The 72,089-nt window shown below is 37.5% G+C and overlaps 1 protein-coding gene and 1 non-coding gene across 7 annotated transcripts; both read left to right on the top strand.

The window, feature by feature from the left end:
* The first annotated feature begins 12,747 nt into the window (after positions 1-12,747).
* LOC120227914 lies at positions 12,748-12,851 on the top strand. The gene has a single exon (XR_005527369.1). It is a non-coding gene; the product is annotated as a U6 spliceosomal RNA (small nuclear RNA).
* Positions 12,852-17,012: 4,161 nt separating this feature from the next.
* Positions 17,013-52,988, top strand: HORMAD2 (HORMA domain containing 2). Of its 6 annotated transcripts, none has more exons than XM_039225880.1 (10): positions 17,013-17,049; positions 26,210-26,297; positions 32,276-32,417; positions 35,437-35,500; positions 36,156-36,192; positions 40,758-40,778; positions 41,533-41,559; positions 48,566-48,633; positions 51,976-52,127; positions 52,534-52,988. In XM_039225880.1, exons 2-10 carry the CDS (start codon positions 26,247-26,249, stop codon positions 52,911-52,913), a joined length of 942 nt encoding a protein of 313 aa, XP_039081811.1. In that variant the 5' UTR covers positions 17,013-17,049; positions 26,210-26,246; the 3' UTR covers positions 52,914-52,988. The 6 variants fall into 6 exon arrangements, with proteins under 6 accessions (XP_039081811.1, XP_039081810.1, XP_039081813.1 ...); XM_039225879.1 differs by lacking the exon at positions 17,013-17,049 and adding an exon at positions 17,161-17,257; XM_039225882.1 differs by lacking the exon at positions 17,013-17,049 and adding an exon at positions 17,161-17,257 and having other exon boundaries at positions 51,979-52,127.
* Positions 52,989-72,089: the final 19,101 nt, after the last annotated feature.

Genomic DNA, 72,089 nt, shown 5'->3' on the forward strand with positions numbered 1-72,089 from the left:
CATTTCATACCCACTAGGACAATTATTAAAAAATAAAGTGGGGGGGGGATGGAAATGACAAGGCAAGAATGTGAAGAAATCAGAACCCTCATACATTGTTGATGGGAATGTAAAATCATGCAGCTGCTTTGTTAACAGTTCGGTAGTTCCTCAAAAAGTTAAAAACAGAGTTACCATATGATCCAACAATTCCACCTCTAGGTATACACCCAAGAGACATGAAAACACATACCCAATCAAAAACTTATACGCTGGGGCACCTGGGTGGCTCAGTCAGTTAAGCATCCAACTCTTGATTTTGGCTTAGGTCATGATCTCATGGTTCTTGAGTTTGAGCCCCACATCAGGTTCTGTGCTGAACTGCTTGGGATTCCCTCTCTCTGCCCCTTCCCCATGCACACACACACACTCTCTCTCTAAATAAATAAATAAACTTAAAAAAGAAAAAACTTCTACACAAATGTTCATAGCAGGATTATTCTTATTTACTTATTTCAAACTGAAGTATAGTTGACATATTATATTTAGTTTCAGGTATATAATATAGTAATTCAACATTTAGATACATTACAAAATGCTCACTATGGTAAGTGTAATACCATTTGTCACCAGAGTTATATATAATGTTATTGACTACACTCCCAATGCTGTACTTCACTTCCCTGGTTGGTACCTCTTAATCCCCTTTACTGATTTCACTTTGCCCATTCCCCAACCCCCCTCCACTCTGGCAACCACCAATTTGTTCTCTGTATTTATAAGTCTGCTTCTGTTTTTGCTTTATTGGCTAATTTTTGTTTTTTAGATTCTACATATAAATGCAACCACACAATATTTGCCTTTCTCTGATTTATTTGACTTGGCATAATACCCTCTAGATCCATGCATGTTGAAAATGGCAAGATTTTCCTCTTCTGATAGATGAGAGGGGAAAATGGTGGGAGAGTAGGAGAATGCTAGGCTTACCTCATCCCCAAAATACAATTAGATAACTATGAAATATCCAAAACACTAAAGAAATTTATCTGAAGACTAGCAGAACAAACTCCATAATTAAAGGCAGAGAAGAGGCCACATCAAACAAAGTTAAGTGCAGGGATATGGCTGAAGAGAGAAATGGATTGTGGCCATTGCAGTGGATGGTCAATGAGAGGGGTAAGAAACAGACTAGCACACAGGGAAGTGCACAGGGAAAACAAACCCATGTAGCAATTGGCGTAGAAAGCAAGAGGGCTCAAATTTCATGAGTTCTTGCAACTAGCAGGGCTTTTAAAGCTTGCATTTTTAAAAAATGTTTATTCATTTTTGAGCAGGGGAGGGACACAGAGAGAGGGAGACATAGATTCCAAAGCAGGCTCCAGGCCCTGAGCTGTCAACACAGAACCCGATATGGGGCTTGAACTCATGAACTTCGAGATGATGACCTGAGCCGAAATTGTACACTCAACTGACTGAGCCACCCAGGTGCCTCCCCAAAGCCTGGAGTTTTAAAAGGTCAATGTGCTTGACTCTGGGAGAGCTTAGAGGACACTGGGGCTGCTCTTGGAGAAAAGGCAGGGCAAACAGCAAACAGACATACAGCATGGAAACAGTGATCTGAAGAGCACCTAGGGCACAGAGTAGGAAGGTTAGCTGCCCATCTCGGAGTGTGTCCCAAAGAGGCAGCATTCACAGAGAGACTCCTCCAGGAACAAAGGAAGTGGCTGCTGCCATTTCCCTTCCCCACCCCTCAGCATAAGCACAGGCCCTCTTGCAGGAAACAGCACAGCATAGACACGCCCTGCCTAACTTGCTTACATTAAGCCTTGCATCACCCATGCTCCAGAACAACCATCATTCCCAGTCACACTTAACTCAGTCCCAGGGCAGCAGGTCCCTTGCCCAAGACCAACCCAAATCCCAACCATGAGTTTTGTGAGGCCTTGGTTCCAGTGGCAGCAGTGACAGGACTCATTTTATAAGCAGACCAGAGCACACCTAGTAAAAATGTACCACATTCAGGCCAGGGACCAAACACTTCCTAAAATAGGCAAAGAGATCGATCCTCTGCAGATGACTGGACTAAAGGATAGCAGACAGGATACAACAGCAGAGTGCATGCAGCACACATTGGAGACACTTCCAGAAATTCCAGGTGCTGGGGAAGAGGGGACATTACACTGCAGGACCTCTTCTTCATAAATCCATTACTCTCAAGAATAGAAATGTAACTGACTTTCCTAACATACAGAAATAGGCCCAAAGACTTAGACAAAATGAGAAGACAGAAGAATTAGTCTCAAATGGAACAGGACAAGGCCATGACTGGGGATCTAAGTGAAAAAGACAGAAGTAATATGCTTGATGGAAAATTTAAAGCAATGATCATAAGGATACTCACTGGACTGGAGATAAGAATGAAGGATTATCAGTGAGATTATTAACACAGAGATAAGGAATAACATAGCAGAGATAAAGGGCTCAATAAACAAAATGAGAAACATGCTTAATTGAATGAATAGCCAGCTGGAAGAAGCAGTGGAACAAATCAATGACCTAGAAGACACAGTAATGGAAAGTAAGCAAGCTGAACAAAAGAGAGAAAAAACAATCATTCAAAAATGAGAATAGACTTAGGGAACTCAGTGACTCCATCAAACATATTAATATTCAAATGACAGAGTCCCAGAAAAAGAGAGAGAAAAAGGGGTTTTCCAGAAAACTTATTTGAGGAAATAATACCTGAAAACCTCCCTAATCTGGGGAAGGAAACAGAGATCCAGATCCAGGAAGCACAGAGAACTGCCAACAAAATCAACAAAGGCAGATCCACACCAAGACACAATGTAATTAAAATGGCAAAAAATAGTGATAAAGCAAAAATGTTAAAAGCAGCAAGACCAAAGAAGACAGTTACATACACAGGAAACCCCATAAAGCTATCAGCAGATTTTTCAGAGAAACTTTCCATGACAGAAAGGAGTGGCAAGATATATTCAAAGTGCTGAATGGGAAACACCTGCAGCCAAGAATACTCTATCCAAAGAGGCTATCTTTTAGAATAGAGAGACAAGAGTTTCCCAAACAAAAACTAAAAGAGTCCATGACCATTAAACCAGCCCTGAAAGAAATATTAAAGGGGACCCTTCAAGTGGCACCTTGGTGGCTCAACTGGTTCAGAGTTCAACACCTGATTTTAGCTCAGGTCATGATTGCAGAGTCATGGCATTGAGCCCTGCATAGGGCTCCACACGAAGCATGAAGCCTGCTTAAGATTCTTTCTCTCTTCCTCTACCCCTCCTTCCCTCTCAAAAATTAAAATTTTTAAAAAATTTTAAAAAGGGAGACTATTTGAGCAGAAAGATCAAAATACAATAAGGTAGGAAACACAAAAGCAGTAAAAATAAATATTTCTGCAAAAAATATCACTCAAGGAACTCATAAAATAAAAAGATGTAAGGGGTGCCTCGGTGGCTCAGTTGGTTAAACGTCCAACTCCGGCTCACGTCATAATCTCCTGGTTGGTGAGTTAGAGCCCCACACCAGGCTCTGTGCTGACAGCTCAAAGCCCGGAGCCTGCTTCAGATTCTGTATCTCCCTCTCTCTGTCCTTCCTCTGCTTGTGCTCTGTCTCTCTCTCAAAAATAAACATTAAGAAAATTGTTTTAACTTTAAAAAAAGATGTAAAAATATGACACAATATATCTGAAGTGTGAGGAGGACAGGAGTGAAGAACAGGTTCAAACTTAAAGGACCATTAACTTAATATAAATTGCCATATGCAGAAGACATTATATACAAACCTAAAGGTAACTGCAAATCAAAAATCACTAATAAATATGCAAAGGATGAAGAGAAAGAAATCCAAATATTTTACTAAAGAAAACCAGCAAACCATGAAAGAGAGAAAGACAAGGAAGGATTAGACAAAACCTTTATTTTTTATTTTTTTTAATGTTTTATTTATTTCTGAGAGAGGGAGAGAGACAGCATGAGCAGAGGAGGGTCAGAGAGAGAGGGAGATACAGAATTTGAAGCAGGCTCCACGCTCTGAGCTAGCTGTTAGCACTGAGCCTGATGCGGGACTCGAACCCACGAACCATAAGATCATGAGCTGAGCTGAAGTCGGACGCTCAACCGACTGAGCCACTCAGGCGCCCCAGAGGAAAACCCTTAGAAACGACCACAAAACATATAAAGTGGTAATAAATACATATCTATCAATAATTACTCTGAATGTAAAAGGACCAAATGCTCCAATCAAAAGACACAGAGTGACAGAATGGATTAAAAAAGCAAGACCCATCTATATGCTACCTACAAGAGACTCATTGTAAAACTAAAGACACTTGCAGATTGAAAGTGAGGTGATGAAGAAACATTTATCATGCAAATGTATGTCAAAAGAAAGCCAGAGTAGCAATACTTATATTGGACAAAACAGACTTTAAAACAAAGACTGTAACAAGAGATGAAGAAATGCACTACATCATAATAAAAAGGACAATCCGACAAGAAGATATAACAATTTTAATTATTTATACACCCAATATGGAAGTACTCAAATACTTAAAACAGTTAATAACAAACATAAAGAAACTAATTGATAAAAATACAATAATAGTAGGGGACTTTAACACCCCACTTACAGCAACAGACAGAGTATGTAAACAGAAAATCAACACAGAAACAATGGCTTTCAATGACACACTGGACCAGACTGATTTAACAGCTATTCAGAACATTCCATCCTAAAACAGCAAAATACACATTCTTTTCAAGTGCATACAAAACATTCTCCAGAAGAGATAACAGATTAGGCCCCAACAAATTCAAAAAGACTGAAGTCATACCATTAATCTTTTCTGACCACAATACTATGAAAGTAGAAGTCAACCACAAGAAAAAAGTCTGTAAAGACCACAAATACATGAAGGTTAAATAATATGCTACTAGACAAAGAGAGTTACCCAGGAAATAAGAGAGTAAATATAAAATACATGTAAACAAATGAAAATGAAAACACAATGGTTCAAAATCTTTGTGACACAATAAAATTGGATCTAAGAGGCAAGTTTATATTGGATTCTTGAGGCTTAACTCAAGAAGCAAGAAAAATTCCAAATTACCTAACCTTACACCTAAAGGAGTTAAAAAAAAGAACTACAAACAAAACTTAAAACCAAAAGAAGGAAGGAAAAAAATAAAGATTAGAGCAGAAAGAAATGATATAGTAACTAAAATAAAGAAAATAAAATGAAAATAAAAGCCAATAGAACAGATCAAAGAAACCAGGGGCTGGCTCTCAGGGAGGGGGGGGAGGGGGGGGAGGAGGGGGAGGAGGATCAATAAAATTGATAAACCTCTAACCAGACTTATCAAGAAAAAAAGAGATAGGACCTAAATAAGTAAAATCACAAAATGAAAGAGAAGAAATATCAACACTACAGAAATTCAAACAAGTATAAAAGAATATTATTTTAAAAAGTATATGCCAACAAACTGGACAACCTAGAAGAAATAAATTGCTAGAAATCTATAGGCTACCAAAACTGAAACAAGAAGAAACAGAAAATTTGAACATACTGATTACCAGCAAAGAAATTGAATCAGTAATCAAAAAATCCCCAACAAACAAAAGCCCAGGACCAGATGGCTTCAAAGGTGAATTCTACCAAATATTAAGGAAGGGTTAATACCTATTCTTTCTAAAGTATTCCAAAAAATAGAAAAGGAAGGGAAACTTCCAAATTCATTCTATGAGGCCAGCATTACCCTGATACCAAAACCAGATAAACACACCATAAAAACAGAGAACTATAGGCCAATATCTCTGATGAACATAGATGCAAAAATTGTCAACAAAATACTAGCAAACCAAACCCAGCAATACATTTAAAAAAATCATCACCACAATCAAGTGGGATTTATTCCTGGGTTGCAAGGGTGGTTCAAAATTTGCAAATCAATGTGATACATCACATCAAAAAGAGAAAGGATAAGAACCATAGAACTATTTCAATAGATGCAGAAAAAGCATTTAACAAAGTACATGATCCATACATGATAAAAACCTTCAACAAAGTAGATTAAGAGGGACTTTACCTCAACATAATAAAGGCCATATATGAAAACCCCATAGCTAACATCATCTTCAATAGGAAAAAAACTGAGAACCTTTCCCCTAAGGTGAGGAACAAGGCAAGGATGTCTACTCTCACCACTTTCATTCAACATAGGTACTATGCAATCAGACAACAAAAAGAAATAAAAGGCATCCAAATCAGTAAGAAAGAAATAAAACTGACTATTCGTAGATGACTTGATACTCTATATAGATAGAAAACCCTGGATGGCTCAGTTGGTTAAGTGTCCAACTCTTGATTTCAGCTCAGGTCATGATCTCACAATTTGTGAGATCAAGCCCCACATCAGACTCTGTGCTGACAGCATGGAGCCTGCTAGGGATTCTGTCTCTCCCTCTCTCTCTGCCCCTCCCCCACGCATGCAACCTGCCCCCCCAAATAGGTAAACATTAAAAAAAAAAAAGAAGAAAACCTTAAAGACTCCACCAAAAAACTATTAGAACTGACAGACCAATACAGTAAAACCACAGGATATAAAATCAATGTATAGAAATCTATTGTATTTCTATTCACCAATAATGAAGGGGCAGAAAGAGAATTTAAGGAATCAATCTCATTTACAACTGCACCAAAAATAATAAGATACATAGGAATAAACCTAACCAAAGTGGTGAAAGATCTGTACTCTGAAAACTATAAAACACTGATGAAAGAGATTGAAGACAACACAAAGAAATGGAAAGATACTCCATGCTCATGGATTAGAACAAATATTGTTAAAATGTCTGTAATACCTAAAGTAATCTACACATTTAATGCAATCCCTATCAAAATACCAACAGCATTTTTCACAGAACTAGAATAAACAATCCTCAAATTTTTATGGAACCACCAATAGCCAAAACAATCTTTAAAATGAAAAGCTGGAGGCATCACAATTCTAGACTTCATGTTATATTACAAAGCTATATAGTTGAAACAGTAATGGTCCTGGCATAGAAACAGACAACATAGATCAATGGAACAGAATAGAAAATCCAGAAATAAACTCACAATTATATGGTCAATGAATCTTCAACAAAGCAGGAAAGAATATCCAATGGGAAAAAGACAGTCTCTTCAACAAATGGTGTTGGGAAAACTAGACAGCAACATGCCAAAGAATGAAACTGGACCACTTTCTTACACTATACACAAAAGTAAATTTAAAATGGATTAAAGACCTAAATGTGAGGCCTGAAATCATAAAAATCCTGTAAACGGCACAGGCAATAATTTCTGTGACATCAACTGTAGCAACCTTTTCTTTTTCTAGACAGGTCCCCTGAAACAAAACAAAAGGGAAACAAAAGCAAAAAAGTATTGGAACTACATGAAAATAAGTTTCTTGCACAAGAAACAATAAACAAGACCAAAGACAACCTACCGTATAGAAGAATCTATTTGCAAATGGCATATCTGGTAAAGGGCTAGAATCCAAAATATAGAAAGAACTTAATAAAACTCAACACCCCAAATCTAAATAATCCAATTAAAAATGGGCAGAAGACATGAACAAACATTTGGCCAAAGAAGACATCCAGATAGCCAATAGACACATGAAAAAATGTTCATCATCACTTACCATCAGGGAAATGCAAATCAAAACTACAATGACATATCACCTCACGCCTGTCAGAATGGCTAAAAACAACAACACAAGTTGGCAAGGATGTGGAGAAAAAGGAACCCTTTTGCACTCTAGGTGGGAATGCAAATTGGTGCAGCCACTGTGGAAAACAGTATGGAGGTTTCTCAAAAAGTTAAAAATAGGGGCACCTGGCTCGCTCCATGCATAGAGCATGCAAGTCTTGATCTCAGGGTTATAAGCTTCAAGCCCCATATTGGGTGTAGAGATTATTTAAAAATAAAATCTTAAAAAATAGTTAAAAATGGAACTACCCCATGATCCAGCAATCACACTACTGAGTATTTACCCAAAGAATACAAAAACACTAACTCAAAGGGATACATACATGCCTTCTATGTTTACTGCAGCATTATTTACAATAGCCAAACTATGGAAGCAGCCCATGTCCATTGATAGATGAACAGATAAAGAAGATGTGGTGTAAGTGTGTATACACACACAGGAATATTATTGTCATAAAAAAAGAAAAAATCTTGCCATTTGCAAACAACATGGATAGAGCCAGAGAGTATAATGTTAAGTGAAATAAGTCAGAGAGATGAATACCATGATTTCACTCATATGTGGAATTTAAGAAACAAAACAAAGGAGCAAAAGGGGGGAAAAGAGAGACAAGACAAAAAACAGACTCTCAACTATAGAGAACAAACTGATAGTTACCAAAAGGAAGGTGGGGGAAGGTGTGAAACAGATAATGGGGATTAAGGAGTGCACTTGTGTGAGGAGCACTGGGTGATTAAAATTAACACTTAAAAATTTTGAGGAGGGGCAGAACACAGGAGGGGAGAGGGAGAGAGGGGAACAGAGGCTCTCTCCTGACAGGATGACCAGCAGTGATCCTGATGTGGGGCTCAAACTCACCAACCACGAGATCATGACCTCAGTCCAAGTTGGACACTCAACTCACTGAGCCACCCAGGTGCCCCGATTAAAAACCTAAAAAAATTTTTTAAATTCTTTTCTCCACATCTTCACCAGCATTTGTTATTTGTCTTTTTGATACTAGCTATTCCAGCCCATGTGAGATGATAAATCTTATTGCGGTTTTGATTTGCATTTCCCTTATGATTAGAGATGTTGAGCATTTTTTCATGGGTCTCTTGGCCACCTGTATATTTTCTTTGGAAAATGTATATTCAGGAGGATTATTTTTTTAAATTTCTTTTTCATTTTAAGTAGGCTTCATGCCCAATGAGGCTCTAACTCATGACCCTGAGCTCAAGAATCACATGCTCTAGGGGTGCCTGGGTGGCTCAGTTGTCTAAGCATTCATCCAACTTACGCTCAGGTCATCATCTCATGGTTCGTGAACTTGAGCCCTGAGACAGGTTCTGTGCTGACAGCTCGGAGCCTGGAGCCTGCTTCAGATTCTGTGTGTGTGTGTGTTTGTGTGTGTGTGTGTGTGTGTGTCTCTCTCTCTCTGCCCCTCCCCAAACTGCACTCTGTCTCTCTTCTCTCTCAAAAATAAACAAACATTAAATAAAACAAAACAGAATCACATGCTCTACTGACTGAGACAGCCAGGTACCCCAGGAAGATTATTCTTAATAGCCAAAAAGTGAAAACAAGCCAATGTCCATCAACTGATGAATGGATAAACAAAATGTGGCATATCCATACAACGGAATATTGTTCAGCCATAAAAGGAAATGAAGTATTAATATGCTACATGCTATAACATGAATATCACACTTTAATTTTTATACTAAAGAACCAGATACAAAAAGCTATATATTATATGATTTCATTTATGTGAAATATCCAGAACAGTCAAATCCATAGAGGAAAAGAAGTAGATTAATGGTTGATAGGGGTTAGGGGAGAAAGAAATGATCACTGTTGAGCATGGGGTTTCTTTTTGGGCTGATAAAAATGTTCTGGAATTAGTGGTGATTATACCACTTTATATAAATATACTTAAAACCATTGATTTGTACACTTTAATGAATTTTATGTATATGTAAATAAAAGGTACATTTCATTTTTTTGTTTTGTTTTTAAATTTTTAATGTTTATTTTTGAGAGAGAGAGAGAGAGAGAGACAAAGTGTGGGCAGGGGAGAGGCAGAGAGAGAGAGAAACACAGAATCTGAAGCAGGCTTCAGGCTTTGAGCTGTCAGCACAGAGCTTGACATAGGGCTTGAACCCAAAACCATGAGATCATGACCTGAACCGAAGGTGGGATGCTTAACCAACTAAGCCACCCAGGTGCCCCTCCTTTTTTAAATTTACTTTTTGAGAAAGATACAAAGAGGAAGGAGGGGAGAGGCAGAGAGAGAAGGAGACAGAATCCCAAGCAGGCTCCATGCTGTCACGGCAGAGCCTGATGCAGGGCTGGAATTCACGAACTGTGTGATCATGACCTGAGCCGAAACCAAGAGTCAGAAGCTTAACTGACTGAGCCACCCAGGTGTCCCAATAAAAAGTACATTTTAAAGAAAGGATAGTTTTCTGTGTGTACACTATACTCGAAAAAAGGTAACAATAAAAGATAATGATTTTAAATTAGGATAAATGGAAAAATAATACTAACAACAAAAACAGGAAATTTGCAATGCACCTTTTCAAAGATCAACTCCATTAAGCATAATTTGAACACATCCAGTTCATCACTGGGATATTTGGAGTTCTTCCAACATCTATGCATTCATTCAATGTGTACTGATTATGTCCTATGTCTAGGCACTCTTCAACAAATAAAGGGGGAGAGATGTCCACAGATGATTGATAAGGTCATATTTTGAATTCTCCCAATGCCTCTTACTACAGTAAATCTTTCTGTGCTGTGAACTAATATGACCAAGATTAACGTAGCCCCTGGCATATTTGAAAATATGGCTTTCACAGGAATCTGGCTTTCTGGGAATTTTCTTAGGTGTAAGTCACAGTAAATCTCCAAATGAGATCTTGAAATTCTTTCTCCCTTCCATTTTTAAAAGCTATGTACATACGTAATTTTCCTGTTAATGTCTTACTCACTTTTCAGTTGTTAAATCTTTCTCTTTGCAGAAAGAAATTGCTTTTTGTTTGTTTAATGAGAAGAGATGTTAGAAAATCATGTATTGGGGGTACCCAGCTGGCTCAGTCAGTAGAGCATGTGACTCTTGATCTCTGGGTCATGAGTTTGAGCCCCATGCTGGGTGTAGAGGTTACTTTTTAAAAAAAGGGAAGGGGTGCCTGGGTGGCTCAGTTGGCTAAGCATCCGACTTCAGCTCAGGTCATGATCTCACGGTTTGTGGGTTCGAGCCCCGCATCGGGCTCTGTGCTGACAGCTAGCTCAGAGCCTGGAGCCTATCTTCAGATTCTGTGTCTCCCTCTCTCTCTGACACTCCCCTGCTCACGCTGCCTCTATCTCTCTCTCAAAAATAAATAAAACATTTAAAAAATTAAAAAAAATTTAAAAGGCTAAAGGGGCAATAATTTAAAAGAAAGCAAGAAAGAAAATCCTGCCTCAAATGTCTTATATTTGCATTCAATTTGTGCTAAGATTAAGATCATAAGTATTCTGAATCTTAAATTAAGAACCTTCTTAACCAGAGGTCATTAATACACATTTATCATTGAGCTAGTATAAATTAAAGGAAGAAAAAAAGCCTCTCATAGGGTAGAGGCTGCACTATGGTCTCAGGAGTTCTAGACCATTTTTATGGTAACTGTCACATTCCAAGCATCAAAATGTGTAAGAAATAAAGGGCTTCAAATACAGGCTGTCAGTACTGTGGTAGATTTTGAACATCACCTCATTTCAGATCTCTAGGCAGAAGTTCCAAGTAGCAGTAATGAAAAACCAGTTTAAAATCTATTTCAGTTGCAATCTTTCCTATTAAATGTAAACATTAGGAGGCGTAACATCATTTTACATGTCACCAAAACTTCATAGTCAGCAGAAAAGAGAATCAAGTAGCATTTTTATAATGTTTCAGAATTATTACCTTCCTTAACATCATTTCTTAGGGCACTCAAGCAGGCAGCAACTTGTCCCTTATAGCCTCTGTCATTTCCTGTTCCAATTCATTAAACACTAGGTTTTCCTCAGAAACATACAACCCACAAGGAGATTCTTCTGCCAGTTAGAAAAGATGAATTCAAAGGATGTAGAAATCAATATGCACCTCTGAATGGCCATGAAGGGCATGATAAATTGTCACCTACACATGGAATTATATTTTGTACATTGCCAGGGTACTGGCAGAAGCAGCAGAAGCTTATGAGACCTTACTTACAGCTGGACTTCTTTCATATTGACTATCTTCTCTTTGGCTGCCAAAGAATAGATCAAGTTCAAAAGCTAAAACAAGTTGGTAATTCTTTCTCTTTGCCTTTCTCTCTAAAAATTACTCTAAATAAGTTAGGCAATGTAGCTAGTTTACATATAGAAGCCTGATTCAAAACTTTTAGTTCTCGGGTGCCTGGGTGGCTCAGCCGTTTAAGTGTCCAACTTTGGCTCAGGTCATGATCTTGTGTTTCATGAGTTCAAGCTTCGCATCAGGCTCTGTGCTGACAGATCAGAGCCTGGAGTCTACTTCAGATTCTGTGTTTCTCTCTCTCTCTGCCCTTCCCTAGTTCATGCTCTGTCTCTCTCTCAAAAATAAAATAAAAACATTAAAAAACTAAAAAAAGAAAACTTAAGTTCTCTAAATCATTTTGTCTCTTCTCAGTGATACTTAAAATTCTGGGACTCCAGAGTCACAAACATATTTACAAACACCACTGAAAATAAATAAATATTTAAAAATCTCATGGCTACTATATGCCCCAATAGAGACCAGAATAAAATAGCACCATAATGTAGAAAGAAGGGCTTGAAATAATGCAGCTGGCACTCTCCTCTTAACTATAAATGAGGCATTTACGATTGTTAAGGTAACATTTAGCTTTCAGAAGCATGCTGCTACCAGGAATGGGGGGAAAAAAAGGATCTTACACCTCCTTTTCTTTCCTAGTTCTAAAGTGGTGGGCAAAATGTCTGCTTTTATTGGTTTGAAGTTGTCTACGTGCTCATTTCAGCAGCACATATAACTAAAATTGGAATGATACAGAGAAGATTAGCATGGCCCCTGCGCAAGGATGACACACAAATGAAGTTGTCTAACCATTGCCAAAGAATGAGCAAAGGATATTATATACACGTGTTCTCCTCCTAAAATGCTACCTTCTTTGTGAAGCTGTATTGATTCATTATTTAAAATGCGTAGCTTCCTTCTCTCCATTCTATCTTATAATTTATACTTCCATTAATATTTGCATTAATATTTTCTACGTGAGTAATGTGTTTACAGGCATTCTCTCTTACTAAACCGTGAACTTCCATAGCTCAGAGACCAAATTATTATCTCTCTGGTCCCCACAATGCAAGCAGAGTGCTTTATAAAGGGCAGGTATAAAATAAATGCTTGATGAATAAATGCCTATGGTGGTGTTAGCTTTATGAAGACTGGAAGTTATGATTTTTTTAATCCATTTAAAAAAATTTTTTAAACATTTTATTTATTTCTGAGAGAGAGAGAGAACCAGAATCTGATACAGGCTCCAGGCTCTGAGCTAGCCGTCAGCACCGAGCCCGATGCGGCGCTCGAACCCACGAACCGTGTGATCATGACCTGAGCTGAAGTTGGCCACCCAACTGACTGAGCCACCCAGGCACCCCTAAAAATTTTTTAGTGTTTATTTATTTTTGAGAGAGAGACACATAGCACAAGTCGGGGTGGGGCAGAGAGAGAAAGGGAGACACAGAACCCAAAACAGCTTCTGGGCTCCGAGCTGTCACCACAGAGCCCAAAGCGGGGCTCAGACTCACGAACCATGAGATCATGACCTGTGCCGAAGTCGGACACTTAACCATTCAGGTGCCCCAGAAGTTATGATTTTAAGAGTTCTAATAAAAGGCAAAAGTAAAGAGGATAAAGAAACTACCCTTCACACTTAGTTTCTCCCTCCACCCCAATTTCTTTTCTCTGTATTTGTTATCATGGTTGTGTATACTGAAGAGGAAACTGCATCTAAAGATGTCCTCTTGAAAATATATTTTAGGGGCGCCTGGGTAGCTCAGTTGGTTAAGCAACCGACTTCGGCTCAGGTCATGATCTCACAGTTTGTGGGTTCGAGCCCCACGTCGGGCCCTATGCTTACAGCTTGGAGCCTGCTTCAGATTCTGTGTCTCCCTCTCTCTCTGCCCCTCTCCCACTCATGCTCTTGTTTCTCTCTGTCTCAATAATAAACATAAAAAATATATTTTATATTCAATACGTCTATTTTTGACAAACTTCATGTAAACCCTCTTTTGGAGAAGACTTCCAAGCTTAAATTGAACTTTATGGGGAAAGTTCCAGTCAGACATTTAAATAGTATCTACTCCCTATGACTAAAAGTGCTATCAGATGGTTCAGAAAAAAACTCCACAATCCTAACAGCTGAAAGGATGCTGCAAGACTCAACTAACCAGGTGCTGCCTATATAAAATAATCAAGAAGGGAAAAGAAGACACCCTGAATTTAATTGAGAAGGAAAAAATGGTCTTTAGCTCTCAAAAAACAAGGGTCTAACCAAAGATTGATTATGAAGAGTGACAACTGTTTCAGAAACACAGCGTAAAAGGAACCATACATGTCTAAAGAGTGTTAGGCAATGAAAGTAATCTCAAAAGAGATTTCCCTTCTTCATCTTAATTTGTTTCATATGTTATTTTTCTACTGGATACAGGGTTTGGCCAAACTTTAACTGGTTATTTGGAAATTTGTACGCAATGATCAATTTCTCCCACAATGTACATTTTTCCTTCCAAAATAAACAAGGAACTTTGCTCTGATGGGGACAATTTCCAATCTCTAATCACTGAAAGGTACAAGAGAAGATGGGTAATTGTTTGAATATTAGGCCATTATCCCTGGGGTAGATTTAATCAAAAGATGAAGAGTACAAGCTCAAAGGCTTCTAGTTGATGAGAAGCAGGTCTTTGGCTTTGGATTTTCATGTTTGAGCTCTAAATTATTTTCACAGAAAAGGAATAAGAAACTAGACTGGCTGGAGACTAGAAAACAGACTTGAAAGAGAGGTGTGAGACTTGTGACTTGGTCTCTTAACAAGCTTGAGGACTTTGCACAAATTATTAAAGCTCTCATCCATAAAATACCTTCCTTCCTTTCCTATTTCCTTCTCTCTCTCTCTCTCTCTCTTTTTTTAAGAGAAAGAGAGCACTCTGATGGGGGTGGGGGGGAGAGGGAGAATCTGCACTGAGCCTGGAGCCTGACATGGGGCTCGATCCCACGACCCTGAGATCATGACACAAGCTGAAATCAAAAAGTCAAGGCTCAACTGACTGAGCCAACCAGGTACCGCTAAACTGATAATCTCTAAAGCCCCCAGTGGTACTATCAAATTTTAATTGTCTAATATTGTTCCTTAAAGTCACAGACTGGTTCATTCAACTATATGAATACCTTCAATGTCCTTAATTGGACAGTTTCTGTGAGTGGATAAGTCAGTGGGAAAAGTGAAGACTTTACTCACAGCTTCTAGGTGCTCAGTCTTCCATTCAAGTTCTAAACAAAGGTCACAAGCCCAGCAGGATGGAAAGGAGTAGGAGAAACTCCACAGACGTACTTAGGAGGAAGAGAGGGTTGTTTATTGTTCCCATCCACCAATGTTTTCTGAGTGATCACTGTGTACCAGGCATGGGCTGGTTACTAGAGATCCAAGAGTGACCCAGATGGATGAGGCCTCTACTACAGCTTACTGTATTCTGGGTGGTGAAGAAAAACAGATCAGCAAATAAATGAAATCCATATTGTGATAGATTTAGGGAAGAAAACAGTAGTAATGAGAGATAGTAATTGTGTTTGTGCAGTATGGAGAGGGATAAACTTTCATTAGAACAGCGTAGAGGGCGAAGGCTCTTTGCAGATAGTTAGCAAAGCTGAGACTTGAGGGCAGATAATCCCCCCCAGAGGGAAGCTGGTAAATACTGACTGATGCCACCGAAAAGGACTGGAGGAGAGAGACCATCTGTCAGGCTGGAGCTTAAAGAGCAATTACTTCTGTAAAGTTTAGGATTAAATCAGTTGATCTCAACCAAGGGTGATTTTGCGCCTCAGGGAACATTTGACTACATCTGGAGAAATTTGGAGCTATCACATTTGGCAGGGAGAGGTTGAGAAAACCTACACTTGGGACACCTCGGTGGCTCACTCAGTTTAACTGCAGACTCTTCAGCTCAGGTCAGGCTCCCTTGGTGATGAGGTCCAGCTCTGCCTTGAACGTGAGGCCTGCTTGGGATTCTCTTCCCCTCATCGCGCATGCACTTTCTCTCAAAATAAACATTTTTTAAAAACCTTCACCAAAGAACTATTTTAACCCAAATTATGGCTTAGTCACTATGTTATAAACTCATGTTTTTACTAGCTGGGATCTTTTTTCCTTCACTGCAGAAACAAAGTAAAATCAGATTTCAAATGCCGCCATGCTTCTTTTATCCACCTTCTAATAAAGCCGCTTGCAGAGGTTCGAAGGACCTCACGAACTTAGAAAAGCTTCACAAGGTACCGAACATGTCCCTGTATGCGCGAGAGAGGATCTGAGGAGACCCACACCCGACTGCTTACAGGGATCACCTGGCTCAGGTTTCATTTGCGTAATTACAAGTCGAAGTTCAAAATAACACACAGTTGGGTCTATGTTAGGGAAGTCGTGAGATACCCTCAAGGATTAAAACGTCTGTCTCTAGACTTCTAGCTCCCGATTCCGCTTTGACACCCGTCTGCCAAGGCTCTAGATGCTTCTCCCTAACCCCGCTCTGCACTGGCCTCATGCCTCTCTGGCCGCCCCTTCCCCCGACTCCCATTCCTGCCAGTCCCGGTCCCAGGCCTGCAATAACCCTGCGGTCCTCCGGGCTTTTAACCCAGCACCGCCCGCGTCGACCTCCCCGCCGTCGCCTCACCTGCGCCGGTAGGCGTCTCCTCAGCAAGCCCAGAGACAGGCTGTCCTCGAAGTACTGGCTGCACAAGCTGAGTGGTCCTGAGAGGAAGGCCCCGTCGAGGTTCGCGGCGCCGCGAGCCAGGCACAGGTCCCTCAGGCCCGCGAGCGCGTGGCAAGCCCTAGGAAGGGCAAGAAGGCGGTGGGAGAAACGCGGCGCCGGCGACTGGAGGGCATGTAGCTGGGAACCCAGAACGAAGGAGGCCAGGCGCGGACGACGCCGGCGCTGAGGGGGCAGCGACAGCCAGAAGGCGGTTAGCCGCCTCTGGCACCTTTTTGCATATTCATAAAGCCGAAGGAGGCGGGCCGCCCGTGCTAGCTGCCGAGAGGTAATGAATTATTCATGAGGAAGCGTCTTGCTCCGCCCAGAAGGGCCTCGTTGGTTATTCATGAGCCCGAGAGGGTTTGGGCTCGAAAAGGCCGTTGGGTATCCCGAGAGATCTGAGAGAGACCTAGAGGAGCTGAGGCGAGGGCTGTGCAGACGCAAGGTCTCCAGAGAAAGCGGGCGCTTGAGCATTGTTACTTCCATGTTCTTAGGTTAATTTTTTTTGCTTTTCCTCTCCTTTTACTTGAAGCTTTAAGTTTTATTTTAAAGTATTTCGCTGAGGCGGGTAGGCAGGGGTGGAAGAAAAAAGACCAAGAAGCTTCTAGATAACACCTCCCCCACCCCGCCCTCACCGCTCGATTTCGAAAATTTTCACATATACCAGGAAAAAAAAAAGAGTGGCGATAATTGTACTGGGAACACCGGTATTCCCGCTATCAAAGTAGCTATTGAATTCAGATTTCGGTGGAAAAGGAGGAAGGAGTCTTGGTGAGGAAACAGCAAGGGTAATCAGGGGCCAAGCAGTCGGGATGGGGGGCGGGTGTGGAGGTTTGAGGTGAATTTAGCTAGGTCGGGTTTTCTTCAGACATGGAGGTATTCTGCCAAAATCTATTCTTGGCACAGACCAGGAGATGACAGAGCTGGGGTGGGTCCCCACGGAATGACCTTGGCTTCTTTTCCACCTTATCCAGGACGTGCCATTTAATCTCCTTGGACTTTAGTTCCCCAAATAGCGCAGGAGAGAAAATGCCTTGAAACAAGATTGGCCAATCACTGACGTGTGTTCAGATGTGCGGAGCATGGGAGGGGGTGTGCAGTACATCATGTACTTGCTGGTGAAAATGAAGTGCTTGCACCAAAGGAATTTTTTTCTTTTTCTTTTTCTTTTTTTAAAGAGAGAGAGACAGCGAGAATACCAAGCAGACTCCCCGAAATCCTCGCAAAGCCCAACGTGGGTCTCATGACCTGGGCAGAAATCAAGAGTCCCTGGCAAAACGGAGTGAGCCACCCAGGCGCCCGCCCCTAAAGGAATTTTTTATTTAATTAGGCTGATAGTCTAATTTCTCCCCCATTAGATCATCAAGCTCTTGCTATGTGAACAGTATTATTTTATATCTCTGTAATCCTACATGATGCCTGGCACATTGTGGTCACCCAGGAAATGTTGAATGAATGAATAATTGAAATGGCCTGAAGAAGATATTAAAAAACCAAAAGAGCATGTACAAATATCCAGTTAATATAGTGGAAACCATTTACTCTGAGTGAGTGGGGAGAAGGGAAATTATCAGAGCCAAATGGGATTTGTTAAAATGGTGAATGATAATTTATGGAAGCAAACTGAAACCTGAGTAACTGGGCCACCTTTGACAAATCAAGTTCTCTAAAAAAAAATTTTTTTTTTTAATGTTTACTTATTTTTGAGAGAGGGAGAGCATGAGTACATGAGCAAGCGAGGGGGAGAGAGAAAGAGAGACAGAATCCCAAGCAGGTTCTGCGCTGTTAGCGCAAAGCCCCAGGTGGGGCTTAAACTCACCAACCATGAATGAGATCATGACCTGAGCTGAAGTTGGACACTCAACCATTTGAGCCACCCAGGTGCCTCAACAAACCAACTTCTTTTGTTGAACTTCACTTTCGTCTTCTTTATAGTTTTATATTTTACATTTAAAGCCATGACCCATTTTGAATTAATATTTATACGGTGTGAAATTTAGGTTGATGGTTTTTTGTTGTTGTTGTTGTTGGGTTTTTTTTTTTTTGCGAGGAGGGGGGTGTGTTGGGGAAGTTTCAGCCTACGCATTTCCTATTGTTTCCCTACTATTTTAACAGTATCCTATTGTTAAAAACACTATCCTTCCTCCACTAAATTGACTTTCCTTTTCTTTAAAATGAAGAGATTGGATTATCTGTAGAGGATGTCTCCTTTCCTTTCCAGTTCTATGTTGTTGAACCCATTTATGTCAAAATGTACTTCCTTTGAGTAAAGCCACCCTTCCTATCAGGCAAGAAAGGTCATCTAGTCACGTTTATTAGAATCCAGCTATTAGGGGCGCCTGGGTGGCTTAGTCGGTTGAGCGTCCGACTTTCGCTTAGGTCATGATCTCGCGGTTTGTGGGTTCGAGCCCCGCGTCAGGCTCTGTGCTGACTGCCAGCTCAGAGCCTGGAGCCTATTTCGGAGTCTGTGTCTCCCTCTCTCTCTGACCTTCCCCTTCTCACGCTCTCTCTCTCTCCCCTAGAAATAAATAAAAATATTAAAAAAAAAAGAATCCAGCTATTAAATATTATTCATTTGAGAGAAAGGGGATTTGTTGGAAAAAAAAAATGGTTTTGGAAGATTGAGAAAGATGGGTGGGGAGTGTTAGGAAATCAACTATTATTGTCTTTGGGCAAACATAGTAAAACTGGTTTTTGCTTCACTCAGAATGGCCAAAGGGGAAAAAGTGGTTTAGGCTTTAATGTGCTGAACAATAGCTGGTTAATCTTTATCTGAATCTTGGATTCACACATAAAAGGGTAAAATAGTAGCAATTGTGTCATTTTAAATAGGGTAGTTGAGATGTAGGTCAAGAGGTAAGCCTAGCATGAGTCTTTAGCTGAGAAAGCACAGAAATCTTTCCTTTTCCTCATGATCATAATTCTTGTCACAGAGTAGACATATCAAGCATAAAAATGAAAGATATTGATGCCCTGTGAAGTTTCGGATCTTTGTGGGTCAAATAGGCAAGCAAATATATAAGTGAAAGACATTTGAAAGTTAGAGTTCTGTTCTTAAAAACCATAGTTATGAAATCTCTCCTAGGTTTTTAGATAGTGAGTTAGAACAAGGTGATAAAAAAACATCAGAGTTATTCTCTGAGAGTGCATGATCTGTAGTATCATACCTCCTGGGGCTGTCAGCTTGTGAGCTTTCAAAATTAAGCAGAGTTTGTACTTGAATAGGAGACTTCCACAAAACACCTGCTCAAAGGAAAAACAACAGTAGCAAGAGAATAGTTGGAGGTTGAAAAGAGCCTGGCTATTAAAAAAATTATTTAGATATATTTTGCCTTCCTAAAGCAAGCTCATTCTAGAAAAACAGAAAAAGGTATAACGACACTACTGTATTTAGAAATAAGCAAGCAAGCTCAACAACTAGGAAGACACTGGTGCGTCATGTTATTTTATTATGTTTATTTATTTTGACAGAGTGCATGTGCATATGGGGGTGGGGGAGGGGAAGAGGGAGATAAAGAATCTTAAGCAGACCCCATGCCCGGAGCAGAGCCTGACGTGGGGCTCTATCTTATGACCATGAGATCATGATCTGAGCCAAAATCAAGAGTTGGGCACTTAATGGACTGAGCCACCTACATACCTGGGTAATGCATTATTTTAGGTGAGATGAAAGCAAAAAGGGATTTCATTTTGGGGAGTCCTTTTAGAAAAACCCATAAATTGTGAGTCAGAGTTTCTTAAGTTTTATTCTCAGTTCTGCCAACAACTTTTTGATTGACCCTAAGTCAGTTGACTTCTCTGAACCTTGATTTCCTCATCTAGAAAATTAGGTGTTTGGACTAGATGACATTCAAAGTTCCTGTCTATTAATATTAATATTCTGTAATTCTTTTCTAAGATGCTTAATTCTTCCTTGTTATTGTATCTCTCTGTTGATTCAGGAGATATTGAGCATCTGTTTTGTTTCAATACTATAATGGTGCTGAGGATTCAGGAATGAAGTAAAGCAGACACAAAAGGTCACATATTACATGGTTCCATTTATATGAAATGTCCAGAATAGGCAAATTCATAGAGATGAAACATAGATTAGTGGTTGCAAGGGGTCAGGAAGAGGGGAGAGTGGGGAGTGATTGGTAATGAGGACAGAGTTTCATTTTGAGGTAACAAAAATCTTCTAGCATTAATAGTGATGGTTGCAAAACTGTGAATATACCAAATTGTACCTTAAAGATCCACTAAATTGTACCTTAAGAAAAAAACAAAAAATAAAAGAGCTGGACAGACACAACTTTACCCTCATGTTAGCTCACAATAGGGGGATGGATACCTAAATGCAACCATGATACAGCATATATTATAATGGGTACATAACCCTAACTTGGTGGTTGTGGTGAATCAGGAAATATTCCTTGAGAACATTATACTAAGCCATATGGAGGAGATAAGTAAGAATTGAAAATGGAGGAGAATGTTTCAGGCAGAAAGAATATTGCAAAAGCCTGAAAGCTGGAGAAAATATGGTCCTTTAGGTAATCAAAGTAGATAAGAATAGCTGATTCATAAAAGTGTAAGGGCAAATGGTTAGAGATGCGGCTAAGAAGGCTTGAGCCAGATCTTGAAGCCATGGTATGGAATTTGGATTTTATCTTGAGGGAAGTGGGAAGCCATTGAAGAATTTCAGTCTAGGAAATTATATAATCAGGTTTGCAATTTAGAAAGAAAACTCTGGCTGCAATACAAAATAACAGCCTGGAGAAGGGCAGGATCAATGACAGGCAGACTGGTGGTTATAGCAGTCTAGGCAAAATATGAGGCTAATCTGATCTAAAGCAGAGATGACAGCATGTATAAAGTGAGGAATGGACATACTTGATAAATGTTAAGGAGACTGGATGTGGGAATGAGGGAAGGAACAGAGTTGAGTCATAGTTTTTAAGTTTGAACAATTGGGTATTTGATGATGTCATTTACTGAGCTAGAGAACAGAAATAGGTTTTTGGGGAAAAGAACTGATTTGTTAAAATAATTTATGTTTTTTTTTTTTTTTTTTTAATTGAGACAGAAACAGAGCATGAGCGGGAGAGGGTCAGAGAGAGAGGGAGACACAGAATCCGAAGCAGGCTCCAGGCTGTCAGCACAAAGCCTGATTCAGGGCTTGAACTCAAGAACCATGAGATCGTGACCTGAGCTGAAGTCAGACGCTCAACTGACTGAGTCACCCACAGGCCCAAAGATCTGATATTTAGATGCATTGGGAACATCAAAGTGGAACTGTCTCATAGACTGAGGTATAGATCTCTGACTCTTCAGACAGACCTGGGCCTCTTATATCCAGTCATGTGAATGGATATAGTAATTGAAACAATGGGAATATATTTGTTCATCCAGGGAGTTTAGAAGTGTTTAGAAGAAAAAAAAGAAAAGGAGCTCCTACTATAGAACCCTGAACACAAATGCTAAGAAGTGGGCAGGGGAAAAAAGTCTGAAGTAGACAATGAGAAGGAACAACTGGAAGGCTGGAAGAAAACTAGGAGTTCAAATGCTAACATAAGATTTTTATTTATTTTTTAAAAATAAATTTATTTTTGTTTATTTTTGAGAGACAGAGTGCGAGTGGAGGAAGGGTAGAGAGAGAGGGAGACACAGAATCAGAAGCAGGCTCCAAACTGTTAGCACAGAGCCCGATGTGGGGCTTGAACCCACAGACTGTGAGATCATGGCCAGAGCCAAAGTCGGATGCTCAACCAACTGAGTCACACAGGCACACCTAACATAAGATTTTTAAAAATAAACATGCTTTATTACTTATAATGAAATATTTGCCAGTGTTCTAAGTCCCCTATAAATAATGACTCATTTAGTACCCACACAACCATATGAAGCTGGTACTATTACTATCCTTCTTTTATAGATGGGGAAACTGAGGCACACAATCTTTTGGACAGACAAGTTAATTGCAGACTGAAATTTGATCCTAGGTAGTGTGGCTCCAGAAGAGTGCGAGTATGCTAAGTATGCTCTCTGGATGTACACATTCCCGGATAAACATTGTTAGAGCCCTGAGAAGTTGGATTTATTGTCTGCATTTTACAAAAAAGGAAACTGAAGCCTAGGGTCATTGTGTGATATGACCAAGTTACAGAGCTACTAGGTAGTTGAACAGAATTTGAACTTAGGTTCCTTAAGTCCAAAGTCGCTTTCTATTGCATTATACTGCTGGTTATTTCTCTCTTCATACACACATATGTGTAAATAAAATTTAACTTGACATATTTCAGAAATGTTAATTCCTCAGGTATTTACCAAATGCTAATAGTAACCAGCTTTGAATCCTTTTTCAAAAGCATGTGACCTGATTGTCTCAAGAGTTTTCAGTGAGAGTATCAGTTTAATCCAGGTTTTCTGTACATTCCTATACAGATGTAATAATGTCCTAGCTATTATGTCCTAATTGACTGATGCTTTTTTCAGGGCTTGATTCTCCAGAAATGCCATCTGAATGTCTTATGATCATAGAGAATTTTTTTTTAAGTTTATGTATTTAAGAAATCTCTACACCCAACGTGGGGCTCAAACTCACAACTCCGAGAATATGCTCTACTGAGATTCGCCAGGCACCCCCATAGATTTAAAAAAAACAAAAAATCAATGAAGAAATCTATTGAAAAATTCTTCTCATTATTATTTATTATTTTTTAAATGTTTACTTATTTATTTAGAGAGAGGGAGAGACAGAGAGAGAATCCCAAGCAGGTTGACCACTGTTAGTACAGAGCCTAATGTGGGGTTTGATACCATGAACTGTGAAATCATGACCTGAGCTGAAATCAAGAGTCGGACACTTAACCAACTGAGCCATCCATGTGCCCCTATTCTTCTTACTTATTGTCTCTAAAACTAATAACTACCCCAGGAGGGGGTCATTTACATGGTTTAATGGGCTAGAACTAGGGCTTAAACTTTTGTAGTTACTGATTTTGCCCATTTTATTTCTTGAAGTTTTAAGGGAAACACTTGATGTGTTGAGTCAGATTTGAAGGTTATACACAGAAATGAAGGTTATATTCTAAAGTCAACAAAAGACCCTTTGTAATCTTTAAGGACTAAAGGACTATTAGGTGGTTTTCAGTGTCTACAAGATATTGTCAGAGAGTGTCCCCTAGCGCTGCTCTGAAGAAGAAATTCGAGAGAAATTAAATATTACTTGTTTATAATCTCTATCACCATCTTGTGGCCATGTCCTCTCATAATTCTGCCGCCTTTTATTTGCAAAATCATCCAGAATCGTGCAATATTCTATACACAAAAGAAGATCACAGGCTATCCTGGGTGATCCAGAATGGAATTACTTTAAATATGTTACTTGGTTAGAACTCCATAAAACTTGAAAAGGAGCCCCGATATAAATTAAATTAAGATCTTTGAAAAGAAAAAGAGAAATTTGCTTCTTTGTTTATGCCAGTGAAGCAATAGAAGTGAAAAACAGATGTATTTCCTTTTTTTTTTATAACTTAAAGTCCCTCTTATTTATTTATTTTTTACGTATACTCTACCCTCGATGTGGAGTTCAAACCCATTACTCCCAAGATCAAGAGTAACATTGTTCTACCTATCGAGCCAATCAGGCACCCCAAAACTAGATGTATTTTTAACATTAACTTTTTTATCATATTAAAATACACATAATATAAAATTCACCACCTTAACAATTCTCAAATATACAATGCAGCGGCAACTAAGTGTGTTCATGGTGTTGTGCAACCATCACTGCTATCCATTCCTAGAAAATTTTCATCAGCCTGAACAGAAACTCTGTGCCCTCTGAACATCACTTTCCTTCCACCCTCCAGCCCTTTTTAACCTCTATTCTACTTTTGCTCTATGAAGTTGACTACTTTGAGTACCTCTATCTCATGTGAGTAAAATCACACAATATTTGTCCTTTTGTGTCTAGCTTATTTCACTTAGCATAATGTTTTCAAGATTCATCCATGTTGCAGCCATGTATCAGAATTTGATTCCTTTTTAAGACTTGTATATACCATTGTATATAACACATTAAAAAAAAATCCATTCAACTGCTGATGGACTTTTGGGTTGTTTCCACCTTTTGCGTAGTGTAAATAATACTGCCATGAAGTATACAAGTATTTGAATCCCTGCTTTCGGTTCTCTTTGTTATACCTAGAAGTGGAATTGCTGAATAATATGGTAATTCTGTTTAACTTTTTGAGGAACTTCCAAAATGTTTTTTACAGCAGCTGTATGATTCCCACCAATGATGCACAAGGGTTCCAAGTTTTCCACATCCTCACCAACACTTACTATTTTCCATTTTTTTAAAAAAGCCATCCTAATGGATATGATGTGTAACTTTTGAGTTACCTTTGAAAGCCAATTACACATGAAGTTAATTCAAGAAATCTTTTTAAGTTTATTTATTTTGAGACAGAGAGAGAGAAAGAGAATGTGTATGTGCACATGCAAGAGCAGGGAAGGGGCAGAGAAAGAGGGAGAGAATCCCAAGCAGGCTCCATACTGCAAGCGTAGAGCCCAATGCGAGGCAGGAATGCATGGAACCACAAGATCGTGGAGCCCAAATCAAGAGTCAGACGCTTAACTGAGCCACCCAGGCGCCCCTCAAAAACATTTCTTGAATTGGGGCACCTGGGTGGTTCAGTCAGTTAAGCACTTCTGGTTCTTGATTTCTACTCAGTTCATGATCTCAGGGTCATGAGATTGAGCCCAGTGTCAGGCTCTGAGCTGGGCATGGAGCCTGCTTCAGATCCTCTCTCTCCCTCTACCACTCATGCTTGTGCCTTCCTTCTCTCTTTAAAAAAAAAAAAAAAAAAGGAAAAACAGAAAATGTTTTTTGAGCTCCTGCTATATACATACAGAACACAGTTGCCCTCTAAGGGAATAAAAAGGATGAGTAAAATATATTGTTGAGGGGCACCTGGCAGGTTCAGTCAGTCTAACTTTGGCTCAGGTCATGATCTCATGGCTCAGCTCCTTCAAGCCCCGTGTTGGGCTCTGTGCTGACAGCTCAAAGCCTGGAAGATTGCTTCAGATTCTGTGTCTCCCTCTCTCTCCTTGCATCTCCCCACTCACACTCTGTGTCGCTCGCTTTCTCAAAAATGAATAAACATTTTAAAAAGTTAAAAATATATATAGATTGTCGAATCTTTAGGTAATTTACAATTTATTTTATTCAAAATATATTTGGGAACAAGAAAATCAACTTAAATTCTTACTGGGAGGTTGGAAATACTAGTCCAGAGATCTTAAGCCAAATTTATAGGAAATTGGTAGTGGAGATAAAAATGTTTATTAAACTAATTTTCCAAAGAATATAGTCAAATACTAATTATATAGTTCTTTTAGAAAATTCACAAAAATGGTTATGTTAGGCAAAGTCTCTAATTTTTTTTTCACCCCCACAGGTTTGACTTGTTAAAAGAATCTTGATACATTACTACAATGGCAACTGCTCAGCTCTCTCACTCTATCAAAATTCACAAAACATCTAAGGTATTTACTAAGAATTTAATGAAAATCAATGACTATTTAGTGAGTTAGTTCAGAATCATGACTTTAAACTTTGTTTTTTTTTAAAAAGCAGTTTTATCAGTTAATTGGCACATAATATTCTTGCAGAGTATTATCTACATTTTAACTGCCTAATGGGCTGAGGATGTTCAAAAAATTAGAATAGATTCCTACAAAGTAACTTGCTGGGTGCTTGTTTCATGCTCCTATGTTTAGATTCTCTAGAGTAAAAGAAATCAATTAAAAAAGACGTTTAAAGAGAACAGTTCTTTGTTAGACTCTCATTTCCTGAAACAATTAGGAAAGTTCTGATATGCACCTTGATGTAATTATAAGGACTGAAGGAGAGAGTACTAAGAAGAACTTGGAGGATGGGCCCCTGGGGGAGCTTGCCAGAGTCAGGTAACCTTCACGGTTCACAAGAAGAAGTCTCTCTTGTACCATGACATTCATTAATGAATCATTCATTTATTAATTGAGAGCTCAATATTATATGATACATATTATTATAAATCTTTATCTTCCAGAAGTTTAGAATCTGGTAAGGGAAATAAGATTTAGAGGAGTTAAGTCAATATACAAAGCAGTATATACAATACATATATGTGAAAAAGAGCAAAGCAGTATAAATTATAGGAATTTAGAGATTTTGTATAGACTGGTAAGACTTCCTTACTCATGAAGGAAATGTAACTTAAGGTAGACTTTGAATAATAAAAAGAATTTGAGTAGAGGAGAGAGAAGAGAATTCTTTGAGGGAAACCTACCAACATGCCTTGGCTCAAAATGAGAAATGAACATTTTAGAGAATAATGAAGAACCTATCCTTACTGGAGTGGAGAGACATCATGTTGGACAGAAATAGGAGATAAAATTGAACGGGAACTTTGGGAACAGATTAATATGGATCTTAAAAGGCAGGCTAAGGAATTTTTGCTGTATTCTTTACTTTTTTTTTAAGTTTTTAAAAAAAATTTAAGTAATCTCTACAGCCAATGTGGGGCTTGAAATCACAACCTCAAGATCAAGAGTTACATGCTCCTTCTACTGAGCCAGCCAGGCGCCTCTACTTTATTTTTCAATCAGGGCACAGTCTGTGGGTTTGATCAGGAGAGTTAATAAAATTGGGGCACCTGGGTGGCTCAGTTGATTAAATGTCCAACTCTTGATTTCAGTTCAGGTCATTATCTCATAGGTTTGTGGAATTGAGCCCTGTGTTGGGCTTTGGGATGACAGCAGGGAGCCTGCTTAGGATTCTCTCTCTCCCATTCTCTTTGCCACTCTCCCACTCACACATGCTCTCTCTATCCCAAAATAAATAAATAAACATTTATTTTAAAAAGGAGAGTGAGTAAAATAATTGTTTTAGGAATATTAAGCTGCAGCAAACAAAGGCAGGATTCAAGTTGAAGGAGAATCAGGGCAGAGAGAAAGTAGTCATCTTTCTGGCTTGAATTCACTATACTCACTGGATTCCTGATCTCATTTTGGTTTCCTAAGTGTGCTTCCTTCCTGAGGGGAAAATGCTGAGCTGGGAATATATATGAATTACAATCAGCTTGGGAGTTTATTTTCTCTATGTAAATTAACAAATTGACGTTTTAATATAAACAGATCTTTGTAGTTTGGACTGCATGAACTATTCCCAGTAAATTTTAAGTGACTGTATGATTTTGCTATTTAATACTTAAGACAACAATAATAACAATTCTAGAAGCTAACATTTATTCAGCATTTACCATGTACTGGGCATTGTGCCAAGGGCTTTATATTACTGTTTCAATTAAACCTCACGATAAGGTGGAAACTGAAGCTCAGAGAAGTAAAGTAATTGTCTTAGGTCATGTAACTTGACCACTGAGCTGTCAAACATCGTGTATGTCATTAGCACACTATCTTGTTAAAATACCTTGTTATAGTGTTTTTTTATTGTGAAATCATAGTATTTTCATGTATTAGACATTTAGGAAAACATCAGTGATGACCCTTAAGGTATTAGGTCAGTTGAACTAAGAAAAATAATCCCTGGAGTATAGAGAAATAACAGAACTTTAGAGGGCTATATTTTTTATTTTTTTAATGTTTTCTTTCTTTATTTTTTTTTCTTTTTTATTTTTATTTATTTATTTATTTATTTTTTTAATATTTTTATTTATTTCTGGGAGAGAGAGAGAGAGAGAGACAGCGTGAACAGGGGAGGGTCAGAGAGAGAGGGAGTCACAGACTGAAACAGGCTCCAGGCTCTGAGCTGGCAGTCAGCACAGAGCCCGACGCGGGGCTCGAACCCACGAACCGCGAGATCATGACCTAAGCGAAAGTAGGACGCTTAACCGACTAAGCCACCCAGGCGCCCCTTTTTTTTCTTTTTTAATAGTTTATTGTCAAGTTGGTTTCCATATAACACCCAGTGCTCATCCCCACTTTAGAGGGCTTTTCTAACTATTGATCTTCATTACTACAAATGGGCTTTTAGATTCTATATTTAAAGTAAATGTCTTTATACTTTCAGGTTATTTAATTTTACAAATGGTTATTACTCAAGTATTACTTCTAAGTTTTGGCAAGTTTTCAGTAAAGTTCTATATATACATGGGATGCCAGCTATTACCCAGTTACTCAAAAGGACCATAATTTCTCAGGCTCTGTTGGTACCAAAAGCAATTTTCTATAAAATCTTACATGCACACACATGCACACCACATACATACCTAATTCTCCTTCAGCTTTAATTTTTCCTACTTCTGATATAGCTAAAACAATTCTTTTACTCACTTTCCTGATCAAATCCACTGACTTTCCATTGATTGTAAAATAAAGCATACATTCTTTAGCCTGGCTTTTAAGATCCATACTGATTTGTCCCCAAAGTTCCTATCATACATGCAAGAGTAATAATTTTATTATATATATTTTAACAACTAAATATAATATAGTTTGATAATTCATTGCCAGTATACCAAAGAAGAGCGAAGTTTATATAGCAAAATCATGACTAGAACATCTTTTGGATATAACTATAGAAAAGCTTTTTGGGAGTTCTTCATCAGAGGCATATTTACGGGTAGTACCTGCCTCTGTTACAGAATTATTAAAACTTTAACAGTTGAAACTGTGTAGTATAGTAAAAAGACTTCTGAAAATGATTAAGATAATCAGAGATGTAACTATCCTGACTTCTAACAGCAAGGAAGTAGTTTTACTTACTTTTGTATTTTGTATCAATGAAGTCATACAGTAGCACTCATTTGTATGTGGTCTCTTTTGCTCAGACTTGTCTGGGAGAGTCATCTGTATTGTTAAGTATAGTTGTAGATCATTCATTCTCCTTTCTGTATAGTATTCCATTATGGGAAATATTACAATTTGTTTATCCATTCTTTTGTTTATGGGCATTTGGATAGTTTCCATTTTAGGTCTATTACAAATAATGCAATTATGACATTCTTTTGGTGAGCACAGGTAGGCGTATCTGTCAGGTGTAGATCTATGAGTGAAATAAAGGTCATAGAGCATGTGTATCTTTAGCTTTAGTAGATACCACTGAGCAAATTTTCCAAAGAGGCTATACCCATTCATGCTCCTATAACCAGTGTTTCAAAGTTTTGATTGATTCACATCCTTAGTATTTTCTGATTTTTAAAAGTTTTAGCCATTTTGATAGGTGGTGTAGTGTTATCTCATTGTGGTTTTAATATGTATTTCCCTCATGAAGTTTAAGCACTATTTATTGGCCATTTGGATATCCTGTTTTGTGAAGTGTCTTTCAAGTCTTTGTCCATTTTTTCCTTTTGGTTGTCTGTTTTTGCCTTAGTGACATTTAAGAGTGCTTCCTCTATCCTGGATATGAATCCTTTGCAGATATATGTATTGAGATTATCTCCTCCCATACAAGTTGCCTCTTTGAACAGAAGTTCTTAAGTTTAATATAGTCTAATTCATCAATATTTAGAAAATACTTTAAAATTAAAATATATTGGGGCGCTGGGTGGCTCAGTCAGTTAAGTATCTGACTTCGGCTCAGGTCATGATCTTGAGGTTTATGGGTTCAAGCCCCATGTTGGGCTCTGTGCTGACAGCCAGCTCAGAGCCTGGAGCCTGTTTCAGATTCTGTGTCTCCCTCTCTCTCTGACCCTCCCCTGCTCACACTATCTCTCTCTCAGAAATAAATAAAACATTAAAAAAATTAAAATGTATTGACAATATCAACTGGTGTTCATGAGACATATTTTGTGCTTAAATAAGAGCAAAAAGCAATCTCAGACCAATTTTTATAAAAATGATGAAATTTTTATTTTTATACATGTACACAATAAATACTGAATATAACAAACATATGTTGAAATGATAACTCAAGATTCTAAACGAACTATCAGCAAGTATTCTACATGAATTTCAATTGGTAGACAATTCTTATATGTTGAAGTAAAAATTTATGCATCTGTCACTCTCTTATGACATTCCTCATATGGCACACCATTTCTTAGGGCAGACTATCCAATCATTTAAGAATAACTATGAATTTTTCAATATACCATACATACATACATATAATTTAGAAGGAAGCTGTTCTTGGCACTCATACATTTTATAGAAGTCTATCTGACATCTTACAGAACCTTAGTATTCTAAGTTCTTACTTTAGTATCCTGCAGAATTCTAGCAAAGCACAAAAGCATGGAGATACATGGTAGTAGACTAGTAAATGAATAGTAGCTCCACATAGAAAGAGTAGGGTGCATAGAAGAGGAAGTAGTAGGGGCAGAGAGGAAGGGGTGGCAGATGAGGCAAGAGAGCTAGGCAAGGATAAGACTTTGATAGTTCTTAAATGCCCCACTAAGGCACTTGAACTCTATCCTATATGAGCATTGGTCATGTCATAATAAGATTTATATTCTTTAAAGTTAATGATGACAATATGAAGGACAGAGTGAATGAAAGTAACTGTTTGCAGGAAGATCAGGGGCTACAACAGTAATAAAGGGGAGAAGTGAAGATGTCCTAAGTCAAGGCAGTGACATTGAGAAGGGAAAGGAGAAAATACATCTGAGAACTCTTTTAGAGAGAATTATAGGGTTTAGTGCTTGGAAATGGGGTTTGAACTATGAACGAAAAAGAGAAGCCAAAGATGACTCTACTTCTACCCTGGATGATTGGAGTAGAGGCTGATTCATTTGTCTGAGAATGAAACTTGGGATCATGTTTCAGTGAAAGGTGATAGAGATGAACAGAGTTTGAAGGTTCTAAAAGTGGTCTAGGACAGATGTTCACAAAACAGAAACACAGAAGTAGGGTGTAAACAGAAATAAAGATTTGAAGTCTTCTCTGTATGGGCCATAGCTGAAGCAGTGAAACTAGATGAGATTACCCAGGAAGTGAAAGCTATGCAAAGAGAAAGGACTGAAGACAGAATTTAAACATTTAAAGGGCAGAAAAATTGGAAAAAATAGGAGATTGAGACAGATATGAAGGGATATGTGAAAAATCAAAAGCAAACTGTTTTGGCAACTGAAAGAGAAGAGGGAAGATGTGGGCAAAAGTGTCAAACACTGCAGAGAAATTACATAGTGAGAGGACAGAAGAGGTCAACGATAGGACGTATTTGATGACTCTGGAGGGAACGTAGGGGGTAAAAGACAGATTGCATTGGGATCTGAGAAATGTGTGAAAAGGAAGGAGATTGTGTAATCATAGTAAAGCTCCAGTTTCGCCTCAAACCCATGGATTGTTTTGAAGTAAATTATACTGGTCTTGAATTGCTTGGGTAACTGTCCATGCCTTTCTTCTCTGTCTTACTTATAGAGATCAAATTTAATTCAGTTTTCAAAGCCCTGTTTCCTTTTGATTACCTGTAAAGGTATCAGATTTGAAATCTTGAAAAATCTTTCCATCATATCTGTGGTAATGGCATGATGGCTGAATATATTAAAGAATACTAATCTTTTTCATCTTTTTTTTTCCAGGAAACAGTTTTTCCATCCCAAATCACTAATGAGCATGAGTCACTGATAATGGTGAAGAAACTTTTTGCTACTTCTATCTCATGTATAACATATCTAAGGGGCCTGTTTCCAGAGAGCTCTTATGGAGAACGCCATTTGGATGGTAAAGTTTAACTGAGTGATTACCTTGGCTGTTGTAGTCTTTCTTTACTTGGCAAGAGTAAACCTTTCATTTTTCACAGTGTGCTAGTTCCAAGTAATGGGCATATTCTTCAAGATCAGTTTGCTAATTTATTTTCCTTTTTTTTTTTTTAAGTAGACTCTGAGCCCAGAGCAGAGCCCAATGCAGGGCCTGAACTCACAACCCTGAGGCCAAGATCTGAGCTGAGATCAAGAGTCGGACACCCAACCAACTGAGCCACCCAGGCACTCTGTCCATTTTTTAAAAAAGATTTTATTTTTAAGTAATCTCTATACCCAACATGGGGCTCAAACTTATAACCCCAAGATCAAGAGTTGGTTGCATGCTCTTCCAACTGAGCCAGGCACACTCCCCTCATTTTCCATTTTAATTTAACTGTGTTTCATGGTTCTTCTTATAGGAATCATTAGTTCCTGGCTGGATACCAAATGACAGACTGAGAAGAAAATAAATCTGTATAGACAAGCCTAGTAATTCTAAACCATACCTATAAAAGCAACAGCTGGATCAAAATCTGTTTGGGTGCTGTAGATTTGCACTATTTTGTGCCTCGTTGAGTTTGTTTTCTGAGGTTTACTTTGGAATTGAGGAAGTTTAATGCAGCCAGGTGAAAAACTCTTCTTACTGTTAACACATGTAAATATGCTGGAAGAAAAGCATATTCATGCCAAACCCATTTGTCAATTAACATGAAGAGACAATTATTATTCTAATCAGTGCTTTTCTTTTCTCAGTTGCCAGGTCTCCTACTTTCCTCTCTTATTTCTTGTGTCTTAAACTTATGATCTCATTTCCTTATATTACAAGCTGTTTCTAGCTCCTTTCTTTTTCTTCTATTGAAAGAAAAAAATGTACCTAGGACTTCAATTTTTTAGAATCTTATTAGCTTAAAAAGCTGTATTGTGATAACAATTCAGAAAAATCTTGTTGATTTGGCACTAAAATGGGAACTATCATTTGGGAAAATAAATGTAAAGACCTATACGTTTCCTTGTGAGATCATATTTTTCAAGATCTAACTTAAGTTCCTCACATCTGTATTTAATGATATACCTTGGCCTCATTCCAATTTAATTTTCTTAACTTTTGATTCTCTGTACTAGCATCAATGAAAGGCATGTGGTGCTATAAATACAAAAACATGATATTTGCAGTCATGACAACTTCATTTGTATCATGTCTTCTTTTGGTCTATAGAAAATAAATCTGTAATTGTGAATATGTTTATATGTAGCAGAGAGTTGCATTTTTCTTCATTTGGAACAGAATTGGAAAAAAATTGGAAAAAGGCATTTTTGGGGTAATTATAAGGACTTACTGTGTGCCAATCACTACCCTAGTCATGGTAAGGGTGTTGAGATGTTAAAAAAACAAAATTCAACTGGGTTCATTTGAAGATCTAATTGGTTTTATTCAGTGATTCATGAGTAGTACAGCATCCAATCTAGCAAATAGAAATAGAATAGTAGCTGTACAAAATGGAAGACTATTATAGACAGGGTGGGACAAGGAAGTCATTAGTAAGAGAAAAGAAATGTTTGTTTCAGGCAGGGTCACCTTCCTTGGAGGGGTGGGGAGAAGGCAGGGGTCGGTAGTGCAGATTACCTCACTAGAGTTGATCAGGAAATTCCAGATTGACTGGTTAAAGTTTATATTCCTGCAATTAAGTCATGGTTTGCTCTTTGTGGGGGCCAAGTGACTCCATTTCAGGCCCTTTCTCTCTCTCTCTCTCTCTTTTTCTCTCTCTCTTTCTTTTTCTCTCTTTCTTTTTCTTTCTTTCTTTCTTTCTTTCTTTCTTTCTTTCTTTCTTTCTTTCTTTCTTTCTTTCTTTCCTTCCTTCCTTCCTTCCTTCCTTCCTNTTCTTTCTTTCTTTCTTTCTTTCTTTCTTTCCTTCCTTCCTTCCTTCCTTCCTTCCTTCCTTCCTTCCTTCCTTCCTTCCTTCTTTCTTTCTTTCAACGTGGGTAACACTATTACTTACAGCTTTATTTTCTGTGATAGTTTTAGTGGAGGTTATATGTCTCCCTCTCAATGTTTGTACTTAAAGTAGCATACATCATAAATATGTTCAGTTCTCCTCTGTCACTCTCTTTTTGGTGATCTTTAAATATTATACCAACATGGAATCATTTTCATGTATCTCAGTAGAGATAGAGGGGACATCAGTTTTAGAATAGGAAAACAACATGAAAAGGTGAAATGACATGCAAAGTCATACATGTATCAGTGACTGATTTTAGAGTGATCTAAGCCAAAACTCTTTAAAAATTTTGTTTTTATGTTTATTCTTTTTGAGAGAGAGAGACAAAAAGCATAAGTGGGGGAGGGGCAGACAGAGAAGGAGACACAGAATCTGAAGCAGGCTCCAAGCTCTGAGCTGTCAGCACAGAGCCCAGTGTGGGGCTGGAACTCATGAACCATGAGATCATGACCTGAGCGAGTCAAAGTCAGACGCTTAACCGACAGAGCTACCCAGGCACCCCGACATCAAAATTCTTTTAATATGATTTTCCTGCTCTTCTCTAACTACAGTAAGGTGGTTGAATTTCAGATGGAAATTAATATTTGAGAATAATCCACGGTAAGAATTTTCATCTGTATTTTCATTGAGAGGGAGAGAAATATGAGAGGAGATTGAGGTACATGTTTTAAATTGGCTAATGGAGATAGTCTCAATAATACCTTATGATTACTTGAAACCTGACAGAAGCAAAGTAACACAAATTGATTTTGCAACCAATTCAGTTGTGCTGCATTGTAGAAGGGGAGACTGCTAGACTATAACGAAAATTGCAACTAAGCTAATCATCAACATAGAATTTATTTTTAAAGTATATATTTAGAGATTCAAAATGTTTTCATAAGCTATAAAACTAAGTTATGCAAATAAAATAGCTAAAGGAAATACCCTTATTTAGCATGGACAATTTTAGTACAGCAATCATTTAGTAGAGGAAAATAGACTGTGTTTCTATTTTTGTAGACCTCAGTTTAAAAATACTTCGAGAAGATAAAAAATGTCCGGGGTCACTGCATATTATCAAATGGTAAGTAATTGAAGTTCCACAAAAGTAGAACATTATTTTTATCATGGCTGGAATAAGACTATTTGGTAAGATCATTTCCTTAAAACCATTTCTTTCTTCTCTCTCTCTCTCTCTCTCTCCCTCTCTCTCTTTCCTTCCTTCCTCCCTCCCTCCCTTCCTTTTCCTTCCTTCTATCCTTTTTTCCCACAGTTCCCTAGAAATTTATAAAGATTATTCAATGTAATTTTAAGATACTGATTTAGTTATATTTTTGAAGAAAATGGACTTAATAAGGAAAGAAAAATATTTGGCTCCTGAAATAAATATAATACTATATGTCAGCTAAACTTCAATAACAAAAATTTTAAAAAGAGAGAAAAATATTGGTCAAAATTTGATTGCTCATCACATGCATGTCAGTATCCTAAACATTATGGGAAGCAAAAAGAAAAATAAGATGTGGTTCCCTACCTTAAAATTGCTTACCTATTACTTATAAAGTTCTATCAACATATTAAATGACACTGGGAGTTTAAAAAAAAGTTTAAATGGGAAAGGTAGAATGATTACTAATTTAATGTACTTCAAAGCAAAGAATATAAATCAATGCTGTACTTGGAGTTTTTTGGCTTTTACATCTGGACCAAATTGACATCAAACATTTATTTCTTGACAGGATCCAAGGTTGTTTTGATGCTTTGGAAAAGAGATACGTAAGAATGTTTTTAAATTTACACCAGGATTAAAGACTCATCCTTTAGCCCTTAAAAAATAAGTTTAGCCTTTATTTTGTTGTTGTGTAATAACAGTGTACCATTGCCTACATTTTCATTTCTGAAAGTTTCTTTTTATTTTATGTCTTTGTTGTCCTGTTAATGTCTTGTTTTCATCAATTAGAAAGGAAACCCTCACTTTTCTCTTTTACATACTCATATCTTTTTGACCACAGAATTTCCTCTGAAGTCACTGGAAGAGATCCAGAGGATGTGGGACAGGGGAGACAAGAATCTGGCATTTAGCACATTGAATATGTTCAAAATAGTTGAGATTCAATTCACAGATATGGAAGGAAAAAACAGACATGAATAATCAGTTTTTATTCTATGTTGGTTATTTTTTTAACTGTGTTTGGTACATGTATATAATCCATTCCCTCAAAATAGCTAGTATTTAACTTGGAGTTTAAAAAAATGCAGCTTGAATTTTAAGTGCATCAGATTTTTCTTGCTGCCCAAGACAGCTATGAAGGGTGTAAAAATTAGAGGCTCTGGTCCTAGTTGAAGAGACAAGATGTATATAAATGAACCTCCTACCTGCTTCCCCTTCTTTTCCCCATCTGTATCTTCTTTTAACTCTTTCTCAATTCCTATTTCTTTAAGATATTTTGAGGTAAATAAGCCTTCCGTAGGATTATTTAGTTGCACTCATACATTTCCTTTTTCATTGAAGTTATTATTTAGTATTTATTCAACACTGACCTGGGGGGCTGATGGATACAAAATTAAAACAGATATGGGATTGTGCACACAAAGATCTTCTAGACCATGGCAGAAAATAAATGATATTCATATACATGGCTGATGATCACCCATTATACACTGGCCTAGCTGTCCTTGTTAAAATATTGAAATATCAGGTGGTAGACAGCTGCTTTGCTGAGACCCCGAATGACCTCCACCATGGCCTCCGCCTCACCTCATCATTGTCTCTTTTGGGATCTCCCGAGACTGATTCATAATCTAGCAATTGAAAGGTTAACATCTGGCCCAGGGGGAGCTTCCAGGAACCCAGCTCTAAAGCTAAGTCGGCATCCTTTCTGATTGGCCAGTACCTGTGCCATATTGTGCTGTTAAATATTTATTTTTTATATTAGCTTCATATTTTTACGTAAAAATATCAGAGATATTTTGACTATACCTGTATCACAAGTATAAGTAACCATATTACTCATTAGAAATTGATGCATGCTAAAGAAAAGATACTGATTGTGTACAATGGAAATGTGGAAAAGGAAGAGTTATGTCTAGTGAGGAGCATGAAGGAAATCTTTGAGTGAAAATTGCTTTTGAACTTTGAAGGCCTTTAGTATTTGGACAGGTTTAAATGGAGAAGAAGGTCATCACCTGCATACTGAATGGTGCTCATTCATTTTCCTTCAAACGAATTCCTTCCAACATTTCTTCAGCATGCATCATTGACGGGCACTACAATATAGTTAAGAGCAAAAGTTTTGGAATCAGTCTGAGGGGAATCCCATTTCTGTCACTTAACACCTGCGTAATCTTGGGCAAGTACAAGCCTCTTGGTTCCTCAGTTTCTTTATACACAAAAGGGGATAATAACAGAACTTACCCCTTAGGGTTGAGAATTAAATGAGCTAATCTAAATCACTGGTTTGCAAATGTTAGCTGGTATTGGAATCACCAGTAAGGCAACTGAAACACACATTGCCAGGCTCCACCCCAAAATTTCTGATGTGAGAATTTACATTTCAGATAAATTCCAGGTGATGTTGAAACTGCTGGTTTAGGGACCATACTTTGAAAACCACTGATTTAAAATGTTTAGTACAGGGGCTCCTGGGTAGCTTAGTCAGTTAAGTGTCTGACTTCGGCTCAGGTCATGATCTCGGTTTGTGGGTTCGAGCCCCTCATTGGACTCTGTGCTGGCAGCCAGCTCAGAGCCTGGAGCCTACTTCACATTCTGTGTCTCCCTCTCTCTCTGATCCTCCCCTGCTGACACACACTCTCTCTTTCTCTCTGAAATAAATAAAAACACTAAAAAATTTTTAAATGTTTAGTACAATGCCTGGCACATAATAAACACCATGTAAGTGTTAACACTTTTTCCTCCTTCCATCTCTCCCTTTCTACTTCCCTCCTTCCCTTCATCTCTCCCTCCCTCTCTCCTCCCATCTTCTCTTATTCTTCTTCCCCTCCTTTCTTCTTTCCTTCCTTCATTCCCTCTCTTCCCCCCTTTCTTATCTATTTAGTCTGTGCCAGATATTGTATCTAAATACTGGATGAGAGAAAACTGTGATTCCTCCACTCAAGGAGGTTACAGTCTAATGGAATCACTTCTTAAATAAAATGTTAGGTGTCCTAAAATATCAGTGTAATGTAAAAAGATTATCTACCTAGTTTGATGGATTTATTTGCTTAAATGACAACATGTATGACTGAATCAATTAAATTTGTTGTTTTGGGAGATTAAAAGACAACACCTTAGATGCATGGCCTAGATTCTTAAACTTATTTATATTTGTTTTTCAGTTGTTAGTATCTTAATTTCCTAGTAGGAAATAGTTAATGTTGTTGGGTTTTTTTTTAAAGTTTTTATTTATTCTGAGGGAGAGAGAGTGTGTGCATAAAGAGGTGGAGGGGCAGAGAGAAGGAGGGGCAGAATCTCAAGCAGCCTTCGTGCCATCAGCACAGAGCCTGATGTGGGGCTCGAACTCACAAACTGTGAGATCATGACCTGAGACAAGATCAAGAGTTGGGCATTTAACTGAATGAGCCACCCAGGTGCACCAGAAAATAGTTAATGTTTTAAAAATAGTATGAGTTAAATCAAGTTTGAGTATCTAGAGATCTAGAAAGATCACATTTTCTCTCATCTCGAAAGATGTTCTGTTGAAGATGATGATTATTTCTAGTTGTGAAATTTTAGATGATTTTACCCTGTTTGTAGTTCCTACTGTGCTTGAATTCTTTAAAGTAAGCATGTATGTATTTTTAGTTATTATAAAAAAGAGACCATATTGTACATAGCCTCCCAATTTGTCTCCTTATTGCTATTTTCAATCCCCTACCATCCTAACCCACTGTCCACACTATATTCTTCAGAAATCTAAGTCTGATCATGTCAGTCTCTTGCCTGAAAATTTGCCATGGCTATGTTTGTATGTATGCATGTTTTATTTATTTAAGTAATCTCTATAACCAAAGTGGGGCTCAACTCATGACTCCAAAATGAAGAGTTGCATGCTCTTCCAATTGAGCCAGCCATGGGCCCCATTTCCATGGCTTTTAAAATAACACTCAGAGTCCTTCACAGAGAACCTGTATAATCTAGTCTACACTTGCCTTTTCAAGTCATCATTCTTACCATTGCTAACCATAGTCAAGCCACACAAGGATTCTAGAACATTTTTCTTTTGTTGTATTATTCCTTTTGCCTGCAAAATTCTCTTCCCTACCAGTACCCTTTACCTGGCTAACTCCAATGTATCCTTCAGGCCTCAGCCTAAATACTTACTTTCTCAGAGAGGTCTTTCCTGGCACACAATCCCCTACCCCAGCCTAGATTGTCCTTTTGTTTAATAGTCTCAAGCACCTTGTGCTGCTTTGTCATAGCAATTAACACAATTGTAATGATGTACCTATCTGTTTGCTTTTTTGTTTAATGTTTTCTTTCCTGTTGGTCTGCATGTTCCCTAAGATCAGTGGCCATTTCTATTTTTGAATGAATGAATGAATGAGCTGTTAATCAAATAATTAATATAGAGTTTCACTATGTAGTCTTAAAAATAAATTGTATGCAGTAACCAAAATAGCCACATAGTGTCACTAAAGTTTTAGTCCTCTGGGTGAAATAGGTGAATAATTTGATAGGAAATTATCAGTCCAGAAATTTTCTTTTAATTTTTCTTTTTTTTTTTTTTCAATTTTAACTAGAGTCCACACCCAATGTGGGGCTTGAACTCATAAACCAGAGATTAAGAGTCTCATGCTCTACTGACTGAGCCAGCCAGGTGCTCCTGGTCTGGAAATTTTTCAATTTGTATTCTAGTTTTTACATTTTTATCAGAGGCTAGATTGTATCTCTATCCATATATTGGACTACTCTTTCAAATAGAGAGAATCTGTTTATAGTAATATATATGCAGGTAGGGCAAGGGTTTTATAGACCTAACAGACTTTAAAATTTTTTCTTTAGTAGATTAGTTTCTAAAGACACAATTTTTTGGAGCTACTTGTGGCATATTTAATGTTTACTAATAATGAATTATTCTGTATATCTTTTGCCTCCCCAACTAAAATATAACTTTTAGAGAGTATAGATAGTTATCTTTTTTTTGCATCCTTCCTCTCCCAGCAAAACCCTATATACATAAATTTATACACACTGAATGAATGAGTGAATTAGTATCCCCTTTAAAGATCTCCTACCCAAATCCTTGAACTTCTCTTAAATCATATTTTAATCAGCCTTTATTGAAAATAACAATAATATCGGCACAAGTATATAATAACAGTAGTTTTCTTTTCTCTTGAAGCTACACATGGCAGTACTTACAGTAAGTATCCAATTAAAGACCAAGCCTATGTCTCTATTGTCTTTTGGCAAGTAAAACATTAAAACAGTACTATCCCTATGTCTTCCCTGAATTTCTTTATCTGTCCTATGACATTTTGGAATAAAAAAATAGAATCTATCAAAAGGGGTTTTTTAATGTTTATTTATTTTAAGAGACAGAACAGGAGAGGGGCAGAGAGAGGGAGAGACAGAAGTCAAAGCAGGCTCTGCACTGTGATACAAGGCTCCAGCTCATGAGCCACAAGATCATGACCTGAGCTGATATCATGAGTAAGATGCTTAACTGACTGAGCCACCCAGGTGCCCTGGATCTATCAGAAGTTTTAATAAAAGATCACAAATTATGTATTTATTAGGTATAATACATGGGGAAGTAAATATAGGATATACTGTGTGCTTCATATATTGGCCATCAAGATTTCTTTTTTTGAATTACTTTACAGACTTAGAGGTTTTTGTTTTTGCAGTTTTGTAGACTTTTTGAAGTTTTATGCGTTTCTGGATTTAACATGGTATATGTAGTTAAGAATAGAAAGAAAATGAGAAGATACTATTGAGAGTCTTAGAAATTTGATTTACTTAAGCATTTTAAAACCATAACAAATTATCTTGAGATATGTATATCTCAGTACTCAATAGAGCACAAATTGAACTCTTCACATAGAAAATGTATTCTGTGAGGAGTAATCTCGGAAGTTTCAGAAATTAAGTGTTGTTTATTTTTCCTTAAACAGCTTTACACAAATCCCAAGGAACCTGAGGTAAGAACACACATTGAGATGGGATTATACTTTATATTTAAATATGTTTATCTGAATTGAGGCTATTGATTATGTTACCAGCTTACTATGTGAGCAAAGTAACTCATTGTGAGCTCTTTCAGTGTGTTTTAGAAAAGGCGAAAGGTTATGCGATCTGAAGAGAAACCAGAGTATTCTTTCAGTGTGTTTTGTTATGAACTTCACCAATTATTTATTATGAGATTTTAAAAACTACTTAGGAGTATTTTTAAAAAGCATAGAGGAAGCCTATTCCCTAACATGTTAAAATTAAAAATCTCTGCCTATATAAAACCACAATTTTTAAATTTATTTTAACTGATCCTGAATCCTTTCTGTTTGTGCCCTTTTGGAAAATATGGCAGAATTCTAAGATTTTCTCCTTGCCAGTTAGATTCTCTTCTTTTTGGCTTTTTCATAGATTTTCAGATCTTCTTTTATCTCTAAACGTCTTTCCTATAGAATCCTACTCATTTTCAAGGCCAATTTATGTTCAAATCTCCCATGAAAGCCTCTTGGCCTATGCTGTTCACACTAATTTCTTCCTTCTCTAAATTTCTTTTCTAGCAAGACTCCACAATTTAACATTCTCAGTTGATTCATGTAGATTACTTTATCTCTCCAACCAGATTTTGAATTCTTGAGGACAAGTGTCTTATCTTGTATTCTGTGTCCCAGGGTGAATGTCATAGTCCCGGACATGTAATAATTACTTGTGCTACCTTGAATGGCAGCTGTGGCAATGGGACAGAAATGGGGGGAGAAGGCCTCTGTTCTTTCTTTTCATTCTGTTGTCTTTATTTCCCTCCTAGCTTTTTTTCCTTTTTCCTTTTCCTTTCCTTTGCTTTCAATTTTCTTTCTTAAGCCTATGAATTTAGCCTAACTGATGGTATTCAGACTAAATTAAGCATTTTTAGCTTTTAATATCTATTCTTGGAAAAATTTTAATAGCTGTTTTAGCAAGGCAGAAGAAAGCTGGTATATACAGGTGGGTAACAATTCCTCAATGCCCAAACTACCCCTTTTTATCTTTGTCTCTTGTTTAGTTTCAAAATGTTTTTTTTTTCTTGTAGGTTTGAGGGGAAGTTTCCCAAACTAAAACCTTCAATAAATTGTTAATAAATTGGTCATTTTCTTAATGCAGTGAAGTATTCTGTTTTCTTATGTATACAAAATTCCTAGTATGAAACCAGTGCTTTTGAGTTAGTGAAATGCTGAGTAAATTGGGCTTACGTACAGAAAACTCTTATGGCAGAGGGTGTATGTGGTGGTGCTGTTAAATGAGCTTTAATGCAAGCAAAATAATGAAGTTAGAAAACAAAAGCTTATAATATGAAGTGCTGAATTATCATTTATAACACAGAAAAAATATTTAATATTTTGAATGCTTGCAGATTGTTCCATAGAGCAATGATCCTTAACTTCTGTGTGTTCGTGGCACACTTTTGATTAGTAGAAATTTTAGTGTCATGTTTGAGGGCATTAAAAGACCCCAAATAACACCAAACAAGTCAGCAGTAAGTAGAGTATAACTATGGAATAGCTATGTTCATAATTCCTAAAAGTATCCATGGGATTTTGCTGTTTTATAGTTGCTATTTAGCATCAAGCCACTGATACAACTACTTACTTCCCTAATCTCATTCTTTTATATACTCACAAAACCACATTCTCACATAAACACAGTCTTTCTTTGGAGTTTATCTGATATTGTGCTATGTTTCTTGATTCATGTCTCTAGAAGTATATCCTTCCCTAAACAAAACTGAACAAACAATAGCAATATAATGTATTCCTGAATCAAAAACGTTTTATACATGGATTAAAATTTATAGTGATTTTGTGATGAGTCTCATGGAACAATAATTGTGAATCTCTGTCTTAAATAAGTGTGTTTACCCAGCCCAAGGGCTAATGGATTTTTGGGCATTGCACAAGGTTGTGGTGTTCCTATGCTTGCAGTTTTGTTTTGGTTGCTCCATTTCATGACAGAGATGAACTGGCAGAGGTAACTAAAATAGTGATGAGAGATAGTGTAGCTTTCCTATAAACACATACTACAAAATGTGTGGAGAGTATTAATAAGATGTATAACCCAAAATGTGAATATGTTAAGGAAAGGTTTACATGACTTAATCTGTGATAAAACTGTAAAGAATGGCTAGGTATCTGGGCACCTGGGTGGCTCAGTCAGTTAAGCATCTGACTTCAGCTCAGGTCATGATCTCACAATTTGTGGGTTCAAGCCCTGTGTCAGGCTCTTTGCTAATGGCTCAGAGCCTGGAGCCCGCTTCAGATCCTGTGTCTCCTTCTCTCCCCTCCCCAACTCATGCTCTGTATCTCTCTGTCTCTCAAAAATGAATAAACATTAAAAAAAAATAAAAAGAATGACTAGGTATAGTACTGTTTCACCATCTATTCCTGTGTGCCTATTGAAGGTGGTCCGCATCTACCTTTAATAGCTTGCTTCAAGAAATGAACTATACACAATCTCTGTTTCTAGTCCAATTTGCTTTTAGAGACTTTGAAAAAGAAATCCTTGGGGCACCTGGGTGGCTCAGTCGGTTAAGTGCATGACTTCAGCTCAAGTCATGATCTAACAGTTCATGGGCTTGAGCCCCGCATTGGGCTCTGTGCTGCACCTCAGAGCCTGGAGCCTGCTTTGGATTCTGTATCTCTCCCTCTCTCTCTACCCCTCCCCTGCTACCATTCTGTCACTCTCTCTCTCAAAAATAAAGATTATAAAAAAATTTTTTTAAATCCTTGTAGAGGGGCACCTAAGTGGCTTAGTCAGTTTAGCATCCAACTCTTGATTTTGGCTCAGGCCATGATCTCACATTTCTTGAGTTCGAGCCCTGTGTCAGGCTGTATACTAACAGCATGGAGACTGCTTCGGATTCTCTGTTCCCCTCTCTCTCTGCCTCTCTCCAGCTCTCCCTCTCCTTGAAAACTAAACAAACATTAAAAAAAAAAAGAAAGAAAATCTGTGTTAAAAAAATTCCTTGTAAAGATGAAATACTAATTGAATATGAACTCTATCCTGGCTAAATATTTAATTATTCAGTAATTTTTAAAAAGTAGGCTCCAGGAGTGCCTGGGTGGCTCAGTCGGTTAAGCGTCTGACTTTGGCTCAGGTCATGATCTCACGGTTTGTGGTTTCGATCCCTCCGTCGGGCTCTGTGCTGACAGCCAGCTCAGGGCCTGCTTCAGATTCTGTGTCTCCCTCTTTCTCTGACCCTCCCCTGCTCATGCTGTCTCTCTCTCTCTCAGAAATAAATAAAACATTTAAAAAAAATTTTTTAATAAAATAAAACAAAATAAAAGTAGACTCCAGGTCCAACATGGGCTTGAACTCACAGCCCTGAGATCAAGAGTTATAGATGCTTTACCAACTGAGCCAGCCAGGTGCCCCAGTTCAGCAAATATTAATTGGGCTCCCTTTATGTGCCTAACATAATTGGGTTCCCTCTATGTGTTCAAGGTGTAAAAACACAGGAGTTAATGGGATAGATAAGGTCCCTGCTTTCTGGAAGTTTACATTCTTATGAAGAAGGATAAACAACAAACAAACAAAAATTAGCAAATTTTTGAGTTTGAGATAGTCATAATGCTATGAAGAAAATAAAAGAAAAATGGTGTGCTGGAGAGTGCCAAGGCAGGGAATGGAGGAGGAGTGATTGGAGGGTGGTCTATGGAAAGCCTTCAGAGCTAAACCTGAAGGGCCAGAGGAGTCAGCCTATGCAGGTCTGTAAGAGGCAATGGCATGTGACTGGCAGAATAGCACAGGAGTTAACATTGTAGGTGTTGGAGTCAAATCCCAGCTCTACCACATACTAGATTGATGTACAGTGAGGATAATAATACCTACCTCACAGCATTGACTGCGTAAGAATGAATAAATGTAGAGCGTTTAGGGCAATGCCCAAATATTATTATCATAAACTGGAGACAGCATGTTCCAGAATATAGGTGTGCAAAGGCCCTAAGCCAGGAAGGCATCTTGTGTGTTCATGGACAGAGAGAGTGCCCTGAGGCTGGAGCTTGGCAGGTGGGAGGGAAAGAAGCAGAAGATAAGGTCAGAGAGGTAGACAGGGGACAGATGTGTAAGGTCTTGTGGGCTAAGGTAGTTTTGGATTTTATTCTAAGGGCAATGGGAACCTGTTGGGGGGTCTTTTAAGCAAAGGAGTGACATGGTCTGATTTGTGTTTTCAAAAACCCCGTGGCTATAGAACAGAGAATGAATTACTGGATGAATAGTGTGCAAGTAAGCAGATCAGATGAAAAGAGACAGTGGTAAAAAATAAAATAAAATGAAAGAAAGAAAAGAGATAGTGGTAGTTTGACAGGGAGATAACAATGCAGGGGACTTGGGAAATGCTTTGGATATAGGCCTGACAGTTCTTGCCAGTGTATTGGAATGCAGAGGGAGGAGGACAGGCTATACATTGCTGGTGCTTTGGTATCTGTGAATAGATGGAGTATGATTAGCAGAAACCATCACTGAGTGGTTTAAATGCCCATCTTTGTTAGGCAACACATCTCAAGAGCAGGAAAATATTTTATAAAATGTTAAGAGACTAATGCCTGCTGTAAATATATCTTCTGTCATAAATCAGAGTCAGATTGAAGTTATAAGGGATTAGCATTTTGTGTAAAACAATTACAAACATAACTCTCTTATTAATTGCTTCAGGGGCCAAATAATAAAGTGTTAATAAAATCATCAAGTGCTAAAGGATCTCCTCTTGTTATAATTAAAAAAATAAAAAAGCTCAGAGTACCAAAAAGCTAGAATCTTTTGTGAAACATGGGCACGAAGGAAGAATAGGCATTGTTTGTTTGACAGGGCAGTTATACCCAGCATTAGCCAAGAGAGGATGCTGTGTATCTGGCCTGTTTGGGGTGAACCTGTTGTTGTAGGCACCTCTAGTGTCACACACCTCTCCTACTGTACTCATAAAGCAGCCTTCTAAATTTTGTTTGCTTTTCCAAGTAAACTGACTTGCTAGAAAAATATTTTTTTCTTTTAAATTAAGTCCAGTATGAATTAGTTATCTTAGAGTTTAAGCAGCATGAGACAATTTCCCCAGGACCTGATCACCTATGATTGAGTTGTTTGCTAAGGTTTAAGATCAGCAGAGCTGGAGGACCAAATCTTAGAGCAGAGAAAAGTAACAGAAACATTGAAACTTTTTCTGATCAATCTAACATCCTCAATACCACAGTGTCAAGGAACAAATACTTAAACAGATGAATGAAGGGCATTTTTTTGTGTTCTAACTTAAACTTATACCCTTTACCTGTCTGTAGGACCTCCTCCAGATCTGTGGACAAACTGTACAATGTATCTGGACCAAACATTTGCTTCAACTACTAGACAATCATTTCATTTTATATGGAGTATGTTTCTCATGAGGATATGTGTCTTTATTTCTACATTTGTTAACAGAGAGGAGAGCAAATAGTAGTGGTATCTAGGTTTTAGTGTAGGATCAAAGGGCGAGGATCATAGATCCCAGTTCCTTTGTTTTTTTAATATATTTTTTAATTTTTTAAAGTTTACTTATTTATTTTGAGAGAGACAGAGACAGCATGAGTAGGGAGTAGGTGGAGAGAGAGAGAGAGAGAGAGAGGGAGAGAGAGAGAGAGAGAGAGAGAGAACAAAAGTAGGCTCCACACTGTCAGCACAGAGCCCAATGTAGGTCCTGAACTCACGAAACCATGAGATCATGACCTGAGCTGAAACCGAGAGTCAGATGCTTAACCAACTGAGCCACCAGGCACCCCAGTCCTGGTTCCTTTTAGAATTGTTCTAGTTTTCCTGTTGCCATTCTAGTCTTCCTGGAATTACCGTAGTAGCTTCTTAATTGCTCTCATGGTTTCCACTTCTCTCTGCACTATTAAAATAACCAAGGTGATCTTTAAAAAAATGCAAATCACTACCATGCTTAAAACACCTTTTAGTATACTTCTTGTTTACTTAGCATAAAATCCAAACCCCTTATCATGGCCAATAAGGCTCCACATCCTCATCTTCTATACTCTCTCACTTGCTTACTCATTGCCAGCCACTTGGCTTCCTCATGATCCTGAAAGAGTGAAAGAGGCTTACTTCCCTACTTTAGAATGTTTCATTGCTATTATCTCTTTCTAGGATACCCCACCCTCCCCCAGATCTGCACATGACCCCCTTTAGTTACTGAGGCTCAGCTCAATCATCATTGCTTCAGGGAGGCCATCTTTGGCCTTTCCAAACCAAATCAGTGCCTCACCCTTCAGTTCTCTGTAACAGCTTTTTCTTCATATTCTGCACAGCACTTATTACTATCTGAAATTATTTTATTTGTTTACTTACTTATTGACTGTCTCTCTCACTAGGCTTTGTATTCCAGGAAAACAGGGACCTTTTTTGTCGCATTCACCACTTTAACTCCAGTGTCTAACACAAAGTAGACATTCCATAAATATCTGTTACATGAATGGATGGTTTCTTAACTGGTTTCATTATCATTCACCTGTGTCATTGACTCTGTGTCTTAGTTTCTCCAGGTTTGAAACACTAACAATAGAATTTGCCATCTAGGGGCACCTGGGTGGTTCAGTCGGTTAAGCGTCTGGCTCTTGATTTTAGCTCAGGTCATGATCTCACCTTTGGTGAGTTCAGCCTTGCATCAGGCTCTACACTGACAGTGCAGAGCCTGCTTGGGATTCTGTCTCTCACTGTCCCTCCCTTGCTCTCTCTCTCAAAATAATAAATAAACTTAAAAAAGTGAATTTTCCATCTAACCATTTTTAGCATGGAGGAGAAAAATTAAGCTATATTTATATTTGGAAATATTACTCCTGAATAATGTAATGCTGTGAAAAAACAGGTATATAAGTATTATAGTAGGTATACAATAAAACGATTTCTCACCTATTATCAGATAAAGTTCTGGATTTCCTTTTTTAAAGTAATTTCTTTCTCTGTTTCCTTTGATATTTCTAGAAGGTGACTGAGATATACCAGTTCAAATTCAAATACACAAAAGAAGGAGCCACTATGGATTTTGACAGGTAGAATCTAATTAATTGTTTAATAAACATAAGAAGCAGGATTGAGGTAAACATAAGCTTCTTGAAGCCATAGATAGGCTTTATATTTCCTTTGTAACTTCCCCACCAATCCTACAAAAACCCTCTATTATAGAAAGAAACTGTAATAATTGTTTAAATTTCTGAAATCTATGGATGAAATTGGTAAGAGAAGAGTCTTCCTTTGCTTCTTTTCCTCTTCTCATAGGTAATGTTAGCAGGGTCTAAAGACAGTTAATCTTGGTGGTTAATAGTTCCAATTCCTAAGGCAGAGAGACCTAGGTTGGAACACTCTGTTATTGGTCTAACTTTAGACAGATTACTCAACCTCCCTAGATTTTAGTGTTCTCATCTGCACAGTGGAATGAATAATATTTACATCATATGGTTACTGTGACTTTTAAGTTACAGTGCATAGACAAAACGTTGCCCATTCCTGACACATTTTAAAAAGCCAGTAGATGGTACCTGATGGTAGTGGCAGTGATGGTGGTGGCCCTTGGAGGCAATGGTGGTTGGTGGGCGGCACAACAGTAAATATTAATGAGGCTCTCTACATGGTGTTGGTTGAAGAATTCTATAAGATTCTATGTAGCAACTAATCTAAAGTTTCTCAATTGCTATGCTAAGATATTGATCTTCTCTGCCCTCAAGATAGCTAGACTGAGCCTGGAATAGATGAACTCCTTGAACTGTTTGCCCATAGACACAAATATTCTCATCTGCTTGTCCCAGTATGTCATACAAATGTAATTTTCTGTGTGTGTCCCTGTATGGAAAAGACTGGAAAGCACTGCATTTTCCTATTAAGTCTTAAGTGCCAAATTTTAGATACACTAATGGGTTAAAGAGCAAAGACAAGGGTATTTGCTTCAGAAGGTCCCCAGTGTAGAAGGAGATGTTGTATTGAAAAGCAGCATTTACTCCCATCCCAGTAGCTTTTGGATTCAGAAAGATCTAATTTTGCTGATGAGATGGAATAGAAGTGGAGGGGGTGGATGATGGTGAAAAGCACTGCGTGGTAGAGGGCTCCAAGTCAGGGGAATGAGTGCCTGTGAAAGGAAAGACTCTGAAAAGAAACATGGCCTAATTCTCAATTTTTTGTGCTGTTAGCTCTGTCTTATCATTTACTGCAAGTTTGAGGATTTCTCTCTGAGAGTCACATCCTTAATTATCCTCTCATTTGTAAAACACAGATAGCACTAGAATATAAAGAGGAAGTAAGTTCTAGAATGAGAATTAAAATATTAATCATCATAAACTAACATTTATATAGCATTTTAAAGATTATACCACACTTTTCATACATATTCTCTCACATTAAACAGTTGCCTTTTACTCTCTAAAATTCAAATGTACTACTGGCAACCAAGTTAATCTCTTTTGTGAAGGCATATATGCCAAGAGGTGAGCAGTAACAAATGACCAAATCTTTCAGCTACTAAGGAGGAGAGAAGGTAATGCATATTACTAATTTCCTAGAAACTAAAGGTAAACATTTATTTTATTTAAATAATTGCTCATACAAAATTACCTTATCAACTCTTCCACAGTAAAAATAACTTCCCTTTTAAAAGAGTGCAAGGGAGTCTTCAGTATGATTTGACATGATATGATTTTATAAATATGATGTATGCTCAAAGATCCCATAAACTACATACCCTGTCACTCAGGTTACCTATTTCAAATTGGTTAAATCTTAGTAGACAATATCTTATTAAAATCAAAAGAGGAGCAAATATATTCACTTAATAATGTCTGTTTTTATGAACTTACACTTCCTTCAGCAGCTCAGTTACTTATGATTATTTTTCACTATTGAATGCTTACTATGTGAAAGGCATTGTACAAATATATTGCAGCGATAGTTCTTCCTAGAAGCTACTCAAATATGAAACCAATTTGGAAAGAGAATTTTGGAGAGAAATAAAAAATACTTAGGGTTAGAAGTTAATTTGGTTCAACTTATTTATTCATTTATTCATTCATCCCACAAATATTTATTGAATATTTACTATAGCTGGCACAAAACAATACTGTGGACATGAAAGATATAGCCATGCATAATCTAGAGGGGAACATATAAACAGGAGTAATGTATGGGAATTATCAAGAAAAACTTCCTTGAAGAGTTGATACATGAGCTAGCTATTAAAGGATGAATTCAGGAGAGTCAGGAAAAGAAGTGGGAAAAGTACAATATGAGCAAAGTGAGTAGCATGTGCAAAGGCATGTGGGTGAAAAGAAACTGAGTAGTAAATGCAGGTGAGGTTGTAGGTGAGGGTGTGGCTGGTTGTGAAAGGCATTTTGAACACATACTATTCTTGAATTTGATTGAAAGGTGATAGGTATACTAGAAGAATTTTAAATAAGAGTGACATGAGCAGATTTTCCTATAGGTATATTGTTGCAGCAGTTATATAATGTTATTGCAATGTGGACAAGAAGAAAAGCGAGAAGAATAGATAGCCATTGTTGCAATCCATGTAGGGGAAGGGATGTCTCTGACAGATAACCAGACAGTAGAAAGGCCCAGAGCTGATGACTGATTTCCTATTTGGAGGTGTGTAGAGATGTGTATAAGCTTATCTCACAAGTGAGCCAACTAACCTAGAGTGTCTAAATGACTTGACCCAGATCATTCAGCTAGTTAGCAGCAGACCCAATCAAGTCTCCTAATTCTTTTTTGTTGTTGTTGTTTGTTTAATATAATTTATTGTCAAATTGGCTAACATACAGTGTGTACACTGTACTTTTGGTTTTGGGGTAGATTCTCGTGATTCATTGCTTACATACAACACCCAGTGCTCATCCCAGGAAGTGCCCTCCTCAATGCCCATCACCCATTTCCCCCTATCTCCCATCAAACCTCAGTTTGTTCTCTGTATTTAAGAGTCTCTTATGGTTTGCCTCCCCACTCTCTGTAACTATTTTTCCCCTTCCCCTTCCCCCATGGTCTTCTATTAAGTTGCTCAAGTTCCACATGTGAGTGAAAACATATATCTGTCTTTCTCTGTCAAGTCTCCTGATTCTAAATTCGTTGTTCTCACTGTTATGGCATGTGGTTATTTGTAACTTAAAATTTTAAAAAATCAGGTCATATTTAAAATGCCTTAGAAGAACTTGCTACCTAAGAAATCCATTGTATATACATTACAAAAAGTATAATCACTGCTCTAATTTACATTCTAAAGATAGTCTCAAGTGTCCTGATGTTTACTTTATATTTACTTGATCATATGGTAAAGAGTTTTGTTCTTTTCAAAATGGGTTTTCAATATTGTTTATGATTGAAAAGTATACTGTTTTTCTATTTGGTTATAGCAGTAATACAAGCTTTGAAAGTGGGACAAACAGTGAAGATATTAAGAAAGCCAGTGTTCTACTGATCCGTAAATTGTACATACTGATGCAGAACCTTGGACCCCTTCCTAATGATGTTATACTTACTATGAAACTCCACTACTATAATGCAGGTAAGTGGAGACCACTAGTCAAATTCCTTCTATTTATGTATGTATGTATTATTTATGTATTTGTTTGTTTATTTATTTATCTATTTATTTATTTATAGAAAGCATTAACTGGGGAGGGGCAGAGAGAGAATCCCACACAGGCTCCCACACCGTCAGCGCAGAGCCTGACACACAGCTTGAGCACACAATGAGATTGTGACCTGAGCCCAAGTCAGAGGCTTAACAGACCGAGCCACCCTTGCACCCCTAGTCAAATTCCCTCTTAAGTGTTAAGTAATACTTTATATATAGAGATTTTTGCAAGCATCTGAAAGAGAGATCTGTTGCTATATGTGAAAAATTAATCTAACTGTTGATTAACTTAAACTCACAGTTTTCTTGGTTTTCTGCCCTTTTCATTTTGCAGTGACTCCTCATGATTACCAACCCCCTGGTTTTAAAGAAGGGATAAACTCACACTTCTTGCTGTTCGAGGGGGAGCCTGTAAACCTGCAAGTGGGATTGGTCTCCACTGGCTTTCATAGCATGAAAGTAAAAGTCACAACTGAGGCTACCAGAGTGTCTGTTTTGGAGAACAACCTCTTTCAAGAGAACAGCACTACTGAGATTGCCCATCAGGGTCTAGACTTTGATGAAGAAGAAGAAGAAGAAGAAAGCAACAATCATGTAAGGCAAAGCTTTAGTAAGCCTCTGTTGCTTCAGTTAAACATAGCTAACGTTTTCCAATACCTATACAGATTATATCACAGTGACAGTCCAATGGAGTATGCCAGGTATAAAAACTAAAACAAAATAGCCTCTGACCTCAGGGAGTATTTACTGTAAAAAAAGTACTGTATTCAAGAAGGGAATATACTTTGTTGGATGAAATTGTCCATTACGAGGAGAAGAAAAAGACTCTAATATACTTCTTTTATAAAAGGTTCCCATGAATTTCTTTCCTTCATTTATAGGTAACATTTTTAGGATTTAAAAAATATTCTAGGTATTTATTCATACTCACTGGAAGTATAAATAAGTTCTTGATTACTGGGATAATTAAGTGGGCAGAGATGGGGGGAAAAGTTACAAATAATCTCAAGTCAGAGTGAAAACAAAATGATAGTCAACTGTTGGTTATGTGGACAGAGACAAGCTTTGGGCTAGGTCCCTGGGAAATATCAGGGAGCTGGTTTGGAGCCACTGGAGCCAAATAGATAGGGCTCTGAGCCCTTTACCTTCCAACTTTATCCAGTAGAGACTTGGAGTTGAGTGCTTGCTAGGGCCCCACTGTGTCCTAGGTAAATCCACACCCTGTCATCTAGAAAACAAAGTTTATTGTGTGTTAACATTGTATTAAAAGGATTCTGAGTTAGATATAAAGAATTTTTAGACTACTTAATGGGAAGTGATGCTACAAAATCTTTTCAAAAACTATTTTCAGATTAGGATGCTAATTTGTTTGAGATAGTTTGAGTCCTTCTTAAAGGCATGACCATAGTAAATAACTTTTGAATGTTCTGATTATTTAAATCTGTTACATTTCATATATTGAAAGAAGTCTTAATTCAATTAATATAAATAATTTAACCAAGCAAGATTTTTTTCCATCTTAATAAGTATTTTCACAATGTCACACATACTAATGGCTTTAGAGTTTGAAGCAACTTTCTTCTGATTCTGTTCAAGGAAGATATAGCTTATGTTAGCTATATGGCTAGTTTTTAAAAAAATAAAGTTTTTTTAATGTTTATTTATTTTGAGACAGAGTATGAGTTAGTCGGGGAGGGGCAGAGAGAGAGAATCCCAAGCAGGCTTTATGCTGTTAGTGCAGAGCCTGATGTGGGGTTTGATCTCACAGACTGTGAGATCATGACCTGAGCCAAAATCAAGAGTTTGTCACCTAACTGACTGAGCCACCCAGGTGCCCCCAAAAAACAAAGGTTAAGAAAAGAATGAGCATGTTTCAGCTGGATTTTTATCTTTCAAAATTAAGGATTTCTTTCTCTTTTACCAATAGAAATGAAACCAGAGAACTTGAGAATGAATAGTTCAATTGATAGATTAATTAGCACATGATAACACTCGTCAAGCATATGTTTAGTAGGAACTGTATATACAAAGATCAGAATTTTGTGGTAAACTCAGTCAATTCAAGCTCCTCTCTCAGCCAGCCAATCATATGAAAGGATTTAAGTAAGTCTAGTGAAGAGCTTACTGACAATTTGTCACTGAGAATTCTGTTTGCTTTTTTTTTTTTAATAGAAAGCTTTTTTTGTTTTGTTTTTTAATATTTTTATTTATTTCTAGGAGAGAGAGAGAGACAGCGTGAGCAGGGGAGGGTCAGAGAGAGAGGGAGACACAGACTCTGAAACAGGCTCCAGGCTCTGAGCTGGCAGTCAGCACAGAGCCTGACGCGGGGCTCGAACCCACGAACCGAGAGATCATGACCTAAGCGAAAGTCGGACGCTTAACCGACTAAGCCACCCAGGCGCCCCTCTTTTTGTTTTTTAAACATGTTTATTTACATATTTTGAGAGAGAGAAATAAAGTATGTATGCACATGCAGGGGTGGGGCAGGGAGAGAGCAGAGAGAATCCCAAGCAGGTTCCACGCTATCATTGCTGAGTCCCGTGTGGGGCTCGATCTCATGGATCATGAGATCATGACCGAAGCCAAAATCAAGAGTTGACCACTCAGGCACCTCAGTACCTCAAGAATTCTGTTTGTTGTTTTCCTTCGTGGAATACACGCACACACGTTCATACACAAATATACATATGTAGAGCACTATATGCTTTTATTTATTCTTTAAATTTAAACTTTAGTTAACACACAGTGCAATATCAGTTTCAGAATGCTTTATACTTTTAAAAATAATTTTATTTTGAAATATATCATGTATACAGCAGAGCATCAGAGTATATAAAATAGTATGTACAGTTTAAAGAATAATGAGGGGCACCTGGGTGGCTCAGTTGGTTGAGTGCCTGGCTTAGGCTCAGGTCATGATATCATGAATGAGTTCAAGCCCACATTGGGCTCTTTGCTGACAGCTTAGATCCTGGAGCCTGCTTTGGATTCTGTGTCTCCCTCTCTCTCTGCACCTCCCCTGCTTGTACTCTCTTTCTTTGTCTCTCAAGAATAAATAAATGTAAAGAAAAAAAAATTTTTAAATAAAGAATAATGAGAACATCCATATATCCTTTATTCAGGTTAAGAAGTAAAACACTGTCACTATCTTAGAAGCCACCACATGCACCTCTTCATTGTACCCCTTCCTTCTCTTCCAATGTAACCACTCTCCTATCTTCTATGATAATCCTTCTATTACTCTTCTTTATAATTTTACCATCTCTGAGCATATCCACTTGTTTAACAATTTTATATAAATGTAATCATACTCTAAGTTATTTTTCTAAGATTTGCTTCTTTTGCTTAACCATCAAAAATGAGATTTATCTATTCACTACTGTAGAATATTCTACTCTTGATAGACATTCTTTTTTTCCTTCTAATTATTATAAACATTCATGTACACATTTCCTGGTATATATTTGCAAGAGTATCTCTGGAGAGTATACCAAAGAATCTTAGGGCTTATATATTTTCAATTTTATTAATAATCTAAACTGTTTTCCCTATTTGTATTCTACCAACAGTAGAGGAATATGCTCTATATTTATGCCAATACTTAATATTACTCAAGTTTATGTTTTCTGCCTAATTACTGGATGTGCAATGCTAATACGTCATAATTTCACTTTGCATTTCCCTAGTAGTGAGTTTGAGCATCTTTTCATATGCATTGGCCATTCTGGTTTTGTTATATCTGAAGTAACTGGTCAAGTCTTTCATGTATTTTTCTATTGGATTATTTATCTTTTCCTCTCCCATTGGTTTAAAAAATATGTTCTGATTAATAATTCCTTTTCACTTATTTATGTTGTGATATTTTTTCCAGGTTTATGGCTTGTCTTTTCACTTTTTAAAAGATGTCTTTGGTAAACACAAGTTCTTAGTTTTGCTGTAGTCAAATATTTTTCTCTAACATGTGCTTCTGAATATTCTCAAAAATTTTTTCTTTACCTGAGGTCATTTATTTTTTTATTATTATTAAATTTTTTAAATGTTTATTTATTTTTAAGAGAGACAGAGTATGAGTGAGGGAGAGGCAAAAAGAGAGGGAGACACAGAATCTGAAGCAGGCTTCAGGCTCCGAAATGTCAGCACAGAGCCTGATGTAGGGCTCAAAGTCACAAATCATGAGACCATGACCTGAGCCGAAGTCAGATGCTTAACCAACTGAGCCACCCAACCACCTGTACCTGAGGTCATTTATTATACAGTAGTACAGCCTTAGCTGTGGCTTGGCTTCCTGAAGTTCAGTTATCCTTGGTCAACTGCAGTCAGGAAATAGATAATCCTGACAACATGTCAGAATATCAATAGTAGCCTAACACTACATTGCAATGCCTACATCACTCACCTTACTTCATTTCACCACAGGCATTTTGTCATCTCACATCATCACAAGAAGAAGGGTGAGTATAGTACAATAAGATATAGTACAAGATACAATAAGATATAGTACAATAAGAGTATGTATGTGTAGGAAAATACATAGTACATATAGGGTTTGGTTCATGATTTCAGGTAGGTCTTGGAACATAGTCCTGATAGGTAAGGGGAGAACTACTTATTCTCCTATATTTTATTCTAAGAATTTAAAGGTTTTTCTTTCTTTTTTTATTTTTAAAAAAAATTTACATGAAAATTTGAATGTTTATTTACTTTTGAGAGAGAGAGAGAAAGACAGAACATGAGCAGGGGAGGGGCAGAGAGAGAGACTGAGACACAGAGTCCAAAGTAGGATCCAGGCTCTGAACTGTCTGCACAGAGCCTGACATGGGCTCAAACTCATGAGCTGTGAGATCATGACCTGAGCTGAAGTCGGATGCTTAACTGACTAACCCACCCACATAAACACATCACAATGGTATTGCTCAATAAGTATTCACAAATTTAACATCAAGGCTGGGATGAGGGTGAGGCAAGCATGGTGAGAGTAACCATGTTCTTAAATTTTGCTCCTAGGTAACCTGTTTGTCTCACCTTTGTCCCAGCCTACTGAATAAACATGTGAAATCAAAACCCAAAGAAGAAACAAATACTTTAAAGTCTTACTTCAAAGTCAGTCAACAAGAATATCTCTATCCTGACTTCTGTTAGCATAGATTAGTTTCTCTTGTTTTTTATTTTATAGATACAGATCAGAGTATGAGCCATTTGTTCACTCAACATTATGTTGTGAGCTTTATCCATATTCTTGCATTTTGTTGTAGACCATTCTCACTATTCATTCATCTACTGTTGATGGGCATTTAGATAATTTTCTGGTTTTGACTGTTATGATTAGTACTGCTCTAAACATTCTGAACATGTTTCTTAATGAAATATGTACATATTTCTGGTGAGAATAGAATGCCTTGGAGTAGATTTGCTGTGTCAAGAATATGTGTGCATTTATTTTTATTTTTATTTTTAAATGCTTATTTATTTTTGAGAGAGAGAGAGACAGAGGGAGAGAAAAAGAAAATGTGTATGTGTGAGTATGGGAGGGGCAGAGAGAGGGAGACAGAGGATCTAAATCAGGCTCTATGATAGGAGAGCAGAGCCTGATGCTGGGCTCAAACTCACAAATTGTGAGATCATGACCTGAGCTGAAGTTGGACACTTAACCAACTGAGCCACCCAGGAGCCTCCTGCATTTAGTTTTAATAGATACTACAAAACAATTTCCAAGGTGGTTGTGCTAATTTATACTCCTATCTAGCAATGTATGTGGTTGTTCCACATCCTCACTAACCCTGGGCGTTTTCTATCTTTTTAATTTTAGCCATTCTGATGGGTGTGTAGTGAGATGTCACTGTGTTTTTAATTTATAGTTCCCTGGTGACTAATGAAGATGAGCATCTTTTCGTATGTTTATTGACCGTGTTGGATATCCTCTTTTTTGAAGTGTCTTTCCAAGTTGTCATTTTTATTTATTGGGCTCTGTTGGATCATCTTTCATTCTTACTGATTTGTAGTTCTGTGTATATATTCCACATGTAAGTCTTTTGTCAAATACATGTATTGTCAATATCTCTTTGACTTTATAAATTGCCTTTTTAGTCTCTTAATAGTGTGTTGTGGCAAATAGGATACTCATTATGTTAATTTTAATATATTTATTAAATATATCAATTTATCCATCTTTTCAGCTTTATTGGCAGGTTTTTAAAAAAAATTGTCTATTCTGAAGTTTACAGAGATGTCTTCTATGGTCTTCTTTAAAAATGGGACATAATTACAGAAAAAGAAGAGATTTTTTAATTATAAAAGACCCCCATGAATAACTTTATACCAAAAAATAGAAATGTAAAATATAAATATAAATACCTTTCTCTCTCCTACCTTCAAATATTGTATATTTTGGTATGAAATTATTTGTTTGTTTTCTGTTTCATTCATGTTTTGCTTTTCTCTGTTTGGTTTTGTCTCCCTGACTTCAAATTGATCTTTCCATCAATATATAGATATATATATCCTACAAGCACCTCAAATTCAACATCTCCAAATAGAATTTCAACTTCTAACCAAATATGCTCTTTCTTACCTCAGGTTCCTTATCTTGATGTTGTAACCATCATTTTATCAAACAGTGTGACCAGGAATGTGTTCAACTTCTGTGTTCTTACTTCTCACATCCTTTTGGTTACCATTTCCATCTATTTTGCCTTTGAAATATTTCTCAAGTTTGGCCCTATTGCCATTGTGCTGATTCAGACTGTCATCCTTGCTTTCTTTGTGACTGACAGCTAAGTCTCCTTACTGAGTCTCCCTGATGGCAGCATTGCCCTCTAATCTGTCTTCTAGAGTACCAGAGAGTAAGGGTACTAAAACTATAACAATCATATTCAAATATTTCAAGTTCATTTATTTTGTGTAACTTCAAAGGGCAGAGGAGGGACAGGAAATGAAAATCACAGGGGTGAGTGGAGGTTGATTTTGAATCATTAGAAGGAAGAACTTCCTCTTTAAAAATTTGAAAGCAATATTATAATGACATTAAGGTAATTTGAAAAGCAAAACAAATCTTCTAACAGTCCTTCCATCTTATCAATACTGTTCATTTTTGTATATGTTCCATCACCTCCAGTCTTTTTCCACAGATACACATATTTATGTATGGTTTTAATCATGGTTTATATATACATTTGTTTTACTTTTATACTTAACGTTAACTTTATAAATATGTCCCACCTTAATCTTCATATTTCTAATTTTAATGAACTTTTGTTTTATTTAGGTACTTACTCTTCCATTTCCCTACCTTTAAACATTTAGGTTAGTTCTTTTTTTTTATGTAATGACCTATGCTGTTTAATTTATTTATAACTTCTAAATGTTATAACATTCTTTTAAAACTTATCTCCTGTCAGTTTTCTTACAGTGCCTCAGGGAAAATATTTTTCTCTTAAATAGTTTATTGTCAAGTTGGTTTCCATATAACACCCAGTGCTCATCCCAACAGGTGCCCTCCTCTGCACCCATCACCCCCCTTCCTCTCTCCCCCAGCCCCCCTCAGTCCTCAGTTTGTTCTCAGAATTCAAGAGTCTTTCATAGTTTGCCTTCTCCCTCTCCCCAACTATTTTTCCCCTTCTCCTCCCCCATGATCCTCCATTAAGTTTCTCCTAATCCATTAGGTTAGTTCTTGATTTGCTGTTATAAATAGTGTTATAATAAATCCTTTTGTATGCATGACAGAATTTTCCTTGTTTTTTAAGGATATGGTATTAGGAGTGAAATTTACAGGGTCTGAAATTTGTATAACTCTTTAATGAACATTACCAAATCATTTTCCAGAAGCTTGCCAGCTTCTCTACCTCCTCAGAATGGATTTTCTAACAATGACAATTGTTTAATGAACCAGACTGTCTTGAGAAAGGTGAACTCCTTGTCACCAGCTGTGTTCACGTATATGTATGTGTGTCCACATACATACTGTGTTCAAGATAGAGTATAGATGATGGTCTCCAGGGTGTTGCAAGAAAAAGATCATGATTTAGGGGAAAAGTTAAACTAGTTTGATTTCTGAGATCCCTTCCATGCTAAGATTCTCTGGGATGTGTTTTGAATTCCTATCAAGAGCAATGCCTTGCTGAGCACTGTAAGGAAGACAAAAGCATACAAAACATGTTTTCTACATTTAGGAACTCTGGCTGAAGAGACAATACCAATATAATATAATGATGAATAATAGTGAAGAGTATATGAATGATAGAAATAATATTAAGTAACAACAGAGCATTGTTCTTGGGACTTTACATGTATTATCACTTTTAATCTTCCTAGTTATTTTATGAAGTAGAGTCTATTTTTTTAAATTTTGTTAACATTTATTTTATTTTTGAGAGACAGACACAGAGCGTGAGAGGGGGAGAGGCAGAGAGAGGGAGACACAGAATCCGGAGCAGGCTCCAGCACAGAGCCAGACGCGGGGCTCAAACCCATGAACTATGAGATCATGACCTGAGCTGAAGTCGGCCGCCCAACTGACTGAGCCACTCAGGTGCCCAAGTAGAATCTATTATTATACTGATTTTATAAATGAGGAAACAGACTTAGAGAAATTAGCTCAAGGCTGCATACACAGTGAATAAGTAGCAGGGTCACATTTCAGATCAAGGCAATTTGACTCCAAAGCCTGTGCTGTTATGATACAGAAATAAGGATAAATTGGCACTGTGTGGGAAGGTTTCATTGAATTGGTGATTTTATGGATGAATTGTATTTTGATTGGCAGATTTTAATGTGGAGGATATTCCAAACAAATTGAAAAGTACAGTATAGTACTGTATAGTTATGTCTCTATGACTTGTAATTCCAATACTGAACTTTCCATACCTTTCCCTGTATTCTATGGCTTTGCTACAGTCTCTACTTTTGGTAACCTCTAACTGAAAGATTTTTAAAAACTTTTTTAAATCATAAAATTTTCTTTTAAAATAGGAAGTCTACAAAATCTTGATCAAACTGCTTATACTGCTTTTTCGCCAGTGATCTGTAGTAATGAAGCAATTTAACATATCATCTTGTTGTGACACTACTGTAAGATTGAAAAAATAAGATTTTCATACAATTTTCTTTTTCATCTTATTCATTATCTCATTCACAGAAAAAAATATGAAAATTTTTCATCAATAGTTGAAATTATTCAATATTTGAATAGTACAAATATTCATTTTCTGGTATGATCCTTAAGATCCAAGGAACAATGTAAAAGTGAAATTGTACTTGGCAGTAAGTTAAGAAATGATAAAAGCACACAGATTTGAAGTTTAAAAAGTTTTAAGTTATAAGAACTCTTATTTTTAGTTTTTAAATGTTTATTTATCTTTGAGATAGCATGCAAACACACAAGCAGGGAAAGGGCAGAAAGAGGAAGACAGGATACAAAGTGGGCTCCACGCTGACAGCAGAGAGTCCAATGTGGGGCTCAAACCCACAGAACCATGAGATCATGACCTGACGAAGTCGAACACTTAACTGACTGAGTCACCCAGGTCCCCCAAGTTATAATAACTCTTAAAACCTAACTCCATTTGGAAAATAGGACACAGAGCCCAAGTAGGAGATCAAGGAATCCTAGAACAAAAAGGGTTATGTAGAATTGTCTGGAAAACGCTATCCTAAATGTGTCCTTCTCATTTTATCTACCTCTGCAACATCTGCAGGACAGGTCTTCATTCCTAATAACGATGATTTGGGCTTAATATCTAGCTAGTAAGGCCACACAGACACAATGGCACCTCATAGTACTCTGGGAAGTTGAACCTGTTTTCTCTGTGTGGTCAATTGGACAGATAGAAATAGATCTATATACTAGAGAGACACCCCTGGACAGGCCTCTTTATTTTTTAAAAAATATCTTATTTATTTCTGAGAGAGAAAGAGAGAGAGAGCAGGGCAGGGTCAGAGAGAGAGGGAGACACAGAATCCTAAGCAAGCTCCAGGTTCTGAGCCAGCAGTCAGCACAGAGCCCAAGACACGGGGCTCGAACCCTCGAACTGTGAGATCATGACCTGAGCCGAAGTCGGAAGCTTAACCAATTGAGCCACCCAGGCACCCCTGGACAGGCCTCTTTAAAGAACTCCCTATCTTGTGACAATCAACACATGTTCTGGAATTGGCTGTGGAATTTTATTTAAATTTTATGCTAAGTTTACCTGTTGAAGGAAAAGTACTTCTTTCTAATAGAGTACTAAAATTACTTTCTAGTAATTAACCCAGGCTCCTTAAAAGACTATAGTAATTACTGACATGTACAGACAACCATAAAAAAAATGGAGGGCTGGGGCAATTGGGTGGCTCAGTCTGTTAAACCTCCGAATCTGGCTCATGTCATGATCCAGTGGTTTGTGAGTGCAAGCCCCACTTCGGGCTCTGTGCTGACAGCTTGGAGCCTGGAGCCTGCTTCATACTCTCTGTTTCCCTCTCCTCTCTCTGCCCCTCCCCTGCTTGTGCTCTCTCTCTCAAAAATAAACAAACATTTTAAAAAATGGAGGGCTAATGTTACCCACATCTACTTTAAAGACTGATGGTTCTAGTTTATTAAACCATTATCGCTGTTTTGGAATTTATATTTGTATCAGTTTTTTAGATAGGGGCCCATATGCTATAATTTTCTAATTTTCCAAGCTCATTTTGAGTCTTTGTACCTCCATGTTAGAAAGAATTGTTAGATACTCTGTACACATCTTTTTCTAGGCCTTTCCTTTGTACCTAGTAATTTTGATCTAGAATGGTATATTTTTCTCATCTGTGACACATTAATTTCACTGATGCATAAATAATTCATATAAATGATGTTTTTGAGGGTGGCTAAAGGCAGAATTTTTTTTTTTTTTTTTTTTTACAAATAGTTTATTGTCAAATTAGTTTCTACATAACACTCAGTGCTCATCCCCAAAGAGCCCTCCTCCATGCCCATCCCCCCCTCCCCCCCACATCCATCAGTCCTCAGTTTTTGTCAGCATTCAAGAGTCTCTCATGGTTTGCCTCTCTCCCTTTCCCCCACCATTTCCGCCCTTCTTCTCCCCCTTGTTCCTCCATCAAGTTCCTCCTAATCCTCCTATACGTGCAAACATATGGTATTTGTCCTTCTCTGCCTGACTTATTTCGCTCAGCATAACACCCTCAAGGTCCATCCATGTTGCTACACATGGCCAGATTTCACTGTTTCTCATTGCCATGTAGTATTCCATGGTATAGATAAACCACATTAAAGGCAGAATTTTTAAAAAATAAACAGTCACAAGTATTTATTTTTCTGAAAATTTTTTTCACAAGTATTTCTTAAACACCAATTCAATAGTCTATCATTTTGTCTCGTTACAAAATGAACATTTTTGTATGCATTTTTTTCCTGCGTGAAGCCCATTTTTCACCTTTTTATGCTAACACATTAAAAAAAATTTTTATAGTTTATTTATTTTTGAGACAGAGAGAGACGGAGCATGAGTGGAGGAGGGGAAGACCGAGAGGGAGACACAGAATCCGAAACAGGCTCCATGCTCTGAGCTGTCAGCACAGAGCCGGATGCGGTCCTCGAACCCACGAATGGTGAGATCTGACCTGAGCCGAAGTAGGACGCTTAACCGACTGAGCCATCCAGGCTCCCCTAAAAAATTTTTTTAATGTTTATTTATTTTTGAGAGAGAGGGAGAGAGAGAGAGATAGAGCATAAGGGGGGGAGGAGCAGAGAGAGAGGGAGATACAGAATCCAAAGCAGTCTCCAGGTTCTGAGCTGTCAGCACAGAGCCGGATGCGGTCCTCGAACCCACGAATGGTGAGATCTGACCTGAGCCGAAGTAGGACGCTTAACCGACTGAGCCATCCAGGCTCCCCTAAAAAATTTTTTTAATGTTTATTTATTTTTGAGAGAGAGGGAGAGAGAGAGAGATAGAGCATAAGGGGGGGAGGAGCAGAGAGAGAGGGAGATACAGAATCCAAAGCAGTCTCCAGGTTCTGAGCTGTCAGCACAGAGCCCGACATGGGACTCGAACTCACGGACAGTGAGATCATGACCTGAGGTGAAGTTGGCAGCTTAACCAACTAGCCACTCAGGCACCCCTATGCTAACACATTTGGTTAGTGCAAATGATTTGTTTTTGAGAAATTAGAATGTAAATTACATTAACATCAAAGTAAATGGTACCATTTAAGTGTGGACCAGAAAGATATTTTCTTATTCCTTAGAATTGCTTTGTGTTCCAGCTAATGAACCGAAATGAGAGCCTTTTCATTTAGAACATATTTTCTCCTACTACACTCTGAACTGAAGTTTTGCATTTTTGAAGTATAGTCTGATAGCATCACCACGAAGCATATATCTTTATTTGATACAATGTAGTGTTGGCAAGGATATCTTAGATTCTTGGAAATGGAGTTGATTATTGAAAATGTTGGAGAAGGCACATTATCTACAGAAAGTATTCAGACTTAAAAACCATACATCATTCTCTATCATGGAGCTATAGTCCTTTCCACAAAGTTTCTTTTTGTCAAATAGGAAGAATTTTTTCAATTAATTTTTGTTTTGTATTGTAGAATGTAAATGTTATCTTCTATTAACCATGCAAGGAGGAATGAAAGTTGGTTAAATTTCTCACAATCCTATAAGTCATTTCTTTTTTTATATGAATCATTCTGTAACCTACCAGAGAATTATTTCTAGTGGAAAGAGCTACATTGATGATCTGTTATGTTTCACTTACATTAAGAAATGAGAAGTATATTGATGTTTATTATAGCAGAAGAAAAGTTGAGCATAGTGAGTAACTTAAGGTAGGAGCAATTTGAATGTACTATTATTAAATCTTAGCAGTAAAATAAATTTTGTTTAAAAAAAAAGGTGGGGGGAGTGGGGTCCCTGGGTGGCTCAGTCAGTTAAGAGTTCAATTCTTGATTTTGGCTCAGGTCATGATCTCACCATTTGTGGGATCAATTCCTGCATTGGGCTCTATGCTGTCGTCTGCTTCGGATTCTCTCTCTCCCTCTCCCTCTGCCCCTCCCCTCTCAAAGTAAATAAGTAAAACTTATTTTTAAAAAGGGATTAAGACTTAGAATATTCTGTTTAAAAAAAGATACTTACGAAGGGTGCCTGGGTAGCTCAGTTGGTTGAGCGTCCGACTTCAGCTCAGGTCACAATCTCACAGTTCATGAGTTCAAGCCCCATATTGAGCTTGCCACTCTTAATGCAGAGCTTTCTTTGGATCCTCTGTCCCCACCCACCTCTGCCCCTCTGCTCATATTCTCTCTGTCTCAAAAATAAATAAACATTTAAAAAAAAGATACTTGTGGGGCGCCTGAGTGGCTCAGTCAGTAAAGCATCTGACTCTTGATTTCAGCTCAGATCATGATCTTGTAGTTCATGAGTTTGAGCCTGGCATCAGGCTCTGTGCTGACAGTGCAGAGCCTGCCTGGGATTTTCTCTCTCCCTCTCTGCCCCTTTCCTGATCTCTCTCTCTCTCAAAATAAATAAATAAACTTAAAAAAATACTTGTAATAATCTGAAATAATACAATGTTATCATACTAAAATCATTACACTAAAACCATTATGCTAAAACCATTAAACTAAAACTAATAACAGGTTCTATTTAAATTATGATTTTTTTCTCTTCCTGCAAGTGGCCTGAGGTGATCTCTGAAAATGGTTCACTATTCACTTAACCCAGAAAATGCTAAAAATCATGCAAATCAAGAGGCTCAAATCTTCATGTTCACTTTATTTATTTATTTATTTATTTTAATGTTTTTTATTTATTTCTAGGGGAGAGAGAGAGAGACAGCATGAGCAGGGGAGGGTCAGAGAGAGAGGGAGTCACAGACTGAAACAGGCTCCAGGCTCCGAGCTGGCAGTCAGCACAGAGCCCGACGCGGGGCTCGAACCCACGAACCGTGAGATCATGACCTAAGCGAAAGTCGGACGCTTAACCGACTAAGCCACCCAGGCGCCCCCATGTTCACTTTAAGAACACACGTGAAACTGCCCAGGCCATCACGGATATGAATATGTGAAAATCACCAAGTATCTGAAAGATGTCACTTTGCAGAAGCAATATGTGCCATTCTGTTGCTATAATGGTGGAGTTTGTACGTGTGCCCAGGCCAAATAGTGGGGTTGGACACAGAGTCAGTGGCCCAAAAAGAGTGGTGAATTTTTACTATAGAGAGTAATGCTGAACTCAAGGGTTTAGATGTAGATTCTGTCATTGAGCATATCCAGGTGAACAAAGCCCCAAAGTACGGCATAGAACTTACAGGGCTCATGGTCAGATTAACCTATACATGAGCTTTCCCTGCCACATTGAGATGATCCTTGCTGAAAAAGAGCAGATTGTTCCTAAGCCTGAAGAGGAGGGTGCACAGAAGAAAAAGATATCCAGAAGAAACTGAAGAAACAAAAACTTACGGCCCAGGAGTAAACTCTGCATAACATAAATGCAAATAAAAGTTAAAAAATAAATAGGGTTTTTGTTAAAGTGAGGACTTTGTTGATATTAGTTAACTGTACATTGGAAAACATATAAAGATACCGTCACTTAATTATCTAGAACTATATTCAGTTGGCCGATTTTTCTAATACTTGTTACATGTGCTTCCAGTTTTCCATTTGAAGCCAAATTGTCTATTGGTAAACAGATAAGATTATGGTTTATAATAAAACCAGACATTGTAGGGAGAATAATTCTTTTAGCATTTATATTAGGATCTCAGAACTGAGATCTAAGACTTCAGAAGACCAGTGCTTCAGATAGTGGTAAAGAAGAACTAGAAACAGAAGTTATATGTATATACTTTATGGAACCATGACCTTAAATTAGGTTCTTCCTGCATGATGGAGGGATCTTCCTTTGATAAACAAAGTTAGAACAAGAAGAAACTTTATAGCTAATAACACAATTTTGATATTTAAACAACTCTACATAAATCTCATTGTGAAAAGTTTTCAAATAATATTCTAAAGTATTCTAATTTTAAGTTTTCAACATTTATTCAGTCAACAAATTTATATGAAGCCTATCATGTGTGAGTCATTGTACAAAGGTAGTGTACACAAAGATAAATAGACCAAATCTCCAGTTCAAAACTGCTTAGAAAATAAAACATAAACAAATAGCTGGGTTTTTAAAATATTTTTTTAATTTTTTTAGGGAGGGCAATTTTTTAGAGAGTGAGGAAGAGGAACAGAGGGAGAGAGAGAGAATCTTTTTTTAAAAAAATATTTATATATATTTATTTTTGAGAGAGAGGAAGAGAGAGAGAGAATCTGAAGCAGGCTTGGAGCTGTCAGCCCAGAGCCCAACATGGGGCCCCAAACGCACTAACTGTGAGCTCATGACCTGAGCTGAAGTCGGTTACTTAACTGACTGAGCCACCTAGGCACCCCGAAAGAGAGAGAGAGAGAGAGAGAGGGAGAGAAAAAAAATCTTAAGCAGGCTTCATGCTCAGTGTGGAGCCTAACTTGGGGCTCATTCCCATGACCCTGGGATTATGACCTGAGCCGAAATTGAGAGTCAGAGGCTCAACCAACTGAGCCACTCAGGTGCTCCCTAATAGCTGTTATATAAATAATATCACCATTTATTAAGTACCCACAAAAGGCTATACATGGCTTCAATTAATCCCAACAACAACTTTGCATAACTTTTTACAGCTGAAGAGATGGAAGTTCATAGACGTTAAGTAGCATGTCTAAGCTTGCCAGACTATAAACCATCAGAATCAATATTTGAATCTAGGTCTCTCTGGCTTCAAAGCTCATACTTAATTCATTAAATCTCATATTCATTCATATAGGGAGAATATGAAAAATCCCACAGGATAGCAAAAATCCAATAGAATGATCAAATTCCACTTTTAGTCATGAAGGCATAATGTTAACAGACTTGGTTCCTTGCTGTGAACGGCCAGAGAACTGGGAAAAATATATCAAGCAACTATTTTCAAACTTTAACAACAGCGAATGCAGAACTGTGATCCCTGAGAGAAGAAAAGCAGGATGAGCCTTAAAATTGGCCTGACTTTCTGTCAGGAGGTACTCTTAGGACCACCACCACAGAGAGGGGGGAAACAAGCAGGACATGATCATCTTGCTGAGTTGAAGAAACAGAGATTGGAGTTTGAAGAAACTGAAGCAGTTGGGGACAGAATATCAGAAGGGACTTGTACAAAGCTCCAGAAATTGGCATGGGGTCCCCTGAGTCCCTGGTTGAATATTCAGCTTCTCAAGTGTGGTTAGAAATTCTATAAGGTTGGACAAAGAAATCTGTTGTGTAGTTTTCTCCCCATTTGTAACCTGGACAATTCCTAGAGTTGTCACAGGGCTGGGAAATATTTATAAAATTACTGGTTATATGGACAGACCTTGTTGAAAACCCAGAATATTCAGTAGGGACTCCAGATGGATTACACCTTAGCAATAGAACTAAACCAACCCTTTAGTGAAGGCCTCCAAACTTAATTTTCTTAACAGCTTAAAAACAAGCCTTGAAATGATCTAGCTCACTTGCCTGCCAAAACAAAATTCACACTTTTTAGGGGAAAACAACCAAGTCCAAACACTCAACCATGTACAATTCTTATTGTCCTGAATCCAGTAAAACTTTATTGACATATAAAGCAGAATGAATTTTTTGTTAAAGTAATAGCTACACCTAATGTGGGGCTCGAACTCACAATGCCAAGATCAAGAGTCACATGCTCTACCGACTGAGTCAGCCAGGTGTCCTCAGCAAATTGACCCATAACCAATGAATATCAATCAGTAGATGGGGCACCTGGATGGCTCAGTCGGTTAAGCATCTGTCTCTTGGTTTCCACTTAGGTCATGATCTCACAAATTGTGAAATTGAGCCCCATATTGGGCTTTGCATTGACAGATAGAAGCCCGCCTAGGATTCTCTCTCATTCTCTCTCTGCCAGTCCCCCAAGCACACACTCTCTGACCTATCCCACTTGTCATGCACTCTATCTCTCTCTCAAAATAAATAAACATTAGAAAAAAGATCAGTCAGTAGAAGCAGACCTAGAAATGTCAGCAATGATAAAATTAGTAGAAAAAGACTTTAAAACAGCTATTATACCAAGTGCAGTAATAACCTGTTTGCACAAAAATATGTATACAAATGTTTACAGTGGCTTTACTTGTAATCTCCAAAACTGGACAGTTCGAATGTCTCTTAATGGGGGAATGGATAAACTCAAAAGAGAACAAACTAATACATGCAACAACATGGATCAATTGCAAATGCATTATGCTAAGTGAAAGAAGCCAGAATCAAAAAGACTACATATTGTATGATTCTTTTTATACATTTTTCTCTTTTTAAAAAATATTTATTTTGAGAGAGAGAACAAGAGCACACAAGCATGCTTATGAATGGAGAAGGGGCAAAGAGAGAGCGAGAAAGAGAATCCCAAGCAGGCTCTGCACCGACAGAGCGCAACTCAGGCTCAGTCTCACAAACCATGAGATTATGACCTGAGCCAAAATCAGGAGTCAGATGCTTAACTGACTGAGACAACCAGGGACCCATACAACACTTTTCTTTCTTTAACAGCTTTTTTGACATATAATTCATATGCTAATAGTGCAATTTGCCCATTTAAAGTGTACAATTGAGTGGTCTTCAGTATTTATACAGAATTGTGCAGCCATTGCCACAGTCGATCTGAGAACAATTTCATTACCTTAAAAAGAAACCCCAAACCCTTTAGTTATCACCTCCGTATTTCCCCATTTCTCCTCTCCCTCAAGTCTTGAGCAACTGGTAATATATTTTTTGACTCTATAGATTTGCCTATTCTGGATATTTCATATAAATGGAGTTGTACAATGTGTAGTCTTTTGTGACTGGCTTCTTTCACTTAGCATTATGTCTTCAAGGTTCATCCATGTTGTAGCATATATAAGTACAATAAAACATTGGTTTGTGAGCATAATTCGTTCCAGAAACATGCTTATAATCCAAAGCACTTGCATATCAAAGCAAATTTACCAATGAGAAATAATAGAAACTCAGATGATCATTCCAAAACTCAAAAATATTCATGTAAAATGATTACAATACTGTAATATAATACAAAATAATGAAGAAAATACAAAATATAAAGAAAAAAATTTCCTGTACTTACCGTTGAAAACCTTCATGCTTGGTGGGAGGGAGACAAGAAAGAGGAGGGTTATTGTGTAAAATGACTTTTACTATCACTAATGGAATCATTGCTATCTATTGGCTCAAAGGAATCTTCTTTTCTTTTAGTGAAAATGACACTTTTGCTTCCTTTTGAAGATTTTATGAAATATGACATTGCATTGATGATCACTCACAATCCTTCAGCAAGAGAGAGAAGAACCATTAGTTCAATTATGATCATGTGATGTCGGTGTCATGTACTCCCTGTACTGCAAGACATCACTCGTTTTTTAAGTTAAAATTTATTAGAAATGTTTGCTTGTCTTGTGGAAGACTCACAGAAGAAGTTACTCACAATCCAAGATGTTACTATACTTCATTCATTTTTTGTGGCTACATAATATTCCACTGTCTGGATATACCACATATTGCTTGTCCATTCATTATTGATAGACATTTAGGTTGTTTACATCTTTTGACTGCTATGAATAATGCCAATATAAACATTAATGTACAAGTTCCTTTTGAACACCTATTTTCAATTCTCTTAGGTGTATACCTAGGAGTGTCATTGCTGGTAACTGTTTAATTGCTGGTAACTCTGTTTATGGTAACTCTGTTTAATTATTTGAACTACAAAACTATCTGGTAAAGTGTCTGCATCATTTTACAATCCCACCAGCAGTGTATAAGAGTTCCAATTTTCCCTATATTTTCACCAACACTTACCATCTTACTTTTTGATTCTAGCCATTCTAATGTGTATGAAGTAAGTGGTATATTATTGTGGTTTTGATTTTCATTTTTAAAGTTTATTTGTTTATTTTGAGAGAGAGAGAGAGAAAGAGTACAAATGAGGGAGGCACAGAGAGAGAGGAAGCCAGTGCATAGCCTGTTGTTGGGCTTGAACTCATGAACGGTGAGATCATGACCTGAACCAAAATCAAGAGTCAGATGCTCAACCAACTGATCCATCCAGGTACCCTTGATTTGCATTTTTCTAGTGACAGATGGCAAGCATATTTTCATGTGTTTATTGTTGATTTATATATCTTCCATGGAGAAATATTTATTCAGATTTTTTGCCTGCTTTAAAGTTAGATTGCTTATTTTTTTATTGTTGAGGTATAAGATTTTTTCTGGATCTAATTTCTTGCACATTTTTTCTCCCATTCTATTTTTCACTTTCTTTTCACTTTCTTGATGATGTCCTTTGAAGCACAAATGGATTTCAAATTTGAACAGTCCAAATTATCCATTTGTCTTTTGTTGCTTATGCTCAAGCTTTGTGTGTGTGTGTGTGTGTGTGTGTGTGTGTGTGTGTGAGAGAGAGAGAGAGAGAGAGAGAGAGAGAGAGAGAGAGAGAGAGACAGAGAGAGAGAGAGAATCTAAGAATTCTTGAACAAATCCAAAGTCATGACGATTTATATCCCTCTATTTACTTCTTGGAATTTTATGGTTTTAGTTTTTACATTTAGATCTTTGGTTCATTTCAAGTTAATTTTTATATATGGTATGAAGTAAGGATCTGACATTCTTTTGAATGTGGATATCTAGTTGTCCCAACACTATTTACTCAAAAAGACTATTCTTTCCTTGTGAAATAGCCCTATTGCTCTTGTCAAAAATCAGCTTGATCATAGATATATGGCTTTACTTCTGGATTCCCAACTATATTCCATCAGTCTGTCTTTGTGTCATTGCCACACTGCCTTGATTACCATTATTTTGTA

Source organism: Hyaena hyaena, unplaced genomic scaffold, assembly GCF_003009895.1.
Source record: "Hyaena hyaena isolate Hyena2069 unplaced genomic scaffold, ASM300989v1 scaffold_19, whole genome shotgun sequence".
Taxonomy (NCBI): Eukaryota; Metazoa; Chordata; class Mammalia; order Carnivora; family Hyaenidae; genus Hyaena; species Hyaena hyaena.

Bases quoted from the DNA above. Each gene is read 5' to 3' on its own strand.
- HORMAD2 (XM_039225880.1), top strand. From the start codon at position 26,247: ATGGCAACTGCTCAGCTCTCTCACTCTATCAAAATTCACAAAACATCT. The intron at 26,298-32,275 runs GTATTTACTAAG...TTTTTTTTCCAG, and splicing joins AAATTCACAAAACATCTAAG to GAAACAGTTTTTCCATCCCA. The intron at 41,560-48,565 runs GTAAGAACACAC...TGATATTTCTAG, and splicing joins CAAATCCCAAGGAACCTGAG to AAGGTGACTGAGATATACCA.